The 72089-nt window shown below is 40.1% G+C and overlaps 1 protein-coding gene across 1 annotated transcript; it reads right to left on the bottom strand.

Annotated features, from left to right (window-relative positions):
* Positions 1-14654: 14654 nt before the first annotated feature.
* On the bottom strand, positions 14655-70396 carry LOC134614564 (sodium/hydrogen exchanger 2-like). The gene is made up of 12 exons (XM_063458516.1): positions 69946-70396; positions 49574-50037; positions 40490-40740; positions 33250-33467; positions 29272-29474; positions 22828-22917; positions 22606-22676; positions 21364-21522; positions 19831-19927; positions 19297-19431; positions 18446-18533; positions 14655-16695 (listed from the first exon to the last, which is right to left on the bottom strand). Exons 1-12 carry the CDS (start codon positions 70196-70198, stop codon positions 16331-16333), a joined length of 2394 nt encoding a protein of 797 aa, XP_063314586.1. The 5' UTR covers positions 70199-70396; the 3' UTR covers positions 14655-16330.
* Between the last annotated feature and the right edge of the window lie 1693 nt (positions 70397-72089).

Genomic DNA, 72089 nt, shown 5'->3' with positions numbered 1-72089 from the left:
TATAGTTAAAGGGACACTCCACTACCAAAATACAAAATAAATAACAAATGTTTAGTAGATATACCCACACTGAAAACTTGCATGCATTAAATTATGCATTTTTTTCTATTGGAGTTGTATATAAAATCAGTTTGCAAAAGCTGTAGATCTCTTGTCTGCAGCCTTTACAAGCCCTCTTATTCTAACCCCATCCAGACTTTCTGTGACTCTCCAATCACAGACTTCCCAATGCAGCTCAATGAGAAGTCTTTGCAAAGCAAGTGTTTGCCTCTTGAGTTCATTGCAAATAAGCTAACCAAACCAGGAAATAACAGGACCTGTTGTCTGCTTGAAAAGCCAGGGCTGAGTAACAAGTATAATTTATAAAAGTGTCAATTGGTATTGAAATTTTGACTTTTTGTAAAATGGTGGGATAAAAAGACTTTAAGCAAGCTAAAGTGCTTCGGCGGACTTGAGTGTCCCTTTAATGCTGTGTATTTTATTTACTAAACATCAAATTGTATTGAAATAGAAATTGAGTTGCAAACTCTAGGCAGAGGTGCTGATTTGAAAAAACAAATCTCTGTCAATTCAATGAATCTCTGGGGTGTGTGTTCAGCAACTCCGTGCACAGCATAGAGCTGATGAAGGTAGATTCTGCAAAGATTACTGAGCTGAAAATACAGTAGAGCCTCTAGTGTTCATCAGAGTAATGGTTCCTAGAGATGTTACTAGGAAACAATAAAAACGCATCGTAAATGTTAAAAATATGGCAGGGACTGACTGGACAGCAGAACATTAAAGGAGCACTATAGGGTCAGGAACACAAACATGTATTCCTGACCCTATAGGGTTAAAACCACCATCTAGCCACCCTGGTCCCCTCATGCCTCTAAAAATAAGTAAAATCGTACTTGAATTCAAGCCTGCAGCTGCATAGTTTGTCCCTGTTTCCTTTAGACCTACTCACTTCCTGCTGACATCAGCAGACGTGGTGGTCTAATCCAATCACAATGCTTCCCCATAGGATTGGCTGAGACTGACAAGGAGGCAGATCAGGGGCAGAGCCAGCACAATTCAAACACAGCCCTGGCCAATCAGCATCTCCTTATAGAGATGAATTGAATCAATGAATCTCTGAGGAAAGTTCAGTGTCTGCATGCAGATGGAGGAGATACTGAATGTTTGGATACATTTTAGGCAGCCATGACCCAGGAAGGATCTCTAACAGCCATCTGAGGAGTGGCCAGTGAAGTTATCACTAGGCTGTAATGTAAACACTGCATTTTCTCTGAAAAGACAGTGTTTACAGCAAAAAGCCTGAAGGGAATGATTCTACTCACCAGAACAAATTCAATATGCTGTAGTTGTTCTGGTGACTATAGTGTACCTTTAAACTAGTGGTTTTGGTGACTATAGTGTTCTTTTAATTTGTTACAAAAAAGAACTTTTTGTATACGTTTTAGTTTATGATCCGTGGTAGACAAAGTACTATCAATGTGCAACACTGTAAATCTAAATCAGGAAAGAAGATATGCTGTATGTATGATGTAACAATGTGTTACAGCACATTCCAAACGCCTTTTAACCCCTTAAGGACCAAACTTCTGGAATAAAAGGGAATCATGACATGTCACACATGTCATGTGTCCTTAAGGGGTTAAAATTAACTAGATGTTTTGTATGTCTGTAAAAATGTTCTCAGAACTGTGATCGTTTTCCCATTAAAACGGTCACTTGTAGAGTACATAATATTAGCTGTATTTTATTTATATAGTGATAGACTAGTTAATGGGTAATTCAGCCTCTGGAAATCTTTGCTCCATTATTTCTATGATGTGCATTTACTTGCAGAAAAACACTTTTGTAATGTGGACATAATAATTAGTGATTTATTATGGTTGCTTTTTTTTATAATTGGTTGTTTTGGTGCCCAGGAGACCCCAAGAAAGAACTAACTCCATTAAAAACTGTTTGACTACTTTCATTGAGGCAATGCTAGGACACTCCTGGAAGCAGAACTACTATGAGTGTTCCCTTAATCTATATAATAAAGTTGTAAGTAATGCACCTAAACAACTGAAACAATGTATTTAACTACAACGTCCACTAGATGGTGCAACAACACTTACTTTGCACTGCAAAATGTTCTTAATCACACATCAGATTTTTATGTACAGAAAGAAAAATCTATAAATATATTTAAGCACCACATCAAATGATGCCAGTGGACCAGAAATACAAGAATCTAAATGTGTCTATCACCATATGAGGCAGTTTTAGCTAAATAAATTGATCAATGTAGTAAAAAAATAAAAAAAAATGCAAAGGTCCATTGTATTATGAGTAGAAATACAAGGAAAAAGTTAAACTGTAGATTTGCAAAACTATTGGAAAGACACAAACATTACAGTCGAGCAATCATTGGTCCCAGAGATTATATATGTCTAACCTATGAGTAACATGCAGTTCCCTGTTTAAATTTATGCAGAACTGTAGCTAGATGTACAAGATTCTTTTTTTTTTTTTTAAATATCTGCAATAAAAAAATAGATAAATAAATGCATGAGTGTTTTCACTGGGTGTTTAGTAAGCAGTAATTTTTTTATATATACATTGTTTTTATTTGGGCAATGTCCCTTTAAGTTGTTGGTGCTATAACAAGTACACTGTAAAGAATAGATTGACACTAAACAACATACATTCAGGGTTGCATGTTGAACTAATCTGAGAACAACTCATCTGTTACGTGGTCTCCTTTCTGGTTTTAGTATAACCACAGATGCCTTGTGAGCCTGCTTTTTATCTTATTCCATTTTTATCTGCTGTATACACTGTACACTCAAGTTCCTGTTCCTCTTTTTTTGTTTTGATCAACTACAATGTGTGATTTATATACAACAAGACCGGATCCGATATACAATTACATTTCCAGATAAAAGCATAAAATGATGTTCCTAGCTTTAAATTTGCACTGGCCTACCAGGGCTGTCATGGTAGCAAGGGAGGGAGTTGCCTAAATCTGAAAACGTTCTGAAGAGGTTAAATAAATACTGTAGATTTATTCAAATGGTTATGGCAGCTGCCAGGAAGACTGTCCTTCATACCTGGATCTCTCCATAAAAAAGCAGCCTAGCATTGTGCCAATCTAAATTATCGTACATGTTTAAGGGTTGAAGCCACTCAATATAGAGAACTTAAAGTTTATGATTTTTGTTTTTAACTATTAGGAGCCCTACATCACCTAGAATTCTCTCTGAACTCTCAACAATTACTTACTTCAGTAAATGACCCTGAGTGAGTTATTATCTAAGTTTGAATAATTAAAATCATCTAATTTTTAGCTGTGATACATTCTGTTTACAAATCTGTGTGCTCCACAGCATATAGACATGCTATTTTTATTAAATTTTTTGTAATAGGTTTATCTATCTTGTGACATCTACCCTTTACTCACAGTTTAGCAATACAAACCTTTAGAATTCGCTAAATAGAAGTATTTGGCGCTATGTAAATATGATGATAATAATAATAATAATATGCTCTCTGGAGAGCATGGAATAGTGTTGAACCACTAGTGCAAAATGTTTTTGATTTGAGGCACAATCAGATACGGAGATATTGCAAGAGCAATGTACCATTTACCGTATTTTTCGCTCCATAAGACGCACCTCACCATAAGACGCACCTAGTTTTTTGAGGAAGAAACCCAGAAAAAAAATATTCTGAACAAACTGTCCCATAGTGTCCCCCCCTCCCATAGTCTTCTCCTCTCTCCCATAGTCTTCACTCACCCCCTCCCCATAGACTTCATCCACCCCCTCCCCATAGACTTCATCTACCCCCTCCCCATAGACTTCATCTCCCCCCCTCCCCATAGACTTCATCTCCCCCCTCCCCGTAGACTTCATCTCCCCCCTCCCCGTAGACTTCATCTCCCCCCTCCCCGTAGACTTCATCTCCCCCCTCCCCGTAGACTTCATCTCCCCCCTCCCCATAGACTTCATCTCCCCCCTCCCCATAGACTTCATCCCCCCCATAGACTTCATCCCCCCCTCCCCATAGACTTCATCCCCCCCATAGACTTCATCCCCCTCCCCATAGACTTCATCCCCCCCCTCCCCATAGACTTCATCCCCCTCCCCAATATTCTTCTCTCCCATACTGTCCCCCTCCCCTTGTCCCATTATTACTTACCTGTCTTGTAGCGTTGGCCGGCAGCACAGGGCGCACCGCGGTAGTGGAACTTGAATTTCATGTTCCGGTTTCCGGCGGGACTGAAAGGAAGTGCGCACTCAGCTTGTGCACACTTCCTTTCAGTCCCGCCGGAAACCGGAACATGAAATTCAAGTTCCACTACCGCGGTGCGCCCTGTGCTGCCGGCCAACGCTGCAAGACAGGTAAGTAAAGCTTCATATTCGCTCCATAAGACGCACAGACATTTCCCCTCACTTTTGAGGGGAAAAAAAGTGCGTCTTATGGAGCGAAAAATACGGTAAATGTTGCTCACACCCTCTGTATAATGTGCTCATGTTCAACAAATCACATTCATCTAACACGGTTATATAAAGCTATTATTTTACTTTGTTTGTGGCCTGATATAACCAAACCTACATTTACTGCAAAGTTGCCTGAGGCTTGAAACAAAGCACTATGATTACTTTATTCTTTATTCTCCTTACTTTCTTTCACTAACAATAAAATAGACAGGAGGGAGAAAAGTAAGAATAAATTACATTAATAACAAATAGCTTTAGGGTTTTTTTGGTTTTGGTTTTCAAATGTATTGCATTTACAAATGTAATGCAACCAAGATATTGCGACTTTCATCACTATTAAAAAAAAATAAAAAAAATAGTATGCATTATTTGTCCAGATAAGCTTCACTTTTCTGTTTTTTGTTTGTAGACTGACTAAATGGTCAATATATATTAACCTCTGTGAACACTGCTTTAAATTCTGGAAATGTAATATGGACTTATCCCTCCATATACTGCACTAACATACATCACTGTTTTGGGAAAGATTTACTCTAGATAATGAAACATTGCGTTTGAGGATTTACTTCTGTTAAGTATCAAGAGCATTAAATAATTTCAGTATTGATGTTGGGATGATTTGCACTCTTAATCCGCGTGAAAAGTATCAGATCAGAACTCTAGTCAAGTGCACACAGATCTTGACAAAACATTTCTGTATAGACCTTGCACTGTGCATGTATAGCCATCCACTTGTTGAAATAGGAAAGGCCCATATTTAACTGCTGTCACAAATTTAAGAGCAGACTTTGTTCATTTGAACTATATGGCCTAGCCTTAGACATGAAAAAAATGCAGACTATTACTTCTCCAAACACCTTTAAAAGGACACTGTAGGCACCCAGACCACTTCAGCCCAGTGCCATCACCCTTAACCCTGCAGGTGTAATTATTGCACTTTTTATAAACCGCAATAATTACCTTGCAGGGTTAAGTCCTCCTCTAGTGGCTGTCTACCAGACACCCACTAGAGGGACTTCCGGCTTCTTAGATGACTTTTGGTTGTCTACATGACGCTGGACGTCCTCACGCTGTGCATGAGGACCTCCAGCATCGCTGGAATCCCAAAAGGAAAGAATTGATGTGTGTTAGGTCTCCCCTGCGGGGAAGAAGCATGGGCGGAGCCTGACCCAGCGCCAATTTACATTGACGCTGGATTCTGGTAAGTGTCTGAAGGGGGTTTTAACCCCTTCAGCGACGTGGAATGGGGGGCACTCCAAGATTCTACAGTGCCAGGAAAACAGGTTTGTTTTCCTTGCACTAGAGAATCCCTTTAATGCTGGCACTATAGGCAGTCAGATAGGTAGTGATCTGTTGACATTAAAATGAAAAATGTGCTTGCTGCTTCCAGTGAAATTAAAGCCACAAAAAGAAAAAGGATCATGACAAACATTGTCCCAAACTAAGTGAAAAAGAAATGTTTAAAGTGTAAATGGAAATCTTCTGGTGGCAGTCTGCTAACCATTTAAGCCCCCTACTGAATCCTCAGCAAAGCTGTTTAATTTGAATCAAACTATAGCCTACCCAAGCATCAGAGGAAGAACATACTTGCCCCACACAGCCGTGGTCCGTGATTTCATTCTGTAACTGTGAAGCTGCATTCCAGGAGGAGGATAGTTCCATGCTGAAGTAGTCGTTCTAAAAATAATCTTTTGTGATTTTGCGTTCAGTGACACGTGGCACTCTAAGCACCCCTATCTGTCTTATTCATACCATCTTACTGAAGTTTTTCTTATTCAAAATATTTTATGTCAAATAAATATCTAAAGACCAATACCTTTATCTGTGTGTAGGACTGCCTCCCTGGGCTGTCAATCACCCAACTGGAACATTCTTCATAATTGGTAATATGAGTTTTGTGTAACCTCTGGGTTGGTTGTCCGCACACGCAGCAGACGTTAAACTCAGATGCCACGGATAGACTGCCCTACAAGGAAATAAGTGCTGGGCAAAGGGGGTATGGATCTTTATTATTTACAGCGGACAGATCTGTAGCTAGTGAAAGGCAAGTTTATAGAGCTTAGGAAATATCTATTAAAATATTGGTACATAGATGAATATATATATTTTTACACTTTATTATATGCATGCAAATATATGCATTATTGGAAACATTGTTTCCCTTACAGTCCTTTAGTTTAAACATACCAGTATACCAGATTTTGAAAGGCTTTAACTGTGAAATAGTTATTGCTTTGTAATATGATACATTTTAGAAGAGTAAAAATTCTAGTTACATATACTCACAAAATAAGGACAAGTACATTTATTTTGATGTTTATCTGCACTCGTTTGAGTACAATAGAGAATTACAGGCAAATGATTAGCACATTGATTTTCTTTTGTTGTTTTTTTGTTAATGCATCCACATTTTTATAGTGTAAGTTCTACTTGTAAGAAAAAAACGAAAAAAAAAAAAACCTCTAAATGTATGTAATAAAGATGAAAGATTCCCTAATGAAGAAGAAATAATGAGGAGAATTCATTAATAAAGATAATTTATGCACTCTCAGACTTTATTTAATTATTTTATTACCAAGTGCAATAGTTATGTGCTCAAGCTTAAAATTACTTTCTTTTAAGCTTGAGCAATTAGCAAGTGTTTACCACCAAGAAACCCCTTAGGATAGATAATTGAGTGATTTCTCTATCTCCCTCTGGCATTAAATTTACAATCCTGTTTTGGGATTCTACCTGCTGATTTATACGATTTCTATAGAATATTTATTCTATATATTTAATACACTAGATTAATCAGCAAGGTATTAGAGTAACTTTTTTTGTATTGTATTTTTATTCCATTGTTTGCTGATTTTATTTCCATATATTAGTTTAAGGTTAAGTTTTACTTTTCTAGCATATTTTTTCCACTCCCTTAGAAACCCTTTTTTTTTATTTTTTTATTATTTTTTATTGCAAATTGTTACAATGTACATATATGTTAGAAAACAATGTTGAACAGTATAACAAAGACTGATAATTGCCAAAATTGGTTCAGCCATTAATGCATTTCTCTTATAATGAAACCAGGTGATGAAATTGGTAAAACATTTGCTAAACACTGTTACTACGACAGTACAAGTCATGGCGTGCTCTTATAACTTAGACGTTATTCATCTGAAATAATGTGCTTTTCTAACACACCTTACACCAGTAGAAACATACCAGGAGTTGTTACCTAAGCATGATTTCTCAAACAGGTTTCCCTTTGTTCCCTTTGTTTGTTGAGTTATGTGTTGTCAGTAGACATTCTACTGTTTACCTATGACACTATGGGGGAGATTTATAGAAGTGTTCTATTCTAAAAAGTGTTTTAAAGCACAAAAAGTGGGGCAATCACCATGGAAACCAGCAGGCATATTACATTTGACATATTTGCCCTAGTTTAAAATTTTTTTTTTTTTAAATGTCTTAAGTTTTTATTAACATTTTCATATTCATCAAATCATAAAAAAAAGGGGGGGTGGTACAGAAAGTAAAAGGGGAGGGGGATGCAGACATTATGTAGAGCCAAACAGGTTACTTGACAACGCAGATCAAATATACAAGTCAAATATACATGTACATTAACGCAATGGATGAACAGTGTGGGTTAGGAATACATTGCGAGTAGGCCTAAACTATAGTGTTTTAGGATCGGAAAACATTTCTGCATGCTAACATATTCATCACATGTCAATCAGTTATAAAAGGGTACAATCGTTGGTCTAATGAATCGTCACTGGTCAAATTCCCTAAACCCTGCTAGTACGGTTCTGTGGCGTAACATGATAGGTTGCTGATCCTATCGTTGTCCATGGGGCCTCTTGCTCCAACCATTGCACCTTGGACTCTAGCTTCCTCATTGCCTAGCCTGCTTTTGAAGTTGACTCCTGCTCTAAAGGGTTGTTGGTAGTGTGGGGGTGGTGTAGTTGAGGGAAGGTAGCTGCGTTATACTGAAGATCCTCCAGGACCTTGATAGATCAAAATATTGGGCATTAGCACCCTTGTTGGCCTCTAAAGTGAACCCATCTTTGCCAATGCCTAGTATAGGTATGTTCCTCGCTTCAGAGGCAGATGGCCATCTGTTCAAAGTTGCACGTCGTGTCGAGACGTGTGTCCTATTCCCAATCACCACGTCCGCTACATTTTGCAGTGTTATTGCATCGACCAGACACATATCAATGCGTGAATATGTGTGATGTACTGGTGAGAAGTAAGTGTAGTCCCTCCCGCTAGGAATTAAGTTGCGCCAAGTATCATAGATATTGTGTGTGTGGAGGAGTGTGGCAAGTTTACGGCTTAATGACGTGGCTTGGTGTAGGGGTTGTTTTCCCTGGGTCCTCTGAATGTCCAGGTTGGGATCTACTGTACAATTGAAGTCCCCACATATGATAGTGTGGCCTTGCCTAAGATTTGCCACTTTGTTGAATGCAATCTTTAAGAAAGAGGCTTGAGCGTCATTGGGGGTATACAGAGAGGCCACCGTGATTGTGATGCCATTTAGTGATCCCACCAATATTAGTAGTCTTCCCAATTTATCCTGGTACATCCCTGCCTGTTGAAAGACCCAATCTTGGTGAAACAATATAGAGACTCCTTTGGATTTGTGTGGTGAGTGCGTGGAAAATTTGTGGGTAGCAGGTTGGTTTGAAGGCCGAAGGGTTCTGTGTACATAGGTGGGTTTCCTGTAAGCAGACTATTGCTGCTTTAGATTTGTGTATCTCTCTCATGGCCGAGTGTCTCTTGAACGGGCTATTCAGGCCATTGACGTTCAGGGAGAGACATTTTAATTGGTGTGTCATTCTATAGGGGGTGGGTGGTAAATCGTTATTTTGGCCGCATAACCTTAGGGCAGGGGCTGCTATACACCTACTCCATTGATTGTATCGATAGCAGCTGAGATCTGTGTGATATTTATGAGAGTCGTTTACCTGGGACCTGGTCAATGGCAAGCTACCTTGGTCGTGAGATGAGTAAAAACTTGGGAGGGTTAAGGGTAAGAAGAAAAAAAAAGCATAAGCATAAACATGAACAGTACAAATAAAGTATATACATAACTCTCTCCATTGAGAGTATAACTGTGGATGTGCTGGGTAGCTTTCTTGCGCACTCCCAGAAAACATCCTAGTAGGGGGGTCGTGTGGAGCTAGCTCGCTCCCGAGCCTTAGTAATGTTAACAATTAACGTTTCAGCATACTCATGCGTAGGGATGTGGTGTCGGGGTGGTATTGCAATCAGTTTTATTTTTTATTTTTATTATTTTTTCTCCTCCTCTTTTATAGATTCACGGCACCAGTCTCTCAGGGGGTAGTATCTCTAACCTCCCTGTTTGTTGAAGGGTGGTGGTGGGCATACTTTCGCTATTAAAGTACGGGGTAATTAGTTATGTGTTTTTGTTTTTGTTCTTTTTTTTTTTTTTCTGTTATATTATATTATATTAACCGGACTTTGCCGAGGTATAGCAATAAGGGATGGGGTCATGGGTAGCCCCTAGCATATTAAGTGCGGCCTTTGTCTATATAGTCTCATGGTCGGCGTCGGTCCCATGGGGTTATTTTTACACACACCCTGTGACTGCCGTAGGTAAGTGGGAAGTGGGTGAGACTGGGACCTAACAACTAAGCGCCGCTACCATTACCGCTACCATTACCTGCACAACACTATACCTGAAGGCGTTGGGGCGCCCAATCAATAAATGGGATGGGAGCATAAGGGATTACAGATTATTCAAACATCAAACTGTAAATAATACCAGTCCTGTAGACAGCTATTCGCCGGTTATCGTGAAAAGTCATCTTAGTGGTGTAAGTGATGCTCGAGTCCCCCATAGTTAATCTTTAGGAACTGGTGCCTTGGGTCGGTCTAGCGTTGAGGTTGTCCCACCATTTTCCATTCCGGACGGATTCGCTGTGGGGAGTTCTCTGGAGGTTTAGCTGTGCCTTTGGGGTCCCATAGGCCCCATTCCTTCAGGATGGTAAGTCCATGGTCCGGATCAGCCAGCACGTGTAGTTTGCCATTACGCCATACCAGTAGCTTCGTGGGGAATCCCCATCTATAAGCCAACTTGTGATTACGTAGTGTTTTAGTAATTGTAGAGAAGTCTCTGCGTCGGGCCATGGTTAAGGCCGATAAATCAGCATACAATGCTATACCTTCATACGGTGCCGGTAAGTTGTTCATTGCTCTCGCCGCTTGGAGGAGGGTATCTTTAGACTTATGATGGTGAAGGTGGGCGATAACATCGCGTGGGATGTCTGGAGCTAGGCGCGGTGGCTTTGGTAGTCGGTGCACTCTATCAATCTCCCATGCATTGCCGCTGATTGTAGGGGCCAGCACTGCACACATGGTAATGATGTAGTCGTAGAGTTTATCAGGCAGGACAGATTCCGCTATCCCCCGGAACCTCACATTGTTCCTTCGCGACCTGTCCTCCATGTCCGCCATTTTCTGCCACAGTTTCGCATTGTCAGCTTCCAGTGCTTGGAGTTTGTCGGCCGCTGCGTTATGCGCTGAGCAGAGTTCCTCAGTTTTCTGCTCCAGGTGGTCAGTGCGATCGCCCAGCTCCGCAATTTATTGGTGTATGCCAGAGATAATTGTGGTAAAGTCCTCTCTGATCGTTGATCTCAGGTCCTGGAGCATAGTCTTGATATATAATTTAGTGATGTGCCCCTCTAATTCAGGGTCTGGGACCTGGTCTAGATCTGTCGAGGTTTCTGAGGCCTGGGCGGGAATATCCGACCCAGCGCCATCTTGGATCATTTTGTGACGGTCCTTCTTTGTTTGTCTGGACGGGTCTGTGAGCTTCGTTTGTTTTGAGGGAGACATCTCCGTGATAGGTACGGTCCCCTTCACTCACCTTCCAATTAGTAATTCTTTTTTTTGTGCTTTATAGAGAGCTTTTTGGCTCGTTATGGAGTGGAGCTCTTACTCCATGCGTCCGTTCAGGCCGGACACGCCTCAGTCGGACACGCCCCCCAGTTTTAAAACATTTTGATAAATGTCCTCCTATATTTAAAAGTTTTCTCATTTTATAGTAAAATTTTATTTATTCTGCTCAGTTAGCACAAGTGCAGAATCTACATGCACCATTAAGAGTGAAACGCTTGGTAGACCTTGAACACGACTTATTTGGTAGAAATTTCCCGTCACTGTACATTTGGCTTCCAAAGACATGCCAGACCCCTCATCTCTCCCACCACACCTGCACTACTCACTTTGATGTGTGTGGGGTAAAATTACACAAATATTTCCCTTAATTAAAAATCCATCCCTCCCTCCCTCACACCAGTATTATGTAACAGACTCTTTACACCGGCCATGACTTCACCCACTTTAAAGACAATGACCTCTCAAAGTATAACCACTTATTTTTACTAATCAACAGCTGACTACCAAAACCACCCTGCTCAATTCCTGTAACAATTTTAAGTACCTCCAAATATGCAGCTTCCTTGACTCCCCTCTCAACAGGAAAATATGAACATCCAGTGTCACCTCGTTTGAAAGGACATGCATGCAAAGTCCGGTGCAAAAAGGCCAGAACTTTGTACTCTACTCAGTCAATATTTAAAACCTCTCTTTAGGGGCACTTTATTATGCATCAGCTTGGGAGAGGAACCTGGGTCCTCAAGAGGTTCCGACAGACTGGGTCATCCATCACCATTTGCGTAAATTATAAAGTATAGACAAAAAAAAGACAATGTTACATTGGTATCGCACCCCTAACAGGCTATGCAGATGGGATATTCAGACACTGACCTATGGTTGAAAGGGTGTGGACAAAGAGGTACATACCTCCACCTTTCGTGGGAGTGCCCAACAGTAACCCCCCTATTACTTAAAGTGTCACAGTTAATGTCTAGAGCAGGGATAGGAAACCCTCGCGAACCCCAGATGCGGTGGACTACATCTCCCTTGATGCTTTTCCAGCTGTAAGAGCATTACAGAAGATGAAGTCCAAAACATCTGGAGTGCCGAAGGTTGCCTACCCCTGGTCTAAAGTGTAGACTATAGGTGTATTTAAACAGCAATGCAAATATGTTTAACATTGCAGGGTTAAAACTAAAGAACAACTTATGTAGATATAAAATGCAAGTGCAGTCTTTCATTTCTCGTATCCAGTTTATATATTTATTCCACCATTGGATCTTTTTGATTTTGTCTTACATACATTTCTCAACAACTGGAAGCGCAGTTCCTAAATATCTCCAAAGGTTGTCCCTACATTGGCCAGGAAGAAAGAACCCTGACAGGCGTTTGCTACAACTCATCATCATATACTGATAATAACATTTGAAGGCTTGCTCGTCCTTGTTTCAATATTTAAAAACTAAAGAACCACTACACTCAGACCACTTCATTGAGATGACGTGGCCTGCATTACATTAACCCCTTAAGGACACATGACGTGTGACATGTCATGATTCCCTTTTATTCCAGAAGTTTGGTCCTTAAGGGGTTAATGACCCTTTAAAGCCAAGATGAACTGCATCAATATATGTGTGGGGGGAGAGGGGGCGGAGGGGGTTCTGCCAGACCTAGTGTTCTCACTGAAATACATTTTCCCAAATTACGTAGATGTCAGGGCATCTGACGTTTTCTGATTTTATCTAGTTATTGGAATATTTTTGGCGGGTATTGATTTCAGAACTCAAACAGTAATTTAGCTTAGCATCCAGTATTTGCATGCATTCAGGAAACATTTGTTTTGCCTTGTGTAATATTTTTCAGTTTTCCTTGAAGTTACCTTTGTTCTGGAAAAAGCATAGCAGAAAAGATGATTATCAAAGGGACAATATAGTCACCAAAACAACTTTTGCTTAATGAAGCAGTTTTTGTGTATAGATCATGCCTCTAAAGTTTTACTGCTCAATTATTTGCCATTTTTGGGGATTTAAATCACTTTTGTGACTGTTTATGCAATCCTAGCCTCACCTCCCTTGGCTGTGACTGACACAGCCTGCATGGAAAAATGTTTTTTATTTTCAATTATATGTTAACTTATTTTAGAAGTTTCTGTCTCCTGCTCTATTAATTTAACTTTAATAAAACACAGGAGACCCCTGCATGGTCTAACAGTGCAAAAGATAAGTGCAAAGGAAGTGTAAACATTAGATCTCACTTTAAAGGAAGTGTTTAGGAAGGCTGTGCATATTACCTGCAGGAAGGTGTGACTATGGCTGCATAAAAAAGTGATTTAACTCCTAAAAAGTAGAGCAGTGAACTACAGGGGCATGATCTATACACCAAAACTCAAAACTGCCTCATTAAGCTAAGTTTGTTTTGATGCCTTAAGTATTAAATATATTGTCTATTTTTCAATAAAATGAGGACAATAATTCTAACATCATAAACAAATGACAATAGACTATTGAAAAAATAAAATGTATTTATTGAACTATTCGCCTCCATGCTTTGATACTTTGAAAACTAGTAATGCATTCATACATTTTATATACAGATGGGAAGTACTGAAATGTATGTTAGCTTGCTGAAATGCATTATGTGTGAAGAGTGTGTCCTCTTTTTTTTACTTTACAAAAAGTGCAGATTTTAATATAAATCTTTTATAAATTAACCTTGTTTCATCACCTTGCTGTCAATCAGACAACCTGCCCTAAACTTCCTAGTTTAGTTAGCTCCGTGGAGCTAAACTCAAGAGGCAGCAATTGCTCAAAGCACCTGCCTTGCAAATACTTCTCAAGTCTGGGCTGGTGAAAAAATGTCGCTTTTGCAAGTTGTTTTTACATATATCAACAATGAATTAATGCATAATTAAATGTATGTTTGCATGCTTTCATTTGGGATATATCCACTAAACAGTGATTGTATGGTTTAATTTTGTTTTGTTTTTTTTTGTGCAGTGGAGTGTCCCTATAATTTTCCAGTTGTTACATAATCTTTTTTTTTTTTTTAATCCTTTATAGTGATATACATTACATACATTTTCAGTGCATGCCACTTTGTATTTCATAGAATATGTGAATGTAGCTAATTAGTGTTTAAGATGAACACTAGTAGATTTAGATACAGGGTATACTAAAAATGTATACACACTTTCAATGGTTAGAAAGTAAATGTTTATTAACATACAGTTCATTTTCAAAATTTAAAAGAATCTATAGACAATAATATTTTTTTTTTTGTCAATTCTTTTGAATTTTGAAAATGAACAATGACTTTATAATCATTCAAAGAGTGTATCTATTTTGGGACACCCTGTAGTTTACAACACAGATAGATGTATATAGTTTCTTAGGTTGAAATGCCCATTATCACATTATCACAGTAATACATAAAAGTATCATGTTTTAAACTGAAAAGTCATGGTTATTTTCTTTACACAAGTATTTTTTTTATTTTTATACGTTAAGATCAGATACTGGATACTGTGATTGATGTCAATCTGGTATGCTTGAAATTGTAAATCGCAGACATTATTCAATAAACAGCAAGTCTTGATTTGAGATCCAACTTGCAAAAGCTACCAGAAAATAGCCAAGTTGGAACAAAACCTTTCAAATGTGTATTTACTAAATAGTGAACTTAAAACTGAATTGCAAAATTGAGGCAAAACTAACTAAACAAAATAAAACTGGAAACATTTCCAAATCACTTATTTTGGGCAAAATTTTCCATTTTTTGTTTTGGATTCGCTACAATTAAACTGTTTGTTTAGCACGCATATCTATACTGATTAATTATATTTTATGTAACTAACCTTCAATATTTCTTCTTCTATTCTTTTCTTCTGAAAATTCTGAGATTACTTTTTAATATCAGAAATTAACTAGCAAAGATTAAAAATGAGTGCTGATTATAAATACTTTTAGCTAGCGAACACTTGGATCATATGTTTTGTAAAATGCACTGCCATAGAATATCACCATTCTTTTTTTATGTATGAGTCAAGTGGTGTTTGGAGTACAGGTTACGTATTGTATTAAATGGTGTAAATTGTCAGCAGTGTATAAATAAAAGGTAACAAGAACATTTTCTATTTATATTTAAGTGCTAATAAATTGCTTCTCACAGCTGTGAGGGGCATCAAGACATTTCTTCTCTAGAAGATTAAGCAGACTATATCAAACTATATTCTACTTAGTAAGATCTTCTTAGAACAAAGCTATAGGATTACTGCTGGTAAGGGTTTAATTAAAACATTAAGTGGGCCATATCAGTGTGCCAAAGGCCCTGGTAATTAGCCAGTCAATATCTCTCTCATTATTTCTGTGTGGAGAAAACATACACAATTGATTTCTCATGGGACCAGATGTAAAAATCTTAAATTGACATCAGAGCAAGCATACATTTTAATAATAGTATTATAATTATATGTAATTAAAAAAAAATACATCATAAGTATTTAATTATTATGTCTGCGTGCAGTGTCCCTGTTCCCTTAACCCTGCAATGTAAAACATTGTAGTTTTAGAGAAACCTCAATGTATACATTGCAGCGTTATGACTGCCTCTAGTTCCTTTAAGTATATTCAATGGCAGAAAAGGATAACATTTATAACAATGATGTACAGAGGCCAAGATGGAGGCACCCAGTTAATACAGCAGTGTTGATTTCCACATTTCATTTTATTTTCCAGACTTCACAAACTAATTTATAGAACATAAGGAAACATAATATTACAAAGAGTAGCGACTGTTTCCCTTTAAAATGTGTTTGCAAACTGATCAGCTGTAAACCAAGTAACTAAAAAGAAAATCTGGGAATTGGATATGCCTAAAATTTTCACTAATTATTTTTTTTATTACAAAGATATCTGCAATTAATAAATATATCTATTTAATAAAACTCTGCACGTGGGTATACAACATCAATAATTTGGCGGCCTTGGATACGGTTTTGTATTTCCATATTTTTTTCTCTGTTTTTCAGCATCAGAGGTACGTCTAACTCGAGGTGGTGGAACTGGTCTTAGGTCATCTTTGTCTTGGTCCATGTCCTCCCTTAATGTTCCAAACCTTGCCTTGGGTAGTAGAGGGTCTCGAAAACCTTGGGGCACCTGATTTCTCTTCTGAGAACCTGATTCTGCTACACTACCATCAAAGCTCTCATCTTTCCACTCAAATTTGCTGTAAGGCTTCCGCTTTTGAGTCTGTTCTCGAAGAATAGCTCCAGCGCTGGGTTGGAAGCTTAGCTCTAGGCTAGAGTCTGCTTGGTCAGAATCAGGGTCTCCGACTTTTAGTTGCAAAGACAAAAACAAAACATTTGTGAATTAAAAATTCTGCAATTGAGAGAACTGAACATGGCTCAGTTTACAGAGTATAGAATTACTGCATGCAACATTTTCACATCCCTGGTATTGACAAATGATTTGTCACTAATCAACATATCATAGCATTCATAGCAATTTAAAAGAAGATAAAGAACTTGCTGCTTCTGTGATTATTTAATTAAAAAAAAAAAGGATTTCCTTCACGCCACAGTCAATCACTGTCATTTTTTTTTTTATCTGTGCCATGTTTTATAGGGGAAAGGAGCAGATAATAAGAGTTTAGTTACTGATTTTGGGCTAGAGTCATGTCAGCAACTCATCTGAGTTTGTTTGTGAGAAAAGGAGACTTGGCTGAGTGGGTGTAATTAGCAAAACTAAAGAGATATTAATGTGTAGAAGAGTACAGTAAGAAAACTAGGCCAACCCAGTCACTATAGTCACCAGAACAACTACAGATTAATGTAGTTTTTATGGTGAGTATAGTCTATCCCTGCAGGCATTTTGTTGTAAACACTGCCTCTTCAGAGAAAAAGCAGTGCTTATGTTGCAGCCTAGGGACACCTCTAATGGTCACTTCTCAGGCAGTCACTAGAGTTGCTTCCTGGGTCACTGCTGCACAGTGTTCAGCACTGACATTAAACTTCTACACTCTGCATGGAGACGCTGAACTCCATGCTCTGCGCTGCCTGCTTGGCTGAGATCATCAGAATTGACAATCTCAGCCTATCCAATGCTTTGGCTGAGATCATTGCTTTATCCTGACCATATAGTGTTCCTTTAAGTTATGTTAGTTCCTAGAGTGTAGTTCTCTTAGCGATGATGTTATAGAGACAATAAATAGCACACTGGCAATGAACAGGTCTATAATGAAAGTAGTAAATTTGGAGAAATTAAGTATGAGTAATTTGGAGTAATTCTTTTCGACAATAATACTGTTTATCATCCTCTGAACTGAACATGACTATTTCTGACTTAAGTCAAATTAGCTTAAAACTGGAGCACCCTCTGCCCACGACCTGAACTAAAACAGATATGAATGTCCCTGAAATATCATACAACAGCTGATTAAATGATGAAGAACCAGTATTTACAGTACCTAAATACACAAAACATTGCAGATAAATAAATAAAATTTTTAAAAAGGAGCATTAACCTGGAGTAATGACCTACTAGTTACCTAGCACTGAAGGTAGCAGTTTAAGGCTTGAGAGTGCCTTGTCTCTCTGGTAAAAAGGTGGCATTTATTCACTAGTTTTAATACTATGTAGTATTATACTTCTCAATGCAATTTCATATTGTTGATATACATCCAAATTACTATCAGGGTTATTCACAAACGTGAGAATTCAAAGTGAATTTCAAATTCAAGGTCAAATAGCTTCAGTTATGCTTTCAGTTCAGCGACTCTTCATTTTGAATTCTTACTTTAGTGAATAACCCTGTATATTTTGTATACAATTGGGACACTCTGGGTGCCTTTGGTAAACTCTTTTAGCAGACACCACAACAGAAGGTCAAATATGGTGATTTGAATTTGAAGATAAATTCAACACATTGTGAATAACCCTCTAACCCTCTAACGGTCATTTTTTTGCAAAGTTTCAAAACTGTTGAAAGTTCTAATGAAGCTATTTGTTTCAAAAAGAAAAAAAAACAATCAATAAGTTAAACAAAAAAACCCATGTCCTCCGTATTTCTTTCTATGTTACTCACTTGTGAAAGATGTTGTCTTTCTTACATTTGTTCTTTCTGAGAGCTTCGTGTGCCCAGGTAGTGACAAATATCGTGGATTGTGGGTAGCCTGTGAAAACAAGTATAACCAATAAGAACATAAGTATTAAACGAGCAAGTTGATATTCTGCAAACCTAAATTTTGTATCATATATTCTAATTACCCAAGCAGGAAAAATGAAAACCCCTTCACTTACTTACCTCAATCCAGCACCGGGCTCCCTCGGCGCTGGTGACCTCTCCTCCCCGTCCGACGTCAGCTCCCGAGTGGATTGGAATGCGCATGCGTGGCAAGTGACGCGAGCGCATTCAAAGAGTCCATAGGAAAGTATTTCTCAATGCTTTCCTATGGACGCTCTGTGCGATGGATGCGAAATTTGCATCCAGCGTTGTAGATGCGCCTCTAGTGGCTGTGCGGAAGACAGCCACAAAAGGCTGGATTAACCCAAAATGTAAACATAGCAGTTTCTCTGAAACTGCTATGTTTGCATCTGAAGGGTTAAAACCTGAGGGACATTGCACCCAGACCACTTCATTGAGCTGAAGTGGTCTGGGTGACTATAGTGTCCCTTTAATGTGTGCTAAAAATGTGAAATTTAAATATTTCAAATTCACTTTGAATTCACCTGAATTTTACAGATTAACATTGTGCGCATGTGTATATTGACAGATATGCCATGTATTAGTGTTACTCTGTGTCACTATGTGTGTTCATGGTGACGAGGAACTTTTAAATCTGATTAGTCGCTTACAACACAGATACAAAGTATATAACATATTGAACTTGTACAAATCAGTGCACAAGTACAATGAATTTAAATGTAATAAAGTACCGGTCTGCTCCTTGATATAAGACTGCCATTTTTCTTAATACTGTCTCTCATGCTATGTCGGCGGCGAATAAGAATTTCTTTGGCTTGTTTTTCATTTGTTCCTCCTGCTAGATTGTGCCTGTTATAGGACAGTGTCTGGATAAAAGAGAAGGCAAGCTTACAATATGACCACATTCAAATAGTTTTATTAGAAGATTTTACTAATTATTTAGTAGTCTTGAAAATATTTTCTGCACAGTGTAATCTTGTATAGACGTGATTTCATTTAATTAATGACAGTACATCACAGTTCCAAATCTATCAAATATTTTTACCCATTGAAGCTCAGTATCAGCCTCTACAACTTTACAAAACTAACAAAAATTAGGTGAATGAGGATTTTATTCCATGAACAAGGCTACAATACAGATTATAGGCTTATATTCTCATACCCAATGCCTTTGATTTTCAGAACTGTCCAAGAACGGATGAATAGCTTTATACAAAAGAAGAAAAAGTAAGACATTATTCAGATATATAAAAACTGTTCCTTACCCGTTGGCGAATTTGGTATAGGTTCTTTGTTAACATATCCCGCATTTCATTTACCTCATTGGGCAAGAGTGGTTTCACTTTCTGCTTCTCATACATTCTGTATTACAAACACAAGGAACAAAATGTGAATTACAATAAAATGGGTGGATATAAGCTATAACAACACTTTAAAAAAAATCCCTATTGGTGATTTCAACAAATTAAATCTGGCTGATAAACTCTCTAGTGGAAAGGCCACATTTAATACAATAATTATCTGCATTATACTAGGAACACATTCACAAAAACTCTTTGAAGTAATCCTCGACTGCTGTTCCCAAAATTCTCTGAATGTGGTATAGACCTTTTTCACAGTCACTGACATAGTTCTAGAATTCTCTGCCAGTTACCGGCTGTTGCTAGTCATTGGCCAGCAAAAGCCGAGGTTGACATACCTAAACTAGTCACTAAAGAATGAATTCAAAAAGAATTAAAATTTTAAGGTCAGATTAGGCAAACTGAAAGCATAGCTAACATAGAGAATTGTTAATAGATGAATATTACTAAAGGTGAATATTGGGATAGCATTTGCAGAATACACCAGGAGCCATTAGACTGGTCATGGGCATCAAATCCTTAAAGGGAAACTCCAGTGCCAGAAAAACGATCCGTTTTTCTGGCACTGGAGAGTCCCTCTCCCTCCCACCCCCCAATCCCCGGTTACTGAAGGGGTGAAAACCCCTTCAGTGACTTACCTGGGACAGCGGCGATGTCCTTCGCCGCTGTCTCCGCCTCCGCGATGCTCCTCCTGGTGATTACGTCGGCCGGTGGGCGAGACTAATCTCGCCCACCGGCCGAGGAGACCTAATGCGCATGCGCGGAAATGCCGCGCATGCGCATTACGTCTCCCCATAGGAAAGCATTGAAAAATCATTTCAATGCTTTCCTATGGGGAATAGAGCGACGCTGGAGGTCCTCACACAGCGTGAGGACGTCCAGCGACGCTCTAGCACAGGAAACCTGTGCTAGAAACTAGGAAGTGACCTCTAGTGGCTGTCTAGTAGACATCCACTAGAGGTGGAGTTAACCCTGCAATGTAATTATTGCAGTTTATGAAAAACTGCAATAATTACACTTGCAGGGTTAAGGGTAGTGGGAGTTGGCACCCAGACCACTCCAATGAGCAGAAGTGGTCTGGGTGCCTACAGTGTCCCTTTAAGCATAACATCACTGGGAAACAGATTGAGCCTCCCTGTAATATACTGCATATATAATGAAACCAATTAATATAAATCTGAATATAAATGAAAGGTTATGCATTTTTTCCTGTAACTATACTGTAATAATTATCAGTATGCTCCGTATGGCCTGATGTTACAATGAGATGGTTGTATATAGTACACTGAAGGGATGTTTTTTTTAGAAAAAAAATGGAATGTTACAACTATTGTAAAACTCATAAATACCTTTTCTACTTAGCAAATACATTTAGCATATCATGTAGTATCCAGTGCCATCTGTTAGTTCTCTTTGTAGAATGAAGACTATACTTACAACAGGGACGATTGTGATGGATCTCTACTTATGCCCGTTTCTGCCATTTCAATAGCTTGTTTTATTTCCAGCTTTTTATACAAAGAAACAATGCTTGATGTTGGTTCATTTTCCCGAATCAAAAGTTTTCGCAAGTACTTTTCATCAAACCTTTTAAACCTATATGTGACACAATAAGTACACAAAACCTTTGATTTACATACCGAATCCAATAAGCTCCAATATAATTGAACTCTACGACATGGAAAATAAAGATATTGTTTATGTAGCAATAAAGCTAATGCTTCTTATCAGACATTCATAAAAAGTTTCAAGTCATAAATAGTTGATTACAAGTGGTGGTTTCATGGCTACAATTATAAATCTTCTGTATAAAGGTGTATGTATAACTGCAGGAAAACTGTCATCATATTTAATAATTAAAAACAACAATGAATAAGGATTTGGTAAAAACACAGTATAAAATGGTGCTACTATCGCCTATGTGGGTCACTCCACCACACATACCAAGCAACAGCGGAAACGTGTCAAATGTATTTTGGTGTTTAGTAAACTCTTTATCTGAACTTTTTATTTGCTGTGCATTTTATATTTATTGGTTTAAATAAATGTTCACTTTTCTGTATCGTGAAACCTGTATTTTATCATAGAAAACAAGAAAGCTGCAATAACCAATCTTGAGATCACCTCAGTCTTAGCCTGCTTATTTAAGTGGCTCAGAAGCATGTGAGTGAGACCAATCATCCACTATTTTTCACTTACGCTACTTAAACTTTATTACTGTATGTTTTTTCCTGTTTTCTTTTGTATTACAGGATTATTCTTTGCTTTATATGTAGTAATATTTACTCTTTATTATGCTCTCTCCAATTTATATATTTGATAATGAATTATAATAAAAATGACATGCATTATAGACTGTGTGTATTTCATTGTAACACATAAAAAGGCATTTTCATAATGAACCCCCTGCTTACTCTTGCTCCATAGGGGCAGCCATCTGTAAAGGGACATCCAAGCAGATAAAAGTAGTTGTTATGTTTCCAAGAGTCTCCGGGCAAACAGCATTGTTTGTCAAACAATCTGGAATGGTAGAGAGAGACACTTGGCAACATAACTAATGTATTGAGTAGCTAAGTTACTTGGAATGTCCCTTTAAGTCCCCTCTGGTCAGGAGCACAACTTATATGACCAAAGCATAGATGTGGAGATGTGAAATAATTAAAGTCTGTAAAATCTTACTTGTCTTTGCAGTAGTTGTGTCCCCAATGCCCACACACATCTTCAATGCCAGCCTTCACATGATCCAAGAACTGTAGGGTAAATGAAAACCTGAATATTAAATTAATGCTATACATTTCTTAACATGAATGAATTAAATGTTTTAAAGAATTATGAAAAACAATACATAACATTTTTGTATAAAGTAGAAAATATAAATAAGTTTCACTACTCCATCAATACCCGTCTATGAAGTTCTTCACTGATATTCTGCTGTTTCTTGTCTGCTTTCTTCACATTCAAAAACTCCACTAAAGGACGGATTGTAGTTCCCTAAACAGAAAGAGAATATAGCATTTAGTTTTACATGCAGTACTTAGAACAGTTCTGAAATAGAAACAGTAACATGTAGTTTTTATATGACGAATACTGCATATTGAATTCTAAAGAGCAACTTCGAAAAATCATAGTAGAATTACTCTAGCCTTGTGCTTCTGAATCATACATGGCAGAAAAGTTTGACATACTTTATAGAATGAGGATATATATAAAATACAAAATGTCTAGATCTCAAACCATAGTCTATTTGGAAGCTCTCTCCGAACACTGTGTTGCTGTATTGCTGTGCATATTACTTAAAGGTATACACTACACTACAGTAAGTTAACGCCATTGTTTAGATTCAATCACAGTGTCAAATCAAATTTAGATAATGGTGACACAAAATAATTGCTTGGTTATTCCTTTAGTGTCGCACTACTTGGGGCCACCATAGTAAAGCTCTCAAAAAGGCAAGTGCTTTGTTAAGAGCACTTACATGCAAAAGAACACTTGTGGTATGCCAAAGCATTTGCATGATTCTGTCCCACAAGCCTGGTTTTAGCCAGCCTGATACCAGCTATCACAGCATGAAGGCATCTTTAGACATGCTAGGGCTGTGCAGAAGACACTAGGGCGCTTCAGCTGTGCTCTCTGCATGGTCTGTCCTGAGAGGGGTTGGCCAGAAACGCTGTCAGTCTGTCTGGCGAGCATTCATTCAAGACTGACATGCAGGGCCGGATTTTCCTATAGGCTAACCAGGCTTCAGCCTAGGGCCTCAAGATCAAGAGGGGCCTACATTCAAATTGTTGCAAAAAAAAAAAATTGTTGCAAAATTAAAATTACACTATTCTAAAAACAGTGAACACTAAAACACTGAACCGAAAATAAGAAGAAATTCTACGCATGTGATATGACCAGTGGCGTACTAAGGAGGGGCGGGGCGGTCCGTCCAAGGTGGCACTTACTAGGGGGGTGCCCGGGGCAGACTGCAATGCCCCTCCTGCCGCAATCGCCGAGACCCGCGGTCTGCAGCTCCGCAATGTGCAGAGCTGCAGACCATGGACCTCGCGTGCACTGCCCAATCAGAGCGTTGCCGCGCGTTACCACGGCAACGCTCTGATTGGGTCTCGCAAGATCCATGGTCTGCAGCTCTGCGGAGCTGCAGACCGGAAATGAGGGCCACCGGACCACCAGGCAGCCCCACTGGACCACCAGGGATTTAAGGTAATTTTTTTAGTCACCCCCTCCCTCTCACAATCACCCCCTCTCTCCTCATCACCCCCCTCCCTCTCACAATCACCCCCCTCTCCTCATCACCCCCCTCCCTCTCACAATCAACCCCCCCTCCTCATCTCAACTTTTTTTAATTTATTATCCGTGCCACATTTTTTATAAAGGTTAGTACCAATCACAACATGTTTCATTTAACATATTGATATATATCACAGTAATGATGTATTTTATTGTCTCTCATGTAATTTACAAACTTAAAAGTGGGAGGCGAAAGGGCCTCATAAGTGGAATAGCCTAGGGCCTCTTTTCATCTAAATCCGGCCCTGCTGACATGACCCTTCTTTGGGCAGCTTCCCCCTATTACATATTGGGTTTTGCCAGTGAAGCAAGTGATATCCCTGGCATGCACACGTATTGAGAGGTAAATCTGCCATGCTCTGTGCATCCACGGCTGCTTGGCTGGAAATTCACAAGTAACTAGCATCCCCAATCACGTCTGCTGATTTATTATCAACACTGGCATGTCAACCTCAAATCAATTTCAGCAATACTGTGAGCTTTGTAATTTTCAGAATTTCCGATGGAAAGTTCAAGAGTTTCTTTCTCCTTCAAAATAAAGATCTATAGATATTTATATATGACCTATTACCTTTACTAATGAACAGTATCAGTGACAGACATACAATATCTGCTCTGCTTGTGTCTCTGAAGCAACATTGTGTTATTATCGACTGATTCCTGAGTCATATCTTTCCAACTTAAAAGTGATTTTGTCATGTGCACCAGGCTTAATGTTGTTTAGAACTGATTTGTGGAATAAAACATTATTCCATGCACTATACAGTGTACAAGATAATGGATAGATTATTTTAATTTGTCGTTTGCCCCAGTACAAATTCTGCTTAATATTTGTTAATTTGCATGATGATCACATTTTACATTTGGCCGTTTGCAGTTGCAACATAAACAGTTTATTTGTAATATTCAATGTTATGCCAGCACTTTATTTAGCTGACATGTTTTCTTCAGAAGAAGGAAACATATTTCAATCACTTTAAAAACTACCTTTCACATGTAGAGAGGGGAGAGTCAAACAAAAACAGCTTACAAATGATATTAAAGATAACACTTTGCACAGAAAAGTCAATTATTTCATGAATTTTATTTGATGAAAAGTGCAGTAACAAAGCACATTTTGAGGTAATACACAGCGATATTCATTAAATTCCCAAAATCCAAAATGTATAATTTAGGCTATAGTAGTAAAGCACTAATTAGTGCTGAGACAAAAAAATTTCCATAATGGATCCCCGTTTGATTCCTTGCTTCCCTCCCCGGTTTGTGCATATTGGGGGAGGAGTCTGATTCATTTTTCTTTTATCTTGTCATCATCCATAAAGAAAGAACCAGAAGATGATCTATACTAAGTTCTTAAGTCAAATTACTCTGCTCTCCATATATATATATATATGTTGGGGCTTAGAGGTATCCAAGAACACTAAGCCAATTCCAAACACAATTTATTAGACTTGCATGACTTTTTCTAACTTCACTTCTGTATGTGGTCAAATATGCCCATGGCCAAAGATGCCAAAGCCCCTGTCCACATAATGTAAAAAAATACATGCCCCCCCTTTCATCATCTAAAATAGTGTTCCCCATTGCATGGTCATGAGCTGGTGGCACAGTCAGATGTCTACAAACATCACGATTGTCCAGATTACTCCTTAAAAGAGGTTGCCGCAGTGGCTGTACTTTTTTTTGTGCTGCCTCTCTAGTGAACTTTATTGGCAACCCTCTGTGCCTCCAGCCTGCTTAAAAGTGGGACAATCGAATATGAAGAGAGACATGGAGGGACGGGCTCTAAGGGAGCCATACTACACTGACCCACCCGCCTCATTTGGCAGAGTAGGCACCTACCTATCTACATGGCAGGTGCCTAATCTGCAAAATATATTGTTGGGTGTAGTGAACAGGCAGCGAGGGACCTATGGGCTTAAGCAGGCCCTGTACTTGTTTCCTAATCCAGGATATGTCATAATAGTGCCGCAGGATCACTACAAGGCACACATGGAAGCTGTACAGGAAGAGCACAGAGATCCCTGGAATGATCCACTTCCCACCAGGAGAGGATGCACACCAGCCCTTCCAGGCAGGGGTAGGAAGGTTGGATGTACCTTTAAAAATAAACAAAAATCATGTATATGTATGTGCTTATATCTGTGTGCTTATGATTATGTGTGTGTGTATGTTTTTGGGATTATGTGTGCGTATTTCTGTAATTAGGTGTGTGTGTGTCTGTCTGTAATTAGGTGTGTGTGTCTATGTCTGTAATTATAGGTTTGTGTGGTTATATGTGTGCCTGTCATTGTGTGTACGTGTGCATGAGAATGTGTATTTATTTAGCAGATAACTCCCTAATTTGATATCCTTAAATATGGCAATCCCACATAAGGATAGCAAATGAGGGAGTTAGCTATTAAACAAATGGCAGAGAAAAATTAAGAAAAAGGCTTTTCTAAATTTTGATCTTTCAGCTTTTTTGCTTTTAAAGCGGTACTTTTATGTGGGATTGCTGTATTCAAGGAGAGCAGATTAGGGAGCTGAATAGCCCTTATTTGGATTGATGCTGAGAGACTCAGGGGCAGAGAGAAGCTGAGAGTAAAATCGAGAAGCTGTGAATCTGCAAGTAGAGGTGCAGCATATTAAGAGAGATTTCTTAAAGGGTGAGGAAATGATAAAGATACATAAACGTGGGTAAGGATATAAAAAAGTGACATGCTTGAGGGGGAGGAGATAGGAAAAGAGACTTAAATGGGGTGAGAAGATGCAAAAGGGACAATGCAGTAAGAAGGGAGTTAAGGAAATTAATAATAACGTTAGAGGTAATTAAAGCCATTTTTTTTCCTTCTTACAGGTGTCTGCATTATATGATTTTAAATTATATTTTTTTCTGTGAGATGACATTTGCTAAACTGATAGACCGCTAGTATTTGCGGTAAATGTGGCTCTACTCTTGGCTGTATCTTGCTGCTTTGGCTGCCAAAGAAAAAAACAGTAAGGATCACCGCTTTAACACATATTTTCTTTCTATTCCTGCACATAAAATTATTAATTCCAAGTGCTTGTATTCTATTGTTTTGTTTTAATATCATAAAATATCTCAATCCATTGACCTTGTATATCTTAACCATTTAAGGACCAAACTTCTGGAATAAAAGGGAATCATGACATGTCACACATGTCATGTGTCCTTAAGGGGTTAAGCCAACGGTATGACACTTGATCTACACTGTGTGTTGTATTTGATATGGTATATATGCTATAACTTGTCATACTGTATTTACAAAAAATATATATACACCAGTATATATATATTTTTTAAATCATATTTTCCTACCACTGTCATCAAAAACTCAAATTCCTCATCAGCCAAACAGAGAATAATTTGGTAAAATGACAGAAGAGTGAGACCTCCCATTTTAGGGGAGAGTCTGATTATTTATTTTCTTCATCTCTGCCCATCACATATAGAGGTTCACTGAGGGTCACTTGTTATACTTGCCCAACCATTCCCTCCTTATACAGGCCATGTCTGGTTTTCTGGTCGTCCTGGAGAAGAATGGCCTATTTCACCACTGCTGGTATTGCATTTGCTTAAAAACTGGATCTATTACTATACAAATGACCTGTAACCATGTGGAGTTTGAATAGCTCTCTGGTTTCACCATAAATACATAGGCAAGAGAAAATATTCCTCCAAATGAGTGGTTGTGTCTGTATACTTGCATTTTTGGCACACTTAGGTCTATTATTTTACCCTGCTAAGGGACTTTAGACAGGGGTAGGATAAAAAATAGATTACTAAAATACGTTTCGTCATCTACTGTGAAATAAGAATGCTGTCTAGTTTACAATCTGTAATATTTTATGGCTAGATATTTTATTAAAATATACTTACTCCATTAAAGCAAGTTGGCACAAAGTACAAAATAACACTAATAATGCTAACTGAAAATGTAGATTTTTTTTAAACTTAATTTATTTGCTAAAAGTGAGTGATTTGCTGGGGAAAAAAACTAAACAAACAACATAAAAAATATAAGGGTAACATAGGTAACACAACTAAATAGTTACAGCACGTGTAAAATGACCTGACAGCTAAGGGGGTTAATTTTTTAATGATTTAAAGTTTACAATAATATCTACATTGAATACATTTAATGTGACCTGTCAGTTCTATGTTGCAATGCAGAATGGAAAAAAAAGAATTCCAAACCAGTCAAGAGATTTACTGAGACAAACTACTTTGTCTCTGTACTTTGTCTCTGTAAATTTTCTACACCTGACACTTCTAGACACAGGGTAGCACAACCACCATCTATAAGTGTCAATCCTCCAGTGACAGCTGCAGGGAATTGGCTCTGTCTATGAATGGTCTCGCAGGATCCTCCATAAACATCATTGCTATGCGTGAGCGTTCATCAGTAACGTCTGCTGCTGGAGCTGAAGAGTTGAAGAGGACCCGCCAGAGAAAGATGGCCATGCCCCCAAGATACAGCTTCAGGTAAGTAGCTCTCACCTTTACCAGCTCTACGGCCACTGGACCCCCAGCGCGATGTCACAGTTGGGGTGTTTGCATATTTTGAAAAGTCCCCACACGGTGACAGTGTCGCTTTAAAGTAGAAACCCAGGCCTATGCTATTTTCTTTACTAAAGTAATGATGCAATTTATAAGCTAGTGTCACAACAGTTAGATAGAAATGTACCAGGGAGAGTTGTGTAGTAGAATTGTGCATTCCTGTGAAATTGCAATATGCATGTCTATTTCAGGAAGATTTACTAGACATTAGAAAAAAATGTAAAGCCCTGGAGGACGCTAGAAGTGAGGAGTAGAGTGTAGAAGATGGTATAGATCCATGTACACTCTTTAATATTATTATTCCAAAGACATTCCAATCTCTTAAGGATTAACTGATCCAGTAAGTAAAAATACACTGCTGTAAGAGTTATACAGTAAAGACCATTAACAAGCAACAACAATGTAAACTAGGTACATCTCCCAACTATTTTTCTTTTTTGAGTAATCCGAGCACCCAAAAGTACCTTCTAACCCAAGAATGTTTCACTTACCTGAATAAAAACTGTGAAGAAGATCACTACAATGACAGCGGTGATGAAAAGTTTCTTCCTTGGAAATACCGAATCGGGAAGAAGAAATACGAGGGAAAAACATATTGCTCCTCGAAGTCCTCCGTAAGCAATTATAAACTGATCTTTTGATGTCAAAGGGATTGTACGGAAACAATTAATTATTTGTGTCAGGGTAAATACACCTAGAAAACAAAATGCCAAGTTTTTTACAGACGTACCAATTGTATTTTTTAACAAACATATCTGACATACGGTAATTATTTTTAAGATGAATACTATTTACTATGTAGTTATTAATAAATCCTCACTTTTAGTCATGTCCTTTGGCTGAAATGCCAAGAGGTAATGGAAATTGGTTAAAAATTGGTTTATTTAATGCATATGAGTGAGCCTAATAGTGACCAAAACAGGCGATGTAAGGATGTAACAAAATTGATAGACAGGAAACACAATATCAGTGACATCTCGCAGTCCACGATGCTTGACTATGAAGGTGATAACTTGAAAGATGGATGATTTAGAAACAGTAAAATTGTCACTGATGCATTATGTAGGTATTCACCAACTGCTATTCCTATCAGGATGACCCACCACACAGGGTCAGGTGATGCTGTAAAATATGTTGTGTGTGGGTCAATGTGTAACTGTTATATGGTGGATGCTTAGAACAACAGGTCAGACAAATAAAAACAAAATGGTACTTTTGAAATTCAAAAAAGTAATATTAGAATCCACAAATATATTTCATAAATATCTGTATTATAAAGAATCATCACCATCTCTACTGCAAAAGCACAATATATAATTAGAGTAGAAATTACCTAGGAAATAAAAAATACATTTGTAAAGCTATTTAAGTATCTATGTGTTTAAGAAGAAAGGAAAATGCTAAGCTTTTGATATGACCCAAGGTGGGTACCAAACATTCTTTCTCATATGAAATAAGTGTAATTGCTATATCTTGATATTTATTAGAAAACATCAATACATTTTTTTTTTTAAGTATGGCTTGGATCTGCCAAGGACATTTCATTTGGCAGTTAGCTCCACTGTCTCATTACAGAATCCCATTAAAAATTTGAATTACAGAGAGCCCCAGAGGATGGATGTTCTATAGTGTGGGCTACTCCCCTAAAAGCAATCATTAAATTAGAATAGATACACTGGGATACAATGACACTATGACAGACAATATATGATCACATTTTATCTAAGATAGTTCATTTTAAATTTGGTTTACATTTTAAAGCTAAAAATGTATCACGTTTGAGTGGAGCACAAAAAAAATAAAAAATACCAGAGCAGGTAAGAAAAAAAGAGAAAAAGGAAGGGAGCTGGAGTCTAAAAATAGGCAAACCTAGAATCTAATAAAATAATGATAAGTAATCAAAAAAGACAGTGCTATGTATTAAAAACAAGGATACTAATAGTAAACTAGAAGGAAATGAGTGCCCTATAAGTCAAAATAAAGACTAAGTAAGACTTGAGCTAAAGTACAGAAGCACATGTTAGATCTCAGGGTCCTGGTTTCTAATTCCTTCTGGGTATTCCTTCTATTTTAGAATATTTCTGTAAAGAACCCACTCTAGAAGTCATTATAAATTGCATTTTCAGTTGAATGTGGTTCCCCACCACTTAGAACATTCATTGTGTTGAGCTATTTCAGTTGCTTTTGTTTGGTTTGTTCATTGCAAACAGATGAACGTCTGTAAATTTGAACAATAAACCTGATTTTCAATGGAGGTTGAATAATTTTGATTACAACTGTAGGTGATTTTAAATAGCCTTATAAAATTTACAACTGTATTTCTTTGTGCGTGCTGTTCCTTAATCTGTATTAAGTTCATAGAGTTTGTCAGCATAGAAGTCGCATGTATCTGCTGGTCTGCCCTCACTGATGTCATGTGCACATGGCTAATCAACGTGAAGCAAATAGGACATTGAGCAGGAGACACCAGAGGACAAGCAAGAGAAAGAGGACTTGTCGAGCAGAAAGAGGCCTCAACACACTTTGTAATTCAGCTGGGTAGTGCTTTCTACATCTGGACTGAATATTTTACATTTTTGGACTAAATATCCTAAAGTAATTTTCTGTGGATACAGGCATGTTTTAATTAAACTATATCTATACCATGAAAGTAAATGTATTGTGTTCTATGTAGCAAAAGAGCAATTTATTTTATCTCAATTTAACAACTAAATACAATGAGTACATGACCTGCAACAGTACACTATATATTTCCAACTATGAAATATAAGGGATATATAGCTATTCAGTATTTTTTTATATAAAGTATTTCGAGCCAATCCAAACCAAGCTTTAATTTGCGTCAAGGCTAATAGAAGACTCTGAGGCTTTATGCAAATTCTGATATTATAATAGTATGGATTTCTTCAGAGGGTTAAAGCACCTTGTATTAAAATACTTTCAAGTCTTTAAATCAAATGTAAATGCTGTTATAAACTGTTCCCTGTATATTCTCCAATAACCTAATGATAGTAAAAATCGACTCAACTCTAAATGTACATACATCCACTATATGCAAACCTACTAAATCTTTCGGTTGACAAATTTGCATTTAAATACAATATTCTATTTTATCTAATACAATAAAGATGTATCTTATATCTGTTTTGGGGGTTAGAAATTTTAGTATCCATGTTTAAAAGAAATACAAAATGCATAATCTCAGTGAAATCTCCAGGTTTAGTAGATGCCTCTAGTCCTATTTTGTTTTGTGTTAACATTTACTTATCCTGGAGTATATTTAGGAGTTGCTGTAGTTGTAATAGAAGATCATACTAACATGTACAAACATTAAAGGGACACTCCAGGCACCCAGACCACTTCCTACTCCTAACCCTGCAAGTGTAATTATTGCAGTTTTTTATAAACTGCAATAATTACCTTCCAGGGTTAACTCCACCTCTAGTGGCTGTCTACTAGACAGCCACTAGAAGTCACTTCCTCCTTCATAGCACAGATTATCTGTGCTACAGCGTCGCTGGACGTCCTCACGCTGTGTGAGGACCTCCAGCATCACTCATTTCACCATAGGAAAGCATTAAAATAATTTTTCAATGCTTTCCTATGGGGAGACGTAATGCTTCTCGGCCGATGGGCGGGATCAGTCTTGCCCACCGGCCGACGCAATGCAGAGGAGGAGCGGCGCGGAGGAGGAGACAGTGGCGAGGGACATCGCCGCTGCCTCAGGTAAGTGACTGAAGGGGTTTTCACCCCTTCAGTAACCGGGGATTGGTGGGTGGGAGGGAGAGGGACCCTCCAGTGCCAGGAAAACTGGAGATTCCCTTTAATAAAATTAGTCCACAGATGGTGTGGTTCATTATGATCCAAAACTGTAAATTGGGTATTTAACTAAATCAGTATAAAGGCATAATTAGAGATTTGTTTTCATGGAAAGTATAGGTGTGCTGACATTTATCATACACTGAGCTATTTCTGAAATGACCAATAACTTGGCATCTCAGAATTAAAGATGTATGCTTACTTGCTTTTTGAAGGTAACTGAACTCAAAAGCAAGAAGTGATATGCTGGCATTCAATGTATTAGTGATTAAATTAACACACCGGGCACCATAACAGTTACGTCTCAATTAAGTTGTTATGGTGCACAGAGATAATGGGCACTATCATACCTTAAGGGAATAAACTGTTTACAAATTGTTTAACCCCATAGATGTTCAGACAACATCTATCCGCTCTGCCACTCTTAGTCTTCCTCAGTCCGAAGCTTCAAATCAGCGCTTTAGACTGGGTTCGGGTAAAAAGCAGAGAACACTAGCTTCCCATGGAGAAAACTGCATGAGAGAGGAAGTACTCACAGAGCTACCTATCTGGATGATAGAATGTGCCCTTTTGAATGACTCAAGTTACTACTCACAATAGCATGTAACACTGTACCATGGTAAGTATTTCTCACTCCTGGTCTAGCTTACCTGCTGCACGCCAAGCCAAGCAGAAGAACAATGTAAAGCAGACAAATGCCCAATTCCACTCATGATTGTCCCCAACTGTGGAAACGCCCATAAAGATAAAAATCAGAGTCTCACTAACACTGCTAAGCATTTTCATGAAATACTTGATTGTAGTATAGGACTTCTGAGACACATTCTCTTCTACATATTTATTCATGGACATTGCACAGGTTGTTATTCTGCAAAAAAAACAAAAACATTTAAACATCAAAAGGACCAATTCAAAATCTTGTACGCAATAAAAGCAGCAATCAAGGAAACGCACCTGAAACATATTTGTGCTTTCTTTTCCATTGATGGATACTCAATTAAAAACTTAATACAGACCTTTTCCTTTTTAGCCTATAGCATCATCGGTGTTTGTTTTTGTGTGGACAGGTTAAACAATTACAAAAAGAGTTAAAAAGTGAAGGTAACTACCATACTAAGTGCAAAGCACATCTGAGCACTAGTTGACAGCATCACCAGTGTTCTCCTCAAATATATTAAATGAAAAAAAGTATTGGGATCTATAGAAAACACAGAGGAGATCAGATGATTCCAACCTTCACTATACAGTCAGGTCCATAAATATTGGGACATCGACACAATTCTAATCTTGTTGGCTCTATACACCAACACAATGGGTTTGAAATGAAACAAACAATATGTGCTTTAACTGCAGACGTTCAGCTTTAATTTGAGGGTATTTACATCCAAATCAGGTGAACTGTGTAGGAATTACAACAGTTTGTATAAGTGCCTCCCACTTTTTAAGCCCCCACCCCTAAACCCTAAATAAAAATGTTACCCCCCCCAGGTGACTAGGGGTCCCCAAACCCCTAGTCACCCCCTCCCTCCAAAAAAAAAAATAACCCCCTACCTGCCCCCCTCACCCTAAAAATAATGAGGGGGGACCATTTAACTAAGTACCTGTAAAAAAAAAGACTGAGCTCTGCAGGGCGGGGGAAGGCTTATAAAGCCTTGCCCCGCCCTGCAATTAGGCTCAGAGTACTCTGATTGGTGGGTTTAAGCCACCCAATTAGAGTGCTCTGACAGGTAAATGAAGAGACTGACAGGTAAGTCTGTACATTTACCTGTCACAGCACTCTGATTTTACACAGCGTGGGAAAGGGGGGGACTTTTTTTTAAAGTGAGCAGCCATAGGCTGCTCACTGTTTAATAGACATGCCCCTACTCACAGTATAGCGAGTAGGGGCATAATTTACTAATACTAAGTAACCTTTACTTAGTATTAGTAAATTTGGCTGAAAGACCAATTTAGGTCTTTCAGCCTTTTAGTAGATAGCTCCCTAATACCGTGGGAATTAGGGAGTTATCTACTAATTCATTCCTGTCATTACACTGACAGGCTAAGTAACTTACATATTATATGAATGTATGTTACTTGATTGTTGTAAGTGTTGCAAATGCTTACAGCTGAATCCTGGCTATGTTTGTATACTTTTTATTTAAAATTGTATACAGTGTAACATTCTTCATTTTTTCACTGGGTAAGTATATTAGTTCTTAGGGAATACTGTGCTTTGGCACTTCGGCCCTTCAGCACTTCGGAACTTCGGCACTTCGACACTTCAGAAATTCGGTAATTTCGGACCTCGTCAAATCGGCACTTCGGCTATTCAGACATTCGGAAGTACCCGAATGTCCGAATTGCCCAAAATTCATCCAAATTCATATTCGGACCGAAACGAATTGCACATGTCTACAAATCATACAAATCCCTACAGTAGTTAAAAAGTTAGTTGGAAGTCCTTTGTGACCGACCGCACATTTTCCTGCCCAAAACAGTTCCATAGATTTGGGCTGTGCGGTCGGTCTATTTTACACTGAAAAAATGACTAAGTCCCATTTGAACGTGCATTCGAATTGCCGAACAGGACTTAGTCTCTGTGGCTGAAAACTCAGTGGAGGAGAAGGTAAGGGTCAGCGGTGTTCGTAGAAATGTGTAGCCGATTTCAGTTCCATGAATTTGGCTGCACACACTGCTGACCGCGTTCAAATGAATAAAGATGGCTGCCGCCACGTGTTCATTTGTACGAACGGTGGCCCCCCCAGCAGTCGGCTATTTACCTACAGCAGGCTCTCAGCGTGGGAGGTAAATTAGCTGCACGCTTCAATTTCTGGGTGGCCCACCTATGCAATACTTGGTTCAGTAAGCCCCATTTTACACCAGGGCCATAGTCATGAGGGAGGAGGCTGGCAAATATGCTTCTCTACAACCCAGGGAAGCAGGGCAATTTGTCACATAAAAAAACAGTGACAAAAGGCCTTTTGTCACAATTACCATTTCTCAGAGGCCAGTAAACAATCAATATAACAGATATGTGTTGCATAATGTTACTGCGCACAATTTATAAGCTAGAATGTATTATGCACAGGTAACTTGCACAGACACAGACTATTCATAGGCATCATAGAGGAAAGGGTCACCTGGACTGGTGTCGTAATAGAGCCAGAAGGTGTGTTGTGTGTAAATAGAGCTTGCTGAAGTGCTTCTTGGGATACACAGAAAGCACTTCAGCAAGCTCTGTTTACAAATAAACCACCCTCTGGATCTAGTATGACTACCAGTTTGACAGCCAGAGAAATTGGCAATTTTATAATCCCATCATGAAACACCTCACTGGCTATCAATTAGGCTTTCTTCTTTCTTCAGTTAGCTTCACTAAGCTAATGGAAGTAGCAGGCTCACTCTGGTAAATGATGACAGCTCTGTCTCACATGTTACTATGAGCTTGCATGCATTCACCATGCTCAGTTAAACCTGTCCTATGCTGCTTCCTTCAGGGCCTAAGCATCCTCTACCCCTTCCCTCACTGCACACACGCACAGGAGTGTGAGTGTGCACTTGTGATACAGAATCAGAGGCTTCTAGATGAGGAGGAGGGTTTGCAAATGATACAGTCAGAAAATCTGCAGCTTTTGCAAGCCTTTTTTTAGGTGTACCACAAATGACTACGTGCACCAAAGAAAATGCATGCATGTATTCATTGGGAATAGGTCTACTAAATAGTGATTTTATGTTTTATGTTTTTTAAATTACTATTTAGATTGGAGTGACCCTTTTACACTTTTGTTATCAGATGTGATGTGCCATTTACTTTCAAATTTATATTAAAAATGCAGCAATGGACATCACAATCCAGTTCATACAAGGCAAAACCATGGTAAACATTGTAAATGAAGAGAGAGAAAAAAGAAACATTGGGGACATTTATCAGTGCTTGGAAAAGTGGCAGTTACATTTTGATGATTTTGATTGCCTTTTTCAAAGTGCTTTAAAAATGACAGTTTTCTTCAAAGTAAATGTAGACAATTTTCTCAGAAATTTTCATTCCAGAAGACCGCCAAATTTATAGTGGTGGAAAAAACTATACCACTTTTCTGTCCGACAAAGTGGCGGAAATATTATTGAGTCTGCTTTGTTTGTGAAAAAAATGGCACATTTTCAAACTGATGCTTAGGGTGCAAAAAAAAAAGGAGGAAAAAAAATCTGACAGATTTAATAAATTGTGCCAGATATTCACTGAACATTAGACAGAAAAATGTCACTGACACTTTGATAATTCTTCCTCATTGTTTAATTTCTCCCCTTCTTTGTATGCTTTCTCTATGTTGGCTGACAAATGCAAAGGACAGAGCTTGTAACATAGTTTGACAGGGTGCTAAGATGGTGGTGCTCAGATACATGATCGGTGTATAGTCGCCATATGGGCAGTCGGAATCTAGGACAACCACCCCACATACCTATCCCAATAATGCACTGACACTAGGGTATATGGGAAAAGTTGTCCACAGCTTTATTAAATAATCTCAAATAATAACAATTGGAATAATTAGAATAATATAACCATAATAACTTAACATATAAACATGGGTCATTGCCCCCCATACTCTGCCCTCGCACCCATATCCTTCTGTTAATATAAAATGCAATTAACCCAATACAAATAACACATATATACATATATATAACATATACAAACATTATTCCAACATGAACCAACTTAAAGTGCCAAACATAAATTAACCACGGCAGGGGTATACCCGGATACCCCTACCCCACCAGGTTCTGAGCCACCGACAGGACTCCTACCAACCACCAATGACCACGATTTTCCATTTCCATCATGTTCCTCATGAGGAGCCTATTTCTTCTCCTTCAGCTCCCTAGCCTGCCGCTGTGACAAAATGGGATGACCCTTAGACAAACAAAAACCCCAGGGAGGGTGGGAGGGACAAACTCAGCCAGGTAGGAAATTAAAAGTAATTGCTCTAAAATGGCTGCCTATTTAAATAGCCAACCCACTTACCCATGACTCCAATCCCTGCTTCCTTCCTCCTATGCCCGCCTCTTAACCCCTCTCAAGGCCCTTTTCCGCTAAGCTGCACTTTTGCTACATGGGGCTACAGGATAAAGGGGTGTGGTTTTAGTTATTTAATTACTTTTCACACCTCACAAAACCATATTTATTGACTATAGGGATAAGTAATCATGTTACATATATATAAACAGCCAAGGAAGTGACAGTTGAGTTAGACTATAACTCGCAGTCTGAAGTGGACACCCAGAACCCCAATGAGTTCAGTGGCATCTGTACTAGAGGTTCTTCAATGTAGTTGAACTCAGGAGGCATAAGAATAGCTCAGGGAACAGTGATTTTACTGAAAGCTCAAAGAAAGGCAACAGCAGAATGCACGTGGAAGTTACTGCATATGTTGTAATTATTATCTCTAAAGGGTTAGGTAGTTTTTATTAGCTTTATAATAATACATTTCAGTGTACCTGCCTTGTACAAGATATACTAAAAGTATAGATGACAAATGTTTAATAATAGATTTCTCTCGGTAAGCAGGTCCAAAGTCCTACAATGGCTATTAAATCACTAATAAAGCTTGAATGTATACACAAGGAACCAATTTAAAATGGTCATGTGTTTTTGCTAAGCGATGGAGCAGAACAAACAAAAATAAATAATCCAAATCTTACTTACAAGAATATTAAAATGTTAGCATTCTAAACTATATATAAAAAAAATAATAATCTTGTCTACTGTGAACCACCTTCTGGAGCACAAAAGACTAAGCCGCCTTAACATTCTCAACATTTATACTGATAATTCAGAAGTTTTGATTCAGCGCTGTCAAGGGGCCTGAATGTGGGCGATCCATCAGTGCCAGAAACAGCCCTAAATTATATCAAACATTCAATAAATTATTTAAAATTAATCTAGTTAAGTTGGCACTATAACCACAGCGTTTCCTTTATATCCCTTATTTTCTATAGGCAGTGTTATATACCTTATTTTCCACATCGTTTTACATTTGTTTTTTTACAAAGGACTTGTTGATCATAATGGCTTCAGGTGAGTATTTAAATATAATCAATCAATACATGGTGATAGAGAAATGACTAGCAAATGTATAGATTAGTACATATAAAAACCTGTAGCTTTCTTCTACTAAATCCAAGACAGAGTTCATTGGATACGATGGATTCCAACTCCTAAACAGTGAGCATCCCTCAATGGCAAGAGATTACTTAAATGTTAATATCCCATTTTGGATTTTGAGTTACTAGCTTTTTGTGTACTTTTTATGGCAAGACCATTTATTTTAACACTGATGGCAGCTGAAATGTTACACCATTTAAAGTGGTTCTATGCCATTTTTCCATGACATTAACACTTCTTTGGTTATTTTATTATTGATATACTGGTGCCTGCATTACTACATTGACAAAGTGTGGTTAGATATCTTGTAATGTAAACCATACGCACTAAAGGGCATTATTATATAGGTATACAGCATTATACTTTGAGCAGTAAGTAGTGTAAAGGGTTACCCATGTAGTCTAATCAAGGTTAAATCCAAAAACAACTACTGTATACTAATTCTTCTACATATATCTGCTGCCTTTAAACTTTTCCAAACTCTTCACATCCTTGGCCTTCGTAACACTGTCCTTTCATGGTACTCATCCTATATCTCCCAAAGATCCTTTAGTGTTCACGTTTCTTGTACAACTTCCTCCCCCATACTGTCTCGCTTGGAGTCACAAAAGGTTCGGTTCTTGGTCCCCTTCTGTTTCCTTTTTATTCTGCCTCTCTTGTCAAACGTATTAATTATTTTGGATTCTACTACCACCTACATGCTGATGACACCAGATGTACCTTTCATTTCCTGATCTATTTCCTACTGTCCTACAATTCAACCCTCAATTCAAGCCTCTCTTCTGTATCTGAATTAATGTTCTCCCACTTTCAAAAAGTAAATCGGCCTAAAACTGAGCTTCCCTACCTATAAAACTCATCCTCAGATGTTGCTCTCTCTGCAAGTTGATGGTACACATTTCAGCCCATCCTTGCAAGTTCGCTACCTTGGTGTTGTCTTTGATTTCGGCCTCATCTTTACTTCTCAGATTCAGTCTGTCACTAAATTAAGCCAATTCCACCTTAAAAACATTTCCTGCATCTTTACCTTTCTTACGAAAGATGCTACTAAGGAGTTGTTCATGCACTTGTAATTTCTCGCATTGACTACTGTAATTCTTTCCTAATTGATCTCTAAAGAAACTGTAATGCCTCTATAGAGTGTGCTGCTGCTAGGCTCATATTTCTATTTGTACTTTCTCACATACATCACCCCTTTGTCAAATGTAACATTGGCTTCCTGTACCCTATAGGATACATTGCAAACTATTAACTCTTCCCTACGAAGCTCTCAGCAACTCTACACCTAACTTCATTTCTTCACTAAATTATAGGTACACCCCTTTAGGTACACCCCTTTTTGGTCATTCTCCGGTGATCTTCTCCTGTCCTGGGCTTATACCTGTACTGCTAACTCACTCTTACTAACTTCACCCTGGCAGCTCCAACCTTATGGAACAACCTGCTCCCCCCAATCAAGTTATATTTATTCTACCATGCAACCAAGGCCTAAATTGAATTCTTTTTGATAAGCTTTTCAATTGATCACAATCTGTTAGAGAAACCGTTTCAACTAATTTATCTACTAAAGTTCCCAGAGACTTTATTGGTGACTTCTGTAGATAAATAATTTGAAACTGCTTTCAGTAAAATCCATTGTTCCAATTAAATTTAAAAAAAATTTTTTTTTGTTAGATTGTAGAATTATCAATGAGTGTACAGTGCACACAAATATGTATCTCATGTCTGTCGCATTAAATACTTACGCCATGATGCCAGAAAGGTGGAACATTTCAGCTGTTAAATACGATAAGTAGCTGTACAGAAAAACAAAAAGAGGCTCAATGACTCGGATGTTGCGGGTGAAGCGAGTGGTGAATGCTGCTACAAATCCAAAAACGATTCCAATTAAAACGCCTCCTATTCCCACCAGAAAAAAGTTAGCAACTCCTGATAGAATATCAGTGGTCTCAATAGTTTTCATTTCACAGAATGATTTGAACAAATTATAGAGAACCTACAAGCAAAAAGGGACACAAGCAGACAATAAGTATTTTGTGACTAATAAAATATGTTTGAACATTTACAGCTATTCTAACCTCTAGTCAATAATTGTCATTAACAGTTCTTACCATATCCATCAGGGAACAGAAGGAACATGCGGCTAAGGTCCTTAATCCTTGCTGTCGCTGCAGAACTGTGACATTTCATCTCCATAAAATATTTATCTTTGACATTACCACGGAGTAAATAGGAAGACTGTAAGCATGTAGGAATATTTTTATATGGTTGTATAATGCAAATTAATGGGACTGAGTGAGTGAGTATGAAGAAGAAAAGATGGTATTGAAATGTAGGATCTGCAGAAGAAGCAGAAGTGAAATTCAGAAGAGGTTAAATTGAGCTTGAAAAGAGGTAGAGCTCAAACTGGGATGGGTGAGGATGGATCTGAAGGTAATGGAAGAGGAGGTGTAATGACAAATAGTGTTATGTATTTATTTTTGATGCAACTAAATAATACCTGCAAAACGATAGTTGCTCTGTACAAGTATTCATTTTAATGTAAATCTAAAGAAAAGGCATGAGATGGAAGAAGAATACATTTAGATGTTTTATAGGTTTTTTTCTTTAAAGGAATACTGCAAGCACCATTATCACTACAGTGCTCTGTAGTGGTTATGGAGACAGGAGTGCCTTAGCCATACATCACTTCCTGCCTCCACTTCTGCTTTCCTGCCTCTGTCTGCACTAAACCTGGTGGTGAACTACAGGGCTCTGAGCTTTTTGAGTTACCACCTTTCCATCAAACGTTGTGGAGGTGGCAATCGGGAAATGGTTTGTCTACTTACAAGAAGAAGACGCCATGGAACTGATGACACCACAACCACTGCAGTGCTCTGTAGTAGTTATGGTGATTGTCTTGTTCCTTTAGGGTGTGAAATATTAGACATGCAAAGTGAATTCACTTTGAATTCCCACCAATACACACTTTACTCAAACCATAATATTGAATAGACAGAGGAGGGAAGACATAAGAATAGGAGGTATGCTTTGCAACTGCCCTAGATCCCACTTGGGCACCACTAGAACAAAAACATTAATAAATGTACAAATACAATTTTTTTAAATTAGTTTAATGAAGTACAACATTCTGATTGGACGTTTGTTCTCAGGATAATCTTTCCTTAACATCTCATCTATTTGTGATTTATAACTTCCATAAAAAAATTCTACACCAGAAATAATTCTGCTAATTGGTTTATTGACTCTGTAAATTCACAACAGGAATTTTAGAGGTTGTCCTTGAGCATACAGAAAAGTTATAAATACAACGTGATTATACTTACTGTATTTAAGTAGAGGTCACCTTACCCCCTAGCTTCAAAGAAGTCTGACAGTTTAAGTGTTATTTTTAGAAAAAAATTCCACTTACCTGCCTTGGAACTATTTAAGTTTAGCCTGCTCTTCATCCAAAGATAACAATCATTAACCTGACCTCTTTAAATGTCTCTTTCTGTTATGGCATGACTCAAGGAGTATGGGCTAGACTTTATGATTATAGAACAGTATTCAAGTATGTATGTATACCTGGTGCCTTTCACTGCTATGACCTCTTGTTAATTTTTACTGAATCAAACTGTGTAAAATATGTAAAACACAAAATCTTGAACTTAATACAAATATAAAGAGAACATTCATACTGGGATTTGACACCTGTAGAATAAGATAAGATGCAAAAGAAGGCAGAGTTTATAATAAGTTGAGGACGAGAACGGAGGGTGACTAATTCTTTTCTTATTATGACTAAAAAAATAAGAAAACCTTCTAAACCAGAATTAGACAGCTTTAGAATTTCATTTGTCCAGGCTTGTACAGAAAGCAATGCTATGAGATGTCAGTCTTACTTAACTCACAACTTTGTGAAATATCAACTTGGGACAAGAGGATGGGCCTAGGTGAGGAAGCTCGCCAAAAAGGGGGCACTTGACCATCCCCACTTACACTAGCTAAAGCTATTTCTCTGTTCTGCCACCATTTTTGTTCCAACGGTTTTCAACCAGTTTATAATGCCCACATTCCTTGACAACCGGCGGCAATACCCGTTTTGCTTTCATGTACCAACCATAAACATTCTGCGGTCAACTCATACCAACAACAATGGGCACTCTTCATTACAAAGCAAAGCAGAAATTATCATAGATGATTCACTGTTGCTTCAGAGTATGTTGCCACCAAGATTCTTTAAAAATGATTTAATGCTATTTACAGTGTTTTTTTGTTTTGTTTTATATAACAGTGATGCTGTTGCATGTCTACTTTTATATTCTCATTTGTTTTAATTAATCCTCTCCAGCAAATTACAGATTGGCACAGCAGGACAACATAATCCTGTCTGGGATCCAGCTGTGCTCATTTTCGCACTCTGCCCAAATATCCAGCGGCATATGTTTTGTTTGCCTTTTTTTTTTGTAGTAGCCGCCCAGACAATAAAGTCTTTATACAAAGAACAGGAAGCGAATGCGACAATATTTATACTATTTTGCATGCCATTCAAGAGGAGTTTAATGCCCCCACCTTAATTTATTCTATGTAAAATCAGTGGATTTAAGTAAACATTTTTTTTTCTATTTTAGTGTCAAGACAACATCAGAGGGTTTTTCTTGTCCACGTTATTTTAAGTGTTCAGGTGCCAACATTCTGTCTCTGATTTTGCTTTTCCTAACGAACAAGCATACACAATTAATCATGTATCACTGAGCAATGTATTAATTACTATCCTAAAAGTCAACGTTGTCTTTCGCAGTCATAGAGTTCACCATTTTAGTGCCAAGGTAAGGTCACAAGTTTTTTCTTATCCACGTTATTTTAAGTGTTCAGACGCCAAAATTCTGACGATAATTTTGCTATTCCTAATGAACAAGCAATAAACAATCATTTATCACCGAGCAATGTATTAATTACTGTCCTAGAAGTTAACTTTGTCTCTGGCGGTCATAGAGTTCACCAATTATGTACTTGCTAGTGAATTCGTACATTCATTTTTATTCATCTCTCTGTTGTATATTTTACATTGATCAATATGAACATGTATATAGTTCTATGGTTTCAAACACCAAAGCAGATTTTCACTAAACCATGAATTATGGTGAACAGAGAAACAGACAGAGATAGCAGATATGAAATAGTCCTCAAACTCAAAATGTATTGTTCCATCTTTACGTTATAAATTTTGCCCTAGATGTTCAGTTCACTGTTCATTAAGTAAATACCACAGTTTATGGTGGTTGGCTGGTACATCTTAAAGATTTTCAACAACTGCGTGTACAATACTAATTTGTTATGGGGAAGTCAGTGTCACTACAATAAACTATTTATGATGGTCAGTTGCCTGGTGTCAGGCTTTTTTTCCGTTGATACTGTTTCTTTAAAAAAACAAGTTCCTGCACAGATTATGTTTTGCCACTAGTGGCCTCCAATGCCTCTAGTTCTGGACACTCACCTTATCATCCTCACCTGCCTGGACTAAGAGGGTTCCTACAAAAGGTAACACCCAACTCTCCTCATTGCCTTTGAATTGAAGTTGTTGATCTGCCTGAAACACGTCATATCCTGGCTTCTTTGAACTTCTCGTATTGACTTTAGAACTACTTATTTTGAACCCTGATTAATACCAACAGAACTACTTGCTTCCAAACCTGCTCAATACCAGCCTGAACTAATCTGCATTCCTGTTTGACTTCTAACCTGCAAAATACCAACCTGAACTTAACAACTATCCAGCTTTATCCAACCACCCTGATTTTTACCTATTCAAATCCAAACAACCTCTCTGCTCTATACCTGCCTCATTACACCACTCTGGACTGTGCCTCAAAATAACTACATGGTGTTATTTTCCTGTTTAAGCAAACCTTACTCCAAAAGGGGGTTTATTAACTTAAAGGACCACTCTAGGCACCCAGAACACTTCAGCTTAATGAAGTGGTCTGGGTGCCAGGTCCAGCTATTTCTTTATAAGCATAGCAGTTTCAGAGAGGTTAAGCCTTCCACCAAAGCCTCTAGTGGCTGTCTCACAGACAGCCGCTAGAGGCGCTTGCGTGATTCTCACTGTGAAAATCACAGTGAGAGCACACAAGCGTCCATAGGAAAGCATTGTAAATGCTTTCCTATGCGACCAGCTGAATGCGCGCGCAGCTCTTGCCGCGCGTGCGCATTCAGCCGACGGGGCAGAACGGAGGAGGATCGGAGGCAGAGAGCTCCCCGCCCAGCGCTAGAAAAAAGTAAGTTTAACCCCTTTTCCCCTTTCCAGAGCCGGGCGGGAGGGGGACCCTGAGGGTGGGGGCACCCTCAGGGCACTATAGTGGTCCTTTAAGTTCTCCTTTTCCTGCAACCTTATTCTGTCTAATTTGTTCTTCTGTGTAACCTATACTTTTTATATCTATAGGTTTTCCTATTATGTATTTCCATTTCTGATTGTATCCTATTTGGGGCATATTGCCTAAATCCTGATTTCGGTATACCTTCAACTTAATTACCTATAATTTCTCTTATAGGTTCTTCTCCAACCTGTAACTTCATTTACAGTTGCAAGAAAAAGTATGTGAACCCTTTGGAATGATATGGATTTCTGCACAAATTGGTCATAAAATATGATCTGATCATCATCTAAGTCACAAAAATAGACAATCACAGTCTGCTTAAACTAATAACACACAAAGAATGAAATTTTGCCAGGTTTTTATTGAACACACAATGTAAACATTCACAGTGCAGGTGGAAAAAGTATGTGAACCCTTGGATTTAATAACTGGTTGAACCTCCTTTGGCAGCAATAACTTCAACCAAACGTTTCCTGTAGTTGCAGATCAGACGTGCACAACGGTCAGGAGTAATTCTTGACCATTCCTCTTTACAGTACTGTTTCAGTTCAGCAATATTCTTGGGATGTCTGGTGTGAATCACTTTCTTGAGGTCATGCCACAGCATCTCAATCGGGTTCAGGTCAGGACTCTGACTGGGCCACTTTAGAAGGCGTATTTTCTTCTGTTTAAGCCATTCTGTTGTTTTTCTTACTTTTATGCTTTGGGTCATTGTCCTGTTGCAACACCTATCTTCTGTTGAGCTTCAGCTGGTAGACAGATGGCCTTAAGTTCTCCTGCAAAATGTCTTGATAAACTTGGGAATTTATTTTTCCTTCGATGATAGCAATCCATCCAGGCCCTGACTTCACAGTTGGGATGAGGTTTTGATGTTGGTGTGCTGTGCCTCTTTTTTGCCACACATAGTGTTGTGTGTTTCTTCCAAACAACTCAACTTTGGTTTCATCTGTCCACAGAATATTTTGCCAGTACTGCTGTGGAATATCCAGGTGCTCTTGTGCAAACTGTAAACGTGCAGCAATGTTTTGTTTGGGCAGCAGTGGCTTCCTCTGTAGTATCCTCCCATGAAATCCATTCTTGTTTAGTGTTTTACGTATTGTAGATTCGCTAACAGGGATGTTAGCATTTGCCAGTGACTTTTGTAAGTCTTTAGCTGACACTCTAGGATTCTTCTTTACCTCATTGAGAAGTCTGCGCTGTGCTCTTGCAGTCATCTTTACAGGACGGCCACTCCTAGGGAGAGTAGCAGCAGTGCTGAACTTTCTCCATTTATAGACAATTTGTCTTACCGTGGACTGATGAACAGCAAGGCTTTTGGAGATACTTTTATAACCCTTTTCAGCTTTAAGCAAGTCAATAATTCTTAATCATAGGTCTTCTGAGAGCTCTTTTGTGAAAGGCATCATTCACATCAGGCAATGCTTCTTGTGAAAAGCAAACCCAGAACTGGTGTGTGTTTTTTATAGGGCAGGGCAGCTGTAACCAACACCTCCAATCTCATCTCATTGATTGGACTCCAGTTGGCTGACATCTCACTCCAATTAGCTCTTGGAGATGTCATTAGTCTAGGGGTTCACATACTTTTTCCACCTGCACTGTGAATGTTTACATGGTGTGTTCAATAAAAACTTGGCAACATTTCATTCTTTGTGTGTTATTAGTTTAAGCAGACTGTGATTGTCTATTGTTGTGACTTAGATGATGATCAGATCACATTTTATGACCAATTTGTGCAGAAATTCATATCATTCCAAAGGGTTCACATACTTTTTCTTGCAACTGTATAGGTTTAATTGTTACCTTATTTCCTCTTTGACCTTTTTGTCTACACCCTTTATTTTCACAACCTAGTTATCCTTACCTGTAATTATCCAAATCCAGCAATAAGGATCCTGATGTTAACCCTGGCAATCATCTCCTACCTGACTTGCTAAAGATCATGACACCTGTATATATAATGTGTATACTACAACCAATGTACCTGTTAAATGTTTTTTTCCAAGCATCATTTGTAGTGGTTATGATGTTAGGAGTTCTCAGGTCTGGTTTCCCAGTAATGGGACAAACCAATTAGAAATAAATTGTCCCCTTACCTGGGCCCCTTGGGTGTCTGACAAGTAGCTTCTGGCTTCTTCAGTGTGCTTAAATGCATAATATGTAATATATATATATTTTTTAACTCCAGACTGGTTACTTCTATTTTGTTATCAAAACGTAAAGGAACACTCCAGGTCACATAACCACTTCAGAATGCAGTAGTGGTTATGACGCCAGGACTTAACTGGAGTCCTTCCATTATACGTAGCCAAACTGTTTTAGAATGGTTTGACTTCTTACTATGGTTCTGCTGCACCATTCTCAACTAAGCTCTAGGAAAGTCACCAGTCAAACAGTAGACAAAAATAGCTGGGCTGGAAACTCAGCTGAGATAATGTTTTCAAATTTAGCTATTTAGGCCCAAGCTCTGTAATTTCCTGTCTACTTCCTGACAATTCACAGTTTAGTGCATAAAAGCCTTAGTAGTGTCTGACCCTGGTATGACATAGATATGTGAAATTGCATCAAGGTGATCTCCTGTGCTTTATCTGATATAGCCTTTGTTTTAACAACCAGCAATTCCAGTACATCCATCAACCAGTATTCCCCTGTTAACTGACTGAAAGTGCTGTGTTTCCAGGGACACAGGCAAAGCTTTTTATAACCAGTTTCACCTGCTCCACACAGAAACTCACACACTCACTCCAGACTGATAAAGTTTCACTTGGCTGACATTGTGCAGCTAGTATTTCCTCCTTCGAAATCTTTAAACAAAAACTAGTTTTAATATTCAATGTCGGCTTAAATGAAAAAGCAGCTTGAAACATTTCATTATGTTGCAGTGCTTCATATAATGTTAAGCAACATGTAAATGAAATAATATATTTAATGTTTTCAGCCAGGTGAAAGAACATCAGTTTATAGAAAAAAAATAAAAAAGTCTACAGATGTAGAATGGATGCAAGTATCTATCTATCTATCTATCTATCTATCTATCTATCTATCTATCTATCTCTATCTGCAGGTCTGTCTCTCTCTCTATCGATCTCTATATTGGGAGAAAGACTACATAAATTTAAATCTTACACTGTGAGAAAATAAGTCATATACGGAAGCATACAAACAGGGGAGGACGGGGGGCAGATGTGGGCAGTCTCCTGCCCAGGGCAACCTCCTCCTACCTGAGCAGAAAGCTGCCTGCTGACTGTTCGCTGTTTGAAGGGGTGAGGAAAAGCAGGTGGTAGCTGCTCTTCACATTACCACAAATCCAAGGGGAGAATCACACAGCATAGATAGGAGCAGACATATATATGGGGTGGCCCCCTTCACAGTGAGTTGTTTCTAGAGTCTTACTTATAATGCAGCTTCCAGTTGTCAGTGGCACTGGATAACCAGGCTTTGTGGCTGTTAATTTATTGTGCTGGAGGATGGGGTAGAGAGATAAATGGGGTTGGATGGAGAGAGGTAGAAGAAAGGTAAATGAAGCCAATGGAGAGAGATGGATCCTGGAAGGAGAGACGGGTATGTAGCTTTGAGAAGAGAGGAAGTTAGGGAGATGGAGCTGAAGGCAGAGAGAGAGAGAGAGAGAGAGAGATGGAACTGGACAAGGGCAGGCAGAGCTGTGAGTCTGTTGTGGTCACAAATTAGTGTGGTGTGTGGCGTGTGGTGTGTGTAGTCTGCAGATGCATACGAATGTGTTTATATATATATATATAAATCTGTGTGTGTGTGAAGCCTGTGTGTACATGTATGAGTGTTTGTGAATGTTTATCTGTGTATGTGTCTATGTGTGTGTATATATGAATGTAAGTATGTGTGAATATGAATGTCTATGTGTATGAATGTGTATGTGCATTATGATTGTGAATATATGCACATACTTTTCCGAAACAGTAGGGGATGGTAGGATGCATAATGAGACACAAAAAAAGTACTTCCTCCATTCAGGTGTGGGGTGGGAGGAAGGTACATTTCCCTCTGGTTGCCATGTAACCAATATATACCTCTGAAGGTATGTGAGATACATATCTTTATCATGCATTTTTTTCTCAATATGAAGCAAATAATAGGCCGAGAGCATCAGTCAACACTCCCAGCTTATCACTAGCTTCCGCATTGGACTTGAGGCAGACCAAGAGTAGTCAAATGCACTTCAAGTTGTTATGGTGCCTGAATTATTCCTTTATTTGAATTTAAGAAAGTCTTACTTGTATGAGTGATGTACATTTCCTTCATACCAAAGGAGGGCTGTTTCCAAAGGTCTGGCAAGTCCTTAATTAATAGACTGGTATGTTCCCATTAATGTTCAAGATGATGCTTAAAATACCTGCACTGTAGGGCTATACAACTCCTAACAGCTCCTATAAATAATTACTGAACATAAATTACACCTGAACATTAATTGCAATAAAATATTAAATGTTGTATACTCACCACTGTAACAGCATCATTTAATAAAGATTCCCCAAAAACTAAAATATAAAGCTGTTCATTAACATGGATATTTTCAAAAACAGCCAAGACAGCCACTGGGTCCACAGCTGAAATCAAGCTGCCAAAAAGCAGGCACTGTAGCAATGTAATGTCCGACAGGCCGAACACTTCAATCTGACATATGGCAAACAGGGATATTGCGATCCCAATGGCATTCCACAGAGTTCCTACCACGGCGTACCAGAATATGGTGCCCACATTGTCGAAGAATGGCCTAGTGGGTAGAAAGTAACCAGCGTCCAGCACAATTGGAGGAAGAAGATACAAAAAAAACACGTCTGTCTTCATGGCAGGTGGGGACTTTTCACTTACTCCGAACATAATTCCTCCAAGTAGCAAGCCAACAAAGATGAGGAGACAGCTTTCCGGAACAATGGTGGGCAATCTGTGGTACAAATGAAAACCTGTATAGGAAAATAAACAGCACTGTAAACCAAATGAACAATGTTGTCACATTTTTATTAATTTATTAGCTTTTTTTGTTGTCAGTCCAATGCTGTGACACAACAGAGAGTAAGCAACATACTAGGAAAAGATGATATTCAGTCACAAATGCTAAACTCTTGACTAACGTTCAATATACACCACATTTATTGGAAACATAGGATACATAGCTGCCATATACATGTGGGTAAAATTGCAATTTCTGTATACAGTGTTCAGAGATTATTATTGAAATTATTATTATATTTATGTTAACATTCACAATTCTTTTTTTTTTTTAATTCTTTAAAGCAGTGGTGATGTAAGATTCTAGACACCATACGGTATCTCTTATCTTACATTAGTTCACACAGGGCTTGAAATATTGTAAGGGCCTTAACAGCATTATTAGCAATGCAGCTTTCCAAAAATGGAAACAAAATGCAAAAAAATTCTATAGTGGAACATAAATCACAAGTATGGTTAAATAATCCAATTGAAAAATACAGGAATTTGCAAACGTTATTAGAACCCTTCATTTTTTTTACGTTTGTTTGGATTTTCTTTTACTGTGTGTAGGAGGTGAATGATGTCATTTTTTAGCTCACATGAGAGCTTTAAAGGGTCTGGATGGAACCCTGGTAGAGAAATGTGCCAGGGTTACATCCTGACATGTGGATGTTTATTAACTTCCTTTTGTTTTGCATTGATTGCCAATGCAAAATGAACATAAACATTTGTGCATGACTTGAAGATGATGATGTGAAGGGATTAACAATGGTACTTGTTATGGGGTGTGGCTGAGAACTGTCTTATACAATTATAAGCAAGTCATGAAAATGTGCTGTTTTTATTATTCTTCTTACTGGCATTTCTAAAGCACCAACTTATTTTACAGCGCTGTAAAATTTGGAAAAAGACAGTACACTATAAGCAGACCAATACAAAAGGTAAAGAGGGCCCTGCCCATGAGCGAATAACTAGCCTCTGATGCTCTTTTCTACAGACTACTTTGCTAGATAACCCGTGAGCTTACAATCTAAAGTGTGACCTGTGTGCAGGTGACTTTTGATGTGTATGCACAGTTTAGAACCACAAGGCACATTTCACACTCTTTTCAAAACCCAATCATTTATCTGTTGGTTTAATTAGTACAGGATAAAGGCAATTCAGCTGCAGTTCAGTGCAGCCCTGTTAAAGTGTAAAAATATTAATGATGCTTATAAAAAAACACTAAGAATATTTTTATACTCTGAAATTTGTATTGTGCAAACTTGCACCTAGAGTGAAATATAAGTAGACGTGTAATCTACATTTCACACCCATGTGAATTTACTAAATAAACAAGATTAATCTCTTACTCTCCCACCTATAAGATAATACATTTATTTGCCAATTTCATGCATGTGTTATTGCTCACAATATGCCCTCAAGCACAATAACTGGATCTTGTACCATTATCTGGATGCTGATCTGTTTTTTTTGTTATTATGTATTAAAAAGGTTCTCACTCTAGACCAGGGGTAGGCAACTTTTTAGTGGTACTGTGCCAAAATAAGATCTTGAAGTCCCTTAATGTGCCGATCCTATTTCTTTTGAAATTGAAGTGTGTATGTGTAAATATTCTTATTGTGTTATTCGTTGGTGCTGTAGTTACTTTGTATGTTGCATTTGTGTGTATGTGGGCTGCTATATTGTATATATCCATGAGTAGTTTGTAGCATTGTGTATTATTCCTGTGAATGTGGGTTGTGTATGGGGGGAATTGTGTGTGTGGATGATCTTGCAGTTCTACAAAAACTGGTGATCTATCTTTTTCAAACCCTGCTTTAAGTACTATGCACATAGTAGTATCAGCTCAAATTCAAGTACACCCACTGTTTAAGGCTCTACCCACAGAATAATCAACAAAGCAGGTGAAACTCTGATAACACAGATTTTTCAATCGTACTTGAGATATTACAGAGGAAATACTACCACTTGATAGAAAAGATAATCATGATCATTGTCCAAAACACTATCTAAATTAAAATAAAAAAATAAAAAAATAATTATATTAGCATTGATTAATTATGCTTGGGATGGAAGACCTCAATAATGGTGGTAGTTTTTCAGTCCTGAGTGCATGAGCATACTGCATATGAGCTTATACATGTGTGGCATTTATATATGGTGCACTTATTATATGCAGGGGCGCCACAGTCATATTCATGTCAAGAACAGCATATGTGCAGCAAAAACAAAATGCTTCCGGTTTACTAGGCAGCAGAGGTGTAACTAGAAATGTGTCTCATCCCCCCGCAGCCCCTGCACATGTCTCATCTCCCTCTGCCAGGCCCTCCACACATCTCGTTCTCCCCCACAATCCATCCATGCTTCTTACCCACCTTCCAGACCCCCCATATGTCTCTCCCATCCCCTCCACGTGTCTCTCCCACCCCATACATTTTGACTGACGCACACACACACACACACAGACACACACATGCACTGACAGACCTACACACACGCACTGACAGACAGACACACATGCACAGGCAGACACACACTCACACTGACTGACAGACAGTAACAGACAGACACAAATGCTGACAGACACATACACTGACAGACACACACACACACGGACAATGACAGACACACATGTACAGGCAGACACACACTCACACTGACTGACAGACAATCACACTGACAGACACTCACAGTAACAGACAGGCACACAAACTGACAGGCACATACACTGAAAGACACTGACTGAGAGACACACTGACACTGACAGTTACATACAATCACAGTCAGACACACACACACACACACACACACACACACTGACTGATATACACAGTGACAGACACTCAAACTGACAAACACTCACACTGACAGACAGACACACACACTAACAGACACACACACACACACACTAACAGTCAGACACACACATACATACATCCTGTCAGACACACACACACTCTTGCACATTCTCACAATTTCATTTTCTGAGGCCCAGCCAGCCTTCCTACCTTTTGGGGTCCAGTGTGGGGCTGTGCTGTAATCTGGCATTTCCTCTCTCCTCTCGCGGGCTGTTTAGTATGCTGGGGCCAGAATGATGTCATATTCCGGCTCCTGGCATCAGAGAGGGCACGCTCCCAGATCAACTTCATCGCCGCCCAAACTGCCACTGCCTGCCTCTTCTCCTCCCACCTCCTTTCAGCATATATCGGCACAGTAGGCACCTGCCATTCAGGTAAGCAGGTGCCTACTCTGCCTCACTGAGTAGGAGCCGATTTGGGGGTGCCATAAGGTGGCCAAATGGCCACCTCCCGAGCCCCCTATAAGAGGGTTCCTCTCTACGCTCCCACCTTTGGCGGCTCATTCTGACCAGTGGTCAGCAGGGTGACCGGGCCCCCTGGAGTGATGGACCCGGTCGCAGCTGTGACCCCTGTGACCATGGTAGTTGCGCCACTGCTAGGCAGCACATGTTTTTGTACTGGTTTTCTTGAAGAATAAAAACAAAAACCTGCTATGCACTGTAAAAAGGTACATACATTTAAAGGTACACTCCAGACCCCTAAACTAAACTCAGGAGGCAGCAATCGCTAAGAGCACCTGCCTTGCAAACAAATCTGGTAAGGGTTAAAAGGGGAGAGCTTGCAAAGGCAGCAGACATGAGAACTGCACATTTTGCAAGCTGATTTAAGATACAATAGATATAATTACTAATAATATAAGAAATGCTATAATAATAAATATAAATATAATTGGCGTTTTATCTATTTTTATTAATGGTTGTTGTTATATTAAAGTACATGCTTTTTAAATTCATTGGTTATTGAGTTCCTTTATACTAAATGAAGGTCCTGAACATTACAAAGCGGATAAATCAAGCCAATTGATAGACTCCATGCTTGTGAGTATGATACATTTATTATGTGTAGTTTTAAAGCAATATTACACCACATATACATCTTTCTCTTCTGATACAAAGCAACCTGGGTAAGTAAATGATAGCCCTTTCAATTTACCTATGAAGAGTTGAGTGGTCGCCCAAACATACCAAAAAAGTCGCTACAACCATAGCTAGGTGTTTTTAGCTGTGGGACATGTGAGTGTTCCATTTAGACACTTTTCTAAACATATTATCTTTAGATTATTATGTACTTTTTGTTTTTTTTAAAGCTGAACACAGGTTAAATAATTTATATTTTTTTTATATCACCATCACACTTGCACTTACATTTTAAATATAGCTCTCTGCTGTGTATTATTTTTGGTAGATTATTTTTAGATACACCCCAAATAAAAAAAAAATATATATATATAAGGGAATGCATGCATTGGGTGAATGTAGGGCATATATTTACTAAACAGTGCATTTTATTTATTTTGTATTGTGCAATGTAGTGTCCCTTTAATTATCTATTAGTTCCTTAATGTAAATTATGGATTCAGACTTACGGGATTTTCTGTGGGAAAATAAAACATAGACAGGGTAATAAATCTTATTGACTACTGGAAAAAAAATCCTTCATTTGTCCCCTGTGCCAATTGTGGCAATATCATAAAATGTTGTTGATTAACTCAGTACTCTTTCCATGTACCTTAATTACATACTGGATAACCAGAACTGTAACTTCTCATCTACATAGATAACAAAACCAAAATCTGCATAAAATAGTTTATTCAATCACCATTCAATGGTGCAAAAAAATCTCAGAACAAGGAGATCCACTGCAGTCTGAAATTGAGTATGTGATAATTATTTACAGAGAAGTTTGAGCAATCCAAACAGTAGCAATTAAATTCCACATCATTATTTTCATTTGTTCCAGTTCTTATTATCACTAAATATTGGGGGTCTGGAAGTATCCAGATCTGAGGACACAGCTGATGGGAGATCCCTTGTTCTAATGTGAATGAGAGAGATTCTCCTGCTTCTGTTTTACTTCATATTGAATACTTAAAGGGACTCTCCAGTGCCAAGAAAACAAACCGTTTTCACCCCTCTCCCTCCCACCCCCATCCCATGTTGCTGAAAGGGTTAAAACCCCTTCAGTGACTTACCTGTATCCAGCGCCGATGTCCCTCGGCGCTGGGTCAGGGTCTGCCCACGCTCCTCCCCCTAAGTAGACAGCCACTAGATGAGGACTTAACCCTGCAAGGTAAATATTGCAGTTCATGAAAACTGCAATAGTTACACTTGCAGGGTTAAGGCTAGTGGGAGTTGGAACCCAGGCTACTCCAATGGGCAGAAGTGGTCTGGGTACCTGAAGTGTCCCTTTAAAGTCAACATACAACTAAATAATTGCTTTTAGAACAAAATCTTGTCTTTTCAATCTTCAAACTAAAATGAATAAACAGCATTACATTGTTGCAGTTGGCATTGCATTCAAACCTAAGAAAAGCACTTGATGAGCTACTGCATCCTTTTGCTTTTGTGTTAGCTATGCAGACTTCTAAATAATAAAACCTTTGTCTGTTTGAGCTGAGCTCTCTCAGGGTAAGACAGAAAGCATATTATTTTACTCCTAACTATTCCTTTCTTAAATCAAACCCGTTGTAGGTAGAATTGCAATGGTAAATTGAGAACTGAATTTAGGCTGAAATAGCCAGTGCTGAAAAATAAATGTGTAATAATTAGTTTCCTTGCATTGGGTGGCGTTCCTTATACGCAATACTAGCCAAATGAATATGAATAATACACATTTAAACAGAATTTTAGTACACCCAAGCTGGCCCAAATTAGGGCCACCTAATAGAAATAGTTTCCTGGGAAGTGTGTACTTTTACAGATTTAAGTACGAGGTTAAACAAATAGGGATTAGATGCTTATAAACATATAAGAATGCACACTCCCCAACCTGATACATAAAGGAAAGAAGGGTATAGGAAATAATCATAGTGTGTAGGTAATGGTATTGTTTATCCATTCTTTCAACCAGTATAATGCAATGTGTGTGTGTGTGTGTGTAGAGATGTAATTTGTGTAAAATGGGGGAGGGGGGGCATTTTTTTATTTTAATTATTGTTTTTTATATTTAAATGTTTTTTTTGTTTGTTTTTTTTAGTCCCCCCTCCTTGCTTCTTACCAGGGAGGGGGGATATAGTATTCCCTGGTGGTCCGGTGGCTTGTTAAGTACTGTGGGGGCCGGCAGCAAGTTGTTACTTACCTTTCCTGCAGCTCCTCTAGCTCCCTGTATAAATCTTGCGGCCCTAACCCGTGGCTGCGGGTCTCGCGAGATTTACACTGGGGAGCTGGAGGAGCTGCAGGAAAGGTAAGTCACAGCTTGCTGCCACCCCCCCAGAAGTTATTGTCGGCAATATCGGTATCTCTATTGGCCGATACCGATATTGCCAAAAATACAGAATATCGGCCGATAATATCAGTAAAACCGATAATCGGTCGATCCCTAATATATATATATATATATATACATAGTTAGAAAGTTACTTGTCTATATATAGTACAATAATAAAACATACAAGATCCAGCACACTTACTCATTCACTAAACATCACATCAAGTTCAACTCTCACAGATTTTATTAGTTTTTTAATCCCTTACGGACTGAGCCAAATGTACACGTTGTGATCAAAACAAAACGTAAACAAAAACTTTAATTTGCGCTATATGTCTGTTCAGGCGTAATTCGCCTCTTTCATATTATGTGCACCCACATTTATTATATATCATTTTATTCAGGGGAAACAGCGCTTTCATTTAACATCAAACATTTAGATATGAAACATAATTTAATATGAATAAAATATAAAAAAATGGGAAAAAATAAGAATTTAAAAATTATTTTTAGTTCTACGTGACATTTTAACTGTGAATTTCATAATACTGTTTGCTTTTACTGCAATAAAATACACATATTGGTATTCAGCGATATCTCACGTGTAAAACAGTACCCCCTTTGTACAGGTTTTATGGTGTTTGTGGGAAGTTACAGGGTCAAATATAGAATGTCCTTTTTTCTGTTTTTTCACATTGAAATTCGCCAGATTGGTTACGTTGCCTTTGAGACTGTATGGTAGCCCAGGAATAAGAATTACCCCCATGATGGCCTACCATGTACAAAAGTAGACAACCCAAGGTATTGCAAATGGGGTATGTCCAGTATTTTTAGTAGCCCATGGTCACAAACACTGGCCAAAGTTAGTGTTGATATTTGTTTGTGTGTGAAAAATGCAAAAAACTAATTTGAACGCCAATTTTGGCCAGTGTTTGTGACTGCGTGGCTACTAAAAAAGACTGAACATACCCCATTTGCAATACCTTGGGTTGTCTATGGTATGCCATCATGGGGGTAATTTCATGGGCTACCGTACCCAGGGCCGGATTTAGATGAAAAGAGGCCCTAGGCTATTCCACTTATGAGGCCCTTTCACCTCCCATTTTTAAGTTTGTAAATTACAGACAGAGAGACAATAAAATACATCATTACTGTGATATATATCAATATGTTAAATGAAACATGTTGTGATTGGTACTAACCTTTATAAAAAATGTGGCACGGATAATAAATAAAAAAAAAGTCGAGATGAGGAGGGGGGGGGGTGATTGTGAGAGGGAGGGGGGTGACGAGGAGAGGGGGGGTGATTGTGAGAGGGGGGGTGATTGTGAGAGGGAGGGGGTGATGAGGAGAGGGGGGGTGATTGTGAGAGGGAGGGGGGTGATGAGGAGAGGGGGTGTGATTGTGAGAGGGAGGGGGTGATGAGGAGAGGGGGTGATTGTGAGAGGGGGTGATTGTAAGAGGGAGGGGGGTGATGAGGAGAGGGGGGCTGATTGTGAGAGTGGGGGTGATTGTAAGAGGGGGGGTGATGAGGAGAGGGGGGTGATTGTGAGAGGGAGGGGGGTGATGAGGAGAGGGGGGTGATTGTGAGAGGGAGGGGGGTGATGAGGAGAGGGGGGTGACTAAAACAATTACCTTAAATCCCTGGTAGTCCAGTGGGGGCTGCCTGGTGGCCCGGTGGGGTCCCTGGTGGTCCGGTGGCCCTCATTTCCGGTCTGCAGCTCCGCAGAGCTGCAGACCATGGATCTCGCGAGACCCAATCAGAGCGTTGCCGTGGTAAGCACGCGGCCATAGGTTCACCATCAATACAGAGTAGGCACCTGCCTGCCCGAAACGGCAGGCACCTACTCTGCTTCCGGGTCGGGAGGCAGGGGGAGGGATCTGTGATGCAGCTCCCCTGTCCTCCCGCGCGATGCTGTGTGGAGCGTTGCTGAGCGTTACCATGGCAACGCTCCACACAGCATCGCGCGGGACGACAGGGGAGCTGATTCACAGATCCCTCCCCCTGCAGTGCTTACCACCACTGGACCACCAGGGATGGCTGTGACGCCCCCCCCACTTCATTAAAGGTAAGAAGGAGGGAGGAGGGGGGGTACTGACACACAGCACCCCTACCCCCCCAGCAGTACCCCCCAAGCACCCCTATCCCCCCAGCAGTACCCCTCCCCACAGCAGTACCCCTACTCCCCCACAACAGTACCCCTACCCCCGACAACAGTACCCCCCCAGCAGTACCCCTACCCCCCCACAGCAGTACCCCTACTCCCCCACAGCAGTACCCCTACTCCCCACAACAGTACCCCTACCCCCCACAACAGTACCCCTATCCCCCCCAGCAGTAACCCTACCACCCCCAGCAGTACCCCTATCCCCCCAGCAGTACCCCTACCACCCCCAGCAGTACCCCTACCACCCCAGCAGTACCCCTACCCCCAGCAGTACCCCTTCCCCCACAGCAGTACCCCTACCCCCCCAGCAGTACCCCCACCCCCCAACAGTACCCCTACCCCCAAGAAGTACCCCTACCACCCAGCAGTAACCCTACCCCCCACCAGCACCTCTATCCCCCAGCAGTACCCCTACCCCCCCAGCAGTACCCCACCACCCCCAGCAGCACCCCTTCCCCCCAGCAGTACCCCTACTCCCCACAACAGTACCTCTACCCCCCCAGCAGTACCCCTTCCCCCCAGCAGTACCCCTACCCCCCAGCAGTACCCCTACACCCCCACACACAGTACCCCTACCCCCCAGCAGTACCCCTACCCCCCACAGAACCCCTACCCCCCACACACAGTACCCCTACCCCCCACTGCAGTACCCCTACCCCCACACAGTACCCCTACCCCCCAGCAGTACCCCTTCCCCCCAGCAGTAACCCTACCCCCCACAGCAGTACCCCTACCCCCCACACAGTACCCCTACCCCCCAGCAGTACCCCTTCCCCCCAGCAGTACCCCTTCCCCCCAGCAGTACCCCTACCCCCCAGCAGTACCCCTACCCCCCACAGCAGTACCCCTACCACCCACAACAGTACCCCTACCCCCCCAGCAGTACCCCTACCCTCCACACAGTACCCCTACCCCCCAGCAGTACCGCTACCCCCACACCCAGTACCCCTACCCCCCCAGCAGTACCCCACCCCCCCAGCAGTACCCCACCCCCCACAGCAGTACCCCTACCCCCCACAGCAGTACCCGTACCCCCCACAGCAGTACCCCTACCCCCCACACAGTACCCCTACCCCCCAGCAGAAACCCTACCCTCCCAGCAGTACCCCTACCCCCCAGCAACCTTACCCCCACCCAGCACCCCTCTCATACACACATTACCCATTATGCACACACACATACAGCACCCCTCTCACACACACACACACACACACACAGCACCCCCCCACACACACACACACACAGCACCCCCCACACACAGCACCCCACACACACAGCACCCCCCCCCACACACAGCACCCCCCACACACTTACACAGCACCCCCACACACTTACACAGCACCCCTCATACACACACACACAACACCCCCACACACACGCACCCCCACGCACACATACGCACCCCCCCCACACACACGCAATTGCCGTGTTGGTACTTTAAGAAAAAAAAACGTTGCCATGTATTGCGGTTTGGGAACTCGGGCTCAAAAAGGTTCGCCATCACTGCCCTAGCCTGAAGCCTAGTTAGCCTATAGGAAAATCCGTCCCTGACCGTACCGTATACACACACAGCTAGAAAGTTACTTGGCTCTATCTATCTATCTATCTAATTTATTTATTTGAAGGAAGACTATAGGGTCAGCAATACAAACATATATTCCTAACCCTGTAGTGGTAAAAACAATATTTAGGTCCCCCCTTACCACCCTAAATAGCTGTAGAACTCACTTTAATTCCAGTGGCACATGGGTGTCCTGGTGCTGGCTGCGCCCCTGATCCACCTTCTTGGCTTACATCAGCAGAATTAGTCCCCCACAGAGATGCATTGATTCAGTTTTTACTGTGGGGAAAGTTCAGCGTCACCATGGAAAGATTGCTGAATGTTAGTGCTCAGGGGCGGACTGAGCACTAGGACAAATCGGTCATGGACTGAGGCCCCGAGGCTCTGGGGGGCCAGCCTGGTGCAGTGCAGTAATGGCTGAGCTGGGGAGTTAATTTTCCCAGCCAGCCTGCACTCAGTAAGGGGCCCGCACAGCCGTCCGCAGGCCCCTGCTGCTATAGGTCTTGTTTACCTTGCAGGGCACACTGAGGGACAGCTATGGGGCCTTCCCAAAGACCCCACTAGGCTGCCTGTCTCCGTACACAGGAACACTGAGCTGCCTGTAACCAGGGCCAGATTAAGAGCCCAGTGGGCCTGGTGCTGACAATTATGATGGGCCTAATTACAGAATCTTATCGATCAAAAACACTAAAACAGTCATACCTCCCAAGCGTCATGTATCTGATGGAGATGGTGTTGGAGGGAAACTCGAAGGATGCAGCTATAAGAAAACACATACTCTATGCTAATTTATGCTTTCATCTTTCAAGTAAATCCATACCCCCAACAGCAGTGTCCAGTGAAGCAGGAAGTCAATGGGAGGGGTAAAAGGGTGGGCCACTGACGCGAATCACGTGACCAGAACTGCCAAAAGGGGCAAACATGCTCAAAAAGGGGGCATGTCTGTCCAAAGAATTGGAAGGCCAGCCTGGCATCAGTGTCCCTATGTGTCAAAGCTTCAGTGTCCCTATGTCACCCAGTCCCCTAGTCTCCCAGTGTCTCAATGTCCTCATTTCTCCCCGTGTCCCCACGTCTCAGTGTTTCCCTTGACACTATGATACTAGGGGACACTGAGTGAAATGTGGACACTGTGAGACACCACGGGACACTGTGAGACACCACGGACACTGTGAGACACCAGGGGACACTGTGAGACACTTGGGGACACCGGGAGAAATAGGGGCACTTGTGGATACAGACATGGGGACACTGGGAAACATGGGGACACATATACATGGGGACACAGACACTGGGAGACATGGGGACATAGACACTGGGAGACTAGGGGACACTGGGAGACATGGGGACACTGAGAAACTAGGGACACTGGCTGGGAGGCATGGGGACACTGAGAAACTAGGGACACTGACTGGGAGGCATGGGGACACTGAGACACTTGGGGACACTGTGAGACATGGGGGCACTTGTGGACATAGACATGGGGACACTGGGAGACATGGGGACCCTGAAAAATGTGGGGGCACTGGGAGACATGGGGAGACTGAGACACTAGGGACACTGGCTGGGAGACATAGGGACACTGGGAGACATGGGGACACTGTGAGACATGGGGGCACTTGTGGACATAGACATGGGGACACTGGGAGACATGGGGAGACATGGGGACCCTGAAAAATGTGGGGGCACTGGGAGACATGGGGAGACTGAGACACTATGGACACTGGCTTGGAGACATGTGGACACTGTGAGACAGATATTTTGGGACACTGGGAGACATAGGGACACTGAAAGACATGGGGTCACATACACTGGGAGACTAGGGGACACTGGGAGCTGTGGGGACACTGAGACACTAGGGACATTGGCTGGGAGACATGGGGACACTGGGAGACATGGGGACACTGAATAATTTTGGGACACTGGGAGACATGGGGACACTGGGACACTAGGGACACTGGCTGGAAGACATGTGGACACTGGAAGACAGATATTTACTGACACTGGGAGACATGGAGACAATGAGACTCTAGGGACACTAAGAGACATGGGGACACAGACACTGAGAGACTAGGGGACACTGGGAGCCGTGGGGACACTGAGACACTAGGGACATTGGCTGGGAGACATGGGGACACTGGGAGACATGGACACTGTGTCCCTAGTGTCTCCATGTCCCAATGTGTCTCCCAATATCCCTGTGTCTCACAGTTTCCCCAAGTGTCTGTGTCCCCTAGTGTCTCAGTGTCCCCATGTTTCCCTGCTGCCTTTCCCCCTTCCCCCCCATCCTTCACTTCCCTGCCTTTCCCCACATCCTTCACTGGGAAACATGGGGACACTGAGACACTAGGGACACTAGCTGGGAGACATGTGGACACTGGGAGACAGATATTTGAGGACACTGGGAGACATGGGGACACTGGGAGACGAGGGGATACTGGGAGCCGTGGGGACACTGAGACACTAGGGACATTGGCTGGGAGACATGGGGACACTGGGAGACATGGAGACACTGTGTCTCTAGTGTCTCCATGCCCCAATGTGTCTCCCAATGTCCCTATGTTTACAGTGTCCCCTAGTGTCTCAGTGTCCCCAAGTGTCTCAGTGCCCCCTAGTGTCCCCAAGTTTCCCTGCTGCCTGCCCCCCCTTCACTTCCCTGAGCTGTAGTCTGTCTGCAGACTGGGAGCTGCTGTCTGAACTCTCTGTGCTGTGTAGCTGTTCCCCCGCGGATCAGTGAGTAGAGAGAGGCAGGGAAGGATAAGCACCCTTACTGGCTGGTGCTGGTATTGCAGAGTAAACTCCATTTATACTGAGAAAAATATATGCATTTGTATTGCCGGTTTTACTGCAATACCGGCACAGCCAGGCAGCCCCAAATACTGGCTGTGCTGGTAAAATACCAGTCAGGTGGCAAACCCAAGAGTAGTGTGTAAAGAAAAAAAAAAGTTAATTTTTTTTTTTTTTTTAAATGGGCCTGGGCCTGGAGCTGCAGCTCCATCAGCCCCTATGTTAATCCGGCCCTGCCTGTAACACTGCTCAGGCCAGCTCTGTGCGGCTTGTTTTGCAGGAAGTGACATCAGCCCTGAGCAGAGTTACATGCAGCATGTCAAGATTCTGTGCCGGCTGGAGCGGTGAGGAACTTCCCAGGAAAGGATTTCTGGACCACAAGAGAGTTAAGACTTGGAAGGGGTACTTTATGTCTTTATTTATCTTTTTTTTTTATTACAAATATTTTAATTATATAATCTCCCCCACTACTGCCCCATCACAGCCCCTACCCCCTTGCTCCCTCTGCAACCCCTACCCCCCTGCTCCCTCTACAGCCCCTAACCCTTGCTCCCTCTGTAGCCCCTACCCCCTGCTCCCTCTGCATCCCCAGCTCACTCTGTAACTCCTACCGTTAAACTTACAACAACTCCTATCATCCCAAGGCACCATCTACAGCCCCAACTCCCCTGCTCCCTCTGCATCCCTACCCCCCTGCTCCCTCTGTAGCCCCTATCTTTACACCTACTACAACTCCTATTATCCCAAGGCACCCTCTGCAGCCCCAACTCCCCTGCTCCCTCTGCATCCCTACCCCCCTGCTCCCTCTGTAGCCCCTATCTTTACACCTACTACAACTCCTATCATCCCAAGGCACCCTCTGCAGCCCCTACCCCCTGCTCCCTCTGCAGCCCCTACCCCCGCTCCTTCTGCAGACCCTATCCCCTGCACCAGATCCCTGCTCCCTCTGCAGACCCTACCCCCTGCACCTTCTGCAGCCCCTACCCCATGCTCCCTCTTCAGCTCCTACACCCCACTCCCTCTGCAGCCCCACCCCCTGCTCCATCTGCAGCACCTACCCCCCTGCTCCCTCTGCAGCCCCTACTGTCCTTGCTCCCTCTGCAGCCACTACCCCCTTGCTCCCTCTGCAGCACCTACACCTAATCCCTCTGCAGCCCCTACTCCTCTGCCCTCTCTGCAGTTCCTACCCCCTGCACCCTCTGCACCCTCTGCCCTGCTCCCTCTGCATCCCCTACCCCTGCTCCCTCTGCAGCCCCTAATCCCCGGCGGAGATCCTACCCCCAGGTACCCACTACAGCTCCTGTATCTTATGCACCCACTACAGCCTCTATATCCTATGCACCAACAACAGCCCCTACACTCCCTGCACTTACTACAGCTCCTATTTCCCTTTGCAATCACAACAGCACCTACTACCATTTGCAGCACTACAGCCTGTCCCTTCACTGCACCCACTACAGCCTCACTTCCCCCCGTAACTTCTACAGTCCCTCCCCCCTGTACCCTCTGCAGGCCCTTCCCCCCGCACCCTCTACAGCCCCTTCCTCCCGGCACCCTCTGGAGTCCCTACCCCCTTGCACGCACAAGCATAAAGGAACACTATATTTACTAGAACAACTACAGCTTAATGTAGTTATTCTGGTGAGTATAGTCTGCCCCTGCAGGGTTTTTGCTGTATAGGCTGCCTTTTCAGAGAAAAGGCAGTGTTTACATTGCTGCCTAGGAGCATCTAGGTGCTTCCTGTGTCAGTGTTGCAAAATGTGCAGCACTGACATTCAGCATCTCCATGCTCTGCATGGAGATTCTGAACACTTGTCATAGAGAAGCACTGATTCAATGCATCTCTATGAGGAGATGGTGATTGGCACAGTGTAGTGTTTTGCCGGGTGAGCACAGTAGCCTTCCAGTGCTTTCCTATGGTAGTGCATTGGGTTGGCTGAGATCATCTAAATTGATGAACTCTGCCTAGGTGTTTGGTCGGTGATGGAAAAACGGTGAGTAAATCACGTTTTTAAGGGGGACCAGAAACCTATAGCGTCAGGAATACACTTTTGTATTCCTGACACTATAGTGTTCCTTTAATGTGGCTTGTAACATTTAACACTTGATTTGTAATTTAAGACGCAACATTTGGAGGCCTGCATACCTCATACAAACACATTGCCAAAATTCACAAATACCCCTTTATACAAACTTCCATGCTACACAAACACACATAAAACAAATACTACCCTATTTACAAAATCACAAACATGTATTCAAATATACTATGAATCCACATATCCTGACACTACAGACAAACATAGGCGTGCGCACGGGGTGTGCCTGGGCACACCATAATCCCCGTGACACTCTTATAGATTGAGACCGGCAGGGGAGATCTCAGGATCTCCCCTGTTGGCTCATGCAGAGCCAGCGCTATCCAAGCGCCGGCTCTGCTCTAAGCCTCCATGGCTGGTGGGGAGATCAGCTCCAACCAGCAGCTCCGCCGGGTTCCTCTCGCGATATCTGAGCGTTGTCGCGGCAACGCTCAGATCTCGCGAGAGTGAACTCTAGCCCCGCAGGTCAGAGTTCACTCTCCACTGGACCACCAGGGATGGCAGCAGCAACAAGGATCCCCACCTGCCTACATAAGGTAAGAAGGGAGGGGGGTATTAAGTAATCTGCCCCACCTCCACCCCCACAATCACCCAAACATACAGAACACACACATACAGCACCCTCACACATACAGCACCCACACACATACAGCACCCTCACACACAGCACCTACACACACACAGCACCTACACACATAAGGAACCCACACACACACACAGCACCCTCACACACACAGCACCCACACACACACAGCACCCACACACATACAGCACCCACACACACAGCACACTAACAGCACCCTTGCAAACACACACAAACACAGCACCCTTACAAATACACAGCACCCTCACACACAGCACATTAACAGCACCCTCACAAAGACACACACACAGCATACTCATACACAAACAGCACCCTCACACACAGCACACTAACAGCACCCTCACAAACACACGACACCCACACACAGCACACAAACAGCACCCTCACACACACACACACACATCACACAAACAGCACCCTCACACACACAGCACACTAACAGGACCCTAACAAACACCCTCACACACAGCACACTAACAGCACCCTCACAAACACGCACACTACCAGCACCCTTACACACACACACACACACACACACATACACAGCACCCTTACACACACAGCCAGTCAATCCACCCTCACACAGCACACTAACAACACACACACACACACACAGCAGTGTATGTGTGTGTGTGTGTGTGTGTGTGTGTATATATATATATATATATATATATATATATATATATATATATATATATATATATATAAATATATATATATAAAAACAGAGAATGACCGCACTCAGGGACTTGTAAATATCACTAAAACTTAACTTTTAATGTTCAAAATAATTCAAATCAACGTTTCAGCCCCATTTTTGGGCTATTATTAGGATGGTAAAAAACATTGTTTTTACCATCCTGATGAAAGCCCAAATATGGGGCTGAAACGTTGATTTGATTTATTTTGAACATTAAAAGTTAAGTTTTAGTGATATTTACAAGTCCTTGAGTGTGGTCATTCTCTGTTTTTCTATGCTATTTGCCTGACCAGCACCGGGCACATTATTTACCTGTTCCAGGAGTGCAAGCAATTTTGTATTTTTTATATATATATATATATATATATATATATATATATATACATATACACGCAGCGTGTGTTTGTGCTTTAGGGTGCACACCCTAATGCAATAGGCTGCGCACTCCTATGCACACAAAGACATACATATATTAATTTACACTAGTGCTCACAGTGAATATACACACAGAAACATACATTCAATTTACATGTACATACGATCAAATACATGATACACATGCAACAGCATATATATCGGTCTGCATGGGGCCCAGGTGCTAATTTTGCCCGGGGGCCCAGGCCACTGTCAGTCCGTCCCTGTCAGTGCTGCATACTGTGCAGAACTGACCCAGGAAGCTGCTCTAGTGACAGCCTAAAGAGTGTTCCTAGGCTGTAATGAGAGGTGTTTCTAGGCTGTAATGTAAACCCTGTCTTTTTGTTCAAAAGGCAGAGTTTACAGAAAAAAGCCCGCAAGGACATACTATACTCACCAGAACAAATACATTAAGCTGTAGTTGTTCTTGTGACTATAATTTCCCTTTAAATTTTATTTGTAATGTATTTTTGTGATTTCAAGTTCAATAAATCCAATGGCTTGGATTTTTGGATTATTTAACTGTCTAATGAGTACAATTAGTGTATTTAGTTTTCTTTGTCATCAGTGATAGCTCTCTCTGAAGGACTAACTTGGCATCAATTATTCATATTCCATTAACTGCCTTCCATTAAGAATTATTCAATAGTAATAGGAAAACATTTGTTTTCTTAGAACTTTATTCTTACTTTTCACAAAGTGCATATTACTATTATTGTCATTTGTATTGTTTTTTTTAACCTCTTGCTTATTAGCAATGTAGATAACTTTAATTTTGAATTAAAAAAGCATGATAACATTTATCCAATAAAACCCCAATAACCTTTGCTTCTGTGCTGATTTTAAATTTCTCTAACCAGGCATCATTCTATCCCTCTGAATCTTTGATGAAGGACTGAAAGTGACCTTACATCAACTTTTGTAGGTTAAACTGCATGTCAGCCTTCTAGCAGCAAATGTGGTGGGAATTATCTGAGAACATTAAGCACACTACAGTACATGAGCTTTCTTTATGTGGGTGCAATGCCAACATATCTGCATTTATTTTACAATTTGGTAGCTGTAAACTGAAAAAAATAAATGTCAAGTTCTTTACAAACACCCATACACAGGGTATTTGACAATTTCTATTAATCTATTTTTTAACTCCTACTACATGAGACAATAATGTTATTCATGCTGATATGCTGATATGCAAATATTCTAGATCCAATTTGAAATATTATGCAAAAGACTAGGCAGATTGTCCTCTCAAATGCAGCATAAATTGCAAAAACAAAATAAAAAATAAATGTCTGTGTGGAGCCAGGTGCTGAGGTTGCCTAACAAAATACATTGAAAAACGTAAAAAAATATACTTGCCTGGCCCAGATGACACCAAATGAACTTCAGTGCTCATCAGAAATTACGGTAAATGTGAATTATTGCATGATAACAGGTGCAGTACATTCTCTAAATATTTAATGGCACATTCTTGTAATAAAAAATAAATCAATAAATATATATATAACATTTTTTTAAAAATAAAATCTATAAAATTGTGTACATTTGAAAATACATTTTACATTCATAAACATTAACCTATATATGATATTGAAGTTTTATTTATAGGTGAACTGTTTATCTTATGTTTGAAGTAAATGTTATACAAAATATATGATATTTTTTTTAAATGAAATTAACTTAGTCGGTAGTTAAGAGGTTATGAACACAACTGTGTTTGTCTGGAAAAAAAACCACAACAACACACTTTAGTATGAGTTAACTGAGTATTTGCAGTATTAAAAAATATATTTACATATTCAATACTCTCAGTGAATTTGTCAGTGGCTTTCGTTCACATGCATGTCTAATATTTCTTCATATTTTAAAGGCACCCGGACCACTTAATCCCAATGAAATGGTCTGCGTGCAGTAGCCAGCATGGTGAGGGCTCAAAGGTAAGTAATACTTGCCTTTCAAACATTCACCGGAGGTGGGATGCCTAAATAGGTAGGGGAACACTATAGCATTAGGAAAAAATGTATGTATTCCAATCGCAAAGGGCTCTATTTCCCAGGTATGTATATTTTTGTTTATGTACATGGAATTATCACCATGCACGCATGATGTCATAAACACATTCATGCTTATTAATTGATACACAGGGATTAGCAGCCGAGTAGGGAACAGCTAAAAGATCTCAGCCACCCCCTTTATGTATAACAAAAAAGTTCAATTATTTTTATAAATGTGGAGCATAACAGTGACAATGTCACATGTATATACACTTTTAAAGAGAAAGATGGCTTTGGCTAGTTCTGCAGAATGGGTAATAAACAGCTTAGTCATTAGTCACATAGAATACATTTAGAGGGTATGTAATGCCACACTTGGCCCTCTCTAAATAGCTGCATGTCTTGAAACGGATATGCCGTAGGTGAATATGTAACGAGGAATAGTTAACAGCTCAGATTAAAGAGATTAGAATTCCACCATAAGACAAGTTGGAAGTATCAGTTTTCTGTGGATTTGTTTGAAGCCTGGTCCATGCATCTACTGTTATGTTGGACAATGAACAATGAAGTGTATTATGAATAAAACAACAAAAAATATATGGGTCATTCATATAACATATCAGAACAAAATAAGCGTAATTACATAACATAAGTTCAAATACTAATTGTTACTATATATCTAACATGTATGTATGTACAAATATGCATATTAGATTTTGAATGGCAAGTGAGTTTTGACACTCAAATAAAGTTAATATTGGAACTAAATGTCCTAAACTGGGAATTAAATTGCAAAAAAATTTAAATGAGCACTTTTTGTCTATATATTGCAATTTAATTTAGTGTAAATAAAACCCTGAGTGAATTTTGTATCTCCGGCCAAAACAATCTCAAACTCAGTTATGATTGTCATATTGGGTCTCGCCCCCCGCTCCCCCAAAAAATGAATACACTTTCAATTCCCATCAATTCACAATGTAATGAAAAACCTTGAAAGTTTTAATTCCGCATCATTGATATGATTGAATTGAAAAAAACAGCAATATAATATTAATTCAAGAAACAAATGATTAAGGACTTGATTTTAATATCTGTGACCCATCTAAGCGGATACTTGTTAACCCTTTATCCATTGATAGCACTGTCCACTGTACTGTGAATGTGAGTTAAATATTCTATAAAAGTCACAATACATTGAGCCAAACAGTTTTTAGTGATTACATGACTTCTGTGACCTGACTACAGCTTAACAGTTAAGTCACTCACCAATCTTGGCTAGGGAAGCCAAGAGGATCCATAGTGTTATTTCAAATGGGATCTGTACATGAGGGTAATCCAAAGTGAAGACTGGCAGCCTGGATTCTTTATGGGTAACTTCATACTTGGGTGTTGAGTTTAAGTTGACATTAGTGTTACTGGCAGATAAACTTGCATTAGCATGAGGCAAGGCTACCCAGCACGTAATGACACACACAAGCAATGTGTGTACCCAAGAAGGGCAAGACACAGGGGGTAGCATGTTCCAAGTGGCACAGTGCTTGCCCTCTAAATTCAGCCAGTGTCGTTTCACAGCAGATGGCCTCTCAGGTGTGCAGAGCTGTTCCCATTCTGTTACAATAACCTTTAAATTATCCAGATACAATATAGCTGTGTATACACAGTGCTCCTGAATTGCTAGAAAAGGCAGCAGAGAAATCTCAGTAGACTCGCTTCCTTGTCTCCCAGCCAGCTAATACTATGTAACAGGTGCCGAGAGACAGAGCACACCCTCCACTTCTGATCTAACTCCCTCTCAGCTCTGGACCCACCTTCCTCCCTCTTCCACAAGCCTGCTCTGCATGTCAGTTTCCTTTAGAGCTCTTAGCTCAAATAAACAGTGTAACAGAATGAATGCACTTAGGGCAGGCATAGGCAACCTTCGGCTCTGCAGATGTTTTGGACTACACCTCCCATGATGCTTTGCCAGCATTATGTGTGTAAGAGCATTATGGGGGATGTAGTCCACAACATCTGGAGAGCCAAAGGTTGCCTATCCCTGACTTAGGGGAACCCATGGCTTTGTACAGGAGAAATGAAAAAATCATTAGTTCTAAGGCAGGAAAAATACAACAATGCAGGCTTATACTCAATGCACGGAGAGACACTTCTTTTGAGAACAGGCTTACATTTTTATAGTGAATAACCTTGGATATTAGAGGATTGGGACAAAAGTAGTTTTGTGAGTTTATCTAAAATAAAATTAAAATGATATGTTGTATCTTTAGACATGTCAACATCTGTCTCACTGACAGGTATGGACTGCAGCTCCAATTAGTCATTTTTCTTTTTATGCATGCCATTGTATTAAGCAAACATTATGTATACAGTGTTTTATTGTCTTTAAATAAACCCTCTATTATGCCAATATATCCAGAACACTGTCTGGTGGTTCTTCAGTTCTACAGAATAGAACCTAATGAAGGAAGTTTAATAAGGTTGCAGCAAAGATGCATGTTTAACGCATCACCAGTACAACATCATGCAAGCAAGAATGACAATACATGAGTCGATTATCTATAGGACTAATGAATAATAATTTTATTTTTTATAAACAACAAACATAAGGATTCTCTCTGCATTAGTGTTACTGGCAGATAAACTGGCATTAGCATGAGGCAAGGCTACCCAGCACGTAATGACACACACAAGCACTGTGTGTACCCAAGAAGGGCAAGACACAGGGGGTAGCATGTTCCAAGTGGCACAGTGCTTGCCCTCTAAATTCAGCCAGTGTCGTTTCACAGCAGATGGCCTCTCAGGTGTGCAGAGCTGTTCCCATTCTGTTACAATAACCTTTAAATTATCCAGATATACAATATAGCTGTGTATACACAGTGCTCCTGAATTGCTAGAAAAGGCAGCAGAGAAATCTCAGTACACTCGCTTCCTTGTCTCCCAGCCAGCTAATACTATGTAACAGGTGCCGAGAGACAGAGCACACCCTCCACTTCTGATCTAACTCCCTCTCAGCTCTGGACCCACCTTCCTCCCACTTCCACAAGCCTGCTCTGCAAGTCAGTTTCCTTTAGAGCTCTTACTTAGCTCAAATAAACAGTGTAACAGAATGAATGCACTTAGGGGAACCCATGACTTTGTACAGGAGAAATGAAAAAATCATTAGTTCTAAGGCAGGAAAAATACAACAATGCAGGCTTATACTCAATGCACGGAGAGACACTTCCTTTGAGAACAGGCTTACATTTTTTTAGTGAATAACCTTGGATATTAGAGGATTGGGACAAAAGTAGTTTTGTGAGTTTATCTAAAATAAAATAAAAATTATATGTTGTATCTTTAGACATGTCAACATCTGTCTCACTGACAGGTATGGACTGCAGCTCCAATTAGTCATTTTTCTTTTTATGCATGCC

The sequence above is a fragment of the Pelobates fuscus genome, chromosome 1, assembly GCF_036172605.1.
Source record: "Pelobates fuscus isolate aPelFus1 chromosome 1, aPelFus1.pri, whole genome shotgun sequence".
Classification (NCBI taxonomy): Eukaryota; Metazoa; Chordata; class Amphibia; order Anura; family Pelobatidae; genus Pelobates; species Pelobates fuscus.
This window is presented reverse-complemented; position numbering and strand designations above follow the sequence as displayed.

Bases quoted from the DNA above. Each gene is read 5' to 3' on its own strand.
- LOC134614564 (XM_063458516.1), bottom strand. From the start codon at position 70,198: ATGCTACCCCCTGTGTCTTGCCCTTCTTGGGTACACACATTGCTTGTG. The intron at 50,038-69,945 runs GTGAGTGACTTA...TTTCCTATACAG, and splicing joins GGCTTCCCTAGCCAAGATTG to GTTTTCATTTGTACCACAGA. The intron at 22,677-22,827 runs GTATTGATGGAG...TTTACCCTACAG, and splicing joins GTGAAGAACTTCATAGACGG to TTCTTGGATCATGTGAAGGC.